The sequence below is a fragment of the Ambystoma mexicanum genome, chromosome 3q (genome assembly GCF_040938575.1).
Source record: "Ambystoma mexicanum isolate Mex_15411 chromosome 3q, UKY_AmexF1_1, whole genome shotgun sequence".
Lineage (NCBI taxonomy): Eukaryota > Metazoa > Chordata > Amphibia > Caudata > Ambystomatidae > Ambystoma > Ambystoma mexicanum.
In genome coordinates, this window is record NC_090926.1 from 885,396,160 (window position 1) to 885,468,248 (window position 72,089).

A 72,089-nucleotide genomic window follows, 5' to 3' on the forward strand; every position below is an offset into this window, starting at 1 on the left:
CGTTACTTTTTATCTCTTTTTTTAATGTCCATATCAGAGGCTGTAAACAGGTGAAAGCGGACCAAATTTCACAGATATTTAACAAGCTTTTATCAGTTCTGCTTATTTTAATTAAAACCCATTTTGCTTTTTTTAAATGTCAAATGTTCCTCACATACTGAATAACAATTAGCTAATCAGTATCAAACATACAATACAGGCAAGTGACCTTATTGTGCAGTTTCTTTTGCTCAGTGTACTTAAATCTTTGAAAATTAGTAGCAAACCAAGGTGACATGTTTTCACATTTAGGGACTGGTACTTTATACTTCCACTTATGATACAGAAAATAAAGCTGCAATCATGGTTCTTTTGCACAACATGGTTTTATAAGGATTGTTGTATGTATTGTCATGTTGGTTTAGTTCTCTTCAAAGTCAAGCATTCACAGATAAAAGCTCCTTGTCATGAAACAACTGAGAAGGAATGTGGTCAAGTGTCATAATTAGACTCAAAATTGGGCTAAAAAAACAGCATTAGAACTTAACCATAGTGTGTGTGATCTTGGGCCAGTACTTTACTCTCATATTATCTAACCTATTAACAGTCTTTAACTATTTCAAAATCCTCATTCCTCAAGAGTGGTTTATTTCCCATGGCATCCTCTTGAAAAAGCCTCCCTCGTGGATTATCTGTCTAGAGTGATGTTTCACCCCAGAATCCTGGAATGTGCACTTAATGCTGCTGCATAAAGCTCTGTACAAGCAACAGAGCATGCCATAGCCTTAAGACAATAGTAAACACATTGTAACATAACAACAGAAGGGTACCAGACTGTCTTTGCATACAGAAAGCCAGACATCTGGCCCTTCTTTCCTAAACTAGTATGTTTGTCTTACATCCACCTCCACCTTTCACACACTCTAATGAAAGCAGCCACTAAAAGGAGCTCAGGCTATATGTTCTCTCTATGGATGACCATTTATTACCACTAAGGCTAAATACTTTTTTTCTTCACTGTGTTCATACAGTGCAACTCTACATCCGTATCCAATATAAAATATTTCTATTTCATTACAGACAAGTGGGCATGCATTAAATGTATCTTCAACATGTCTGACAAATGTGCAGGTAATTTGCATGTGACTGCATTTTATTCAGTGTGCCTGTGTTCTGCATGTATAACATAACCCTCACCTTTAGACAGTTGCCCTTAGGGTTGATGGATTAAGATATAATAGCGTGTACCCTGTTAGAGCTGTGACCCGAACAACACACAGAATGCCACTAAAATGCAGTCCAGCTGTCACACATGAACTGACATAGCAATCATCACTGTGTCTGAAAACTCTATGTTGTGTGGCTAGCATAATGGGGCTCATTCCAAGTTCAGCAGTAATAATGTTGGTATTTCCGCCATACAGAATTACTGTTTCCACCAATGTAGTTGGTGGAATTACCACCATATTATGAAGCCATGGACATGGAAAAATCCACCTTGCAGTAACAGTAAATACACCTGGCCGAATAACCATCAAAATCCAACACTGAGTGGTAATTTTGCCGATTTACAGTCGAAATACCATTTACTGCCATCAATATTGGAGGGATTACTGAATGGCAATTCTGCCTAAAATCTGCGGAATTAAAACAAGTCGGAAATAGCCTCCCCTTGAAAAGAGGAAGCGGATTGGTGGCCATTTTGAAAAACACAATCCACTAGCCTAAAAAACTGCCCAGCTATGTTAGGGAACAAAGCCAAATCCTGTGTACCATAAATGAGACTGCGGAAACCAAAATTCCCAGAGGCAAAACTGACAGTTCTGGCTGATGAAGAGGTGACAAATGCAGACTCGTTGTATAGGGCCAGTACCAGGAAGACCACACTGCAGCGCAAGGCCCTCACCTGGACAGAGGTCTGGGATAAAGTGGTGGCAGTGGGAACCATACCCAAGGATGTCGACGACATCAAACAAAGATGTGATGACCTTAAGGCCAGTGTGCACAGTCACCTTGCACAACATCATAGAGAGACAGCTGCCACATAAGGAGGAAACGTGGCACCCCTGGTTCTATCCCCTTGGGAGAAGGCGCTCAGCACCATCCTCCACATGGTAGGACTGGAGGGCGTAGGGGAAGCCTGGTGCGGAGCTGCCAGCCAACCTGAGCTGGTAAGTGCAATGTGAAACATCAGAACCTCAACATAGAGCCCAAGGCCTCCACTACTCGACAATATGCTTTGAGCAGGTCATCTGGCAGCTCACGCCCAAAAACACTTCACATGCAGTGAGAGGGCACTGTAAAAAGCACCACAAGTGTAACATATAAGTGGCCACATGTACCATGAATGGACCAGTAACTCTCCAGTGCATGGACATGTACCATCACCCATCACCCTCAGACGTAGAGGCATAGGTAATCATGTAATGCAATTGCCCAGAAACATATATGTGGGGCTTATGCCACCTATCCAAACACCAACAAGTCTTATGGAGGGCTGTAGGGCTCCTGCACACATCAGTCAAGGCCTAGTCAAAAGCTGCACCAAGCCTCGCTGCTATGATCACCACATGTGGCCACTACACAATCCTTTTAGGGCCACGCAACGCCACCTACTGAATTCAGTCAGTGAAGACGCATTCACCAGTTGCATGCTACACTCAAATCCCATGCGGGTCCCATGTTAAACATCCACACCCTTTCCCAGAAGAACTGTAATGGGTGTCTGGGCTAAGATCAACTCTGTAATTCAATGCACAAACAACCTGTATTGAACATAGGATATGGCATGTCACTTATCTCATCACAGGCAAGCATGACAGCCAAGAAGAACAGGAAGGCACCAGCACAGCAGGCACCACAACTGCAACCCCAGTGCCCGCCTCCTGCTCCACTTCCAGAGATGCAGGGCAGTGTGCTGGCAGAGGCACAACAGGTAGAAGGTCTGCATCAGCCACCACAGTTATGCTATGTTATTGAATTCTTATAAGGCGCAACACGCCCAAAGGCCACAGTGCGCTGCAAGACAGGGGGCCAAAATCAGGGGTCAGGACCAGGACAGAAAACCGAAAGCAATTCCAATCTAATCATTGGAATTAAAAAAGAATGTCTTAACAGCCTTTTTGAAGCTGGCAAGACCACAAGGTGGATGCAGACCAGTATGGGGTTCCAAAGGAGCAGGGCCTGAACGGAAAAACACCAGCAACCAACATTTCTCATTTTTGCCAGGGGACAGAAAGTTCACTGGACCTCAAAGTGCGAATAGTAGCGCTCTGTCTTAATCTGTTAGCTGCTTGGTTGGTAAGGCAATTGCATGACAAAGTCAAGACTTTATGAGAAATGCAAAATAGCAAATAGGCAGCCAGTGCAATTCTCGTCTTGACTGAGTGACATGGTTGCGTGGACCCAGATTGCAAATTGTTCTGATTGCATTGTTTTATACTACTTGAAGGCTATGAAGCTTTTTCTTAGAAGTGCCTGCCAATAAGCCATTACAATAGTAAAGGCGTGAATTAACAAGTGCTGCAGCTAATAAGGCAAGATGTTCTAGAGACAAATAAGGTTTGATCTGTCTCAGAAGTTTATTAATGTATGAACATGAATCTTTTATTTGTGAAACATGTTGATTCATGGTCAGGTCAGAGTCTAGTGTGACACCAAGCGTTTTTAAGTGGGGGCTGATTACAATAGGGCAGTTAGATATAAGAAAATGGGAATACTGTGCTTCAAGTTTTGAAATTCTTTGAGGCGATCCTACAGTCATAGGTTCAGTCTTATTGTTCTTCAGCGCCAGTGAGTTAAGAGTCATCCAGTGCTGGATCATTTCATAGACACTATTTAGGTGAAGAAGATCAGTATCATAATCTCCATCAAGTTCCAGGATAAACTGGGTGTCGTCTGCATAATTAGTGTAGACGACATAAGCAGTATCAAGCATGTCGAACAGCGGACGGGTATAAATGTTATATAGAATAGGCGAAAGACAGGTGCCCTGTGACAATCCACATAAGAGGGTCTCCGGTGGGGCCTTAAAATTGTCAATAGCCACTGTGCTGTCCTAGGGCCAAGAAATGAGGCAAGCCAAGAGACTGTGGCTTTTGAGCAGTCGACCTCGTGTCACATCCTGTCCAAAAGGAGGGGATGATCCACCAGGTCAAAGGCAGCTGACATATCGAGCAAAACCAGAAGAGCAAGCTTGCCCCTTCCTGCTATTTCCACCAAGTTTGCATGAAGGTCAATCAGGGCTGTCTACGTACCATGCATGGCATGGAATCCAGATTGATGCAAACTTAACAGGCTATGTCATTCAACATGTTCTTGAAGTTGTAAATAAGCGATCTTGTCCAGTATCTTCAATAAAAATGTTACAATGGTAATGAGATGGTAATTACCAACATTCCCGCAATCTAAGGTAGGCTTCTTCAGAATAGGTGTTATCCACACATCATTCAAGCTAGAGGGAACAACAGATACTCTAAAGAATGAGCTAATGATTTTAAAGAAGATGGGGGTAAGCAAGTGAATAGAGTCCTGAATGAGACTTGAACGACAAATATCTGAGACACATTATGTGGGTTTAAGTTCTAAAACAATCTTTTTTATGTCCTCCTCCTATGAAGCAATAAAATCAAGGAGGGGGACAGTACGAGCTGTGTCATTTTGACTAAAAAAGGTATTTATAGGGTTTGGCTGCACAGAAACAAGGGGACAGTACGAGCTGTGTCATTTTGACTAAAAAAGGTATTTATAGGGTTTGGCTGCACAGAAACAAGGTTCTTCTGCCTATTAATGTTAGTTTGGTAGTTTTTTATTTTATTATTTTATTAAAAACCTAGTTGCATTTCTGTGCACCATGAGTCGGTAGCTTGAGTCGAGTTGTGTTCGTCTTTTTATCCCTTCAAGCTCTCTTAGTACTTTAAAGAGTTCTCTTTTGTCAGATTTGGCATTAGCGATTCTATTTTCAAAGTAAAATTCCTTATTAGAGAGCAAGGCTTTTTTTTACACTGGAGGGCTCCGTCATTGTACTTAGCATATGTGTCAGGGCATGGGTCTTTCCTCCAGATTCTTTACAAAGATCTTTTCTGTTTCATGCCATCATGTAATTCTGTGTTAAATGTAACCTGATTAGAGATTCCCATTTTCTTGTTTTTCAGGCGAAGAGGGGCAAGCGTATTAACAGCCAGTGAAGTGGTGTCAATAAATTGTTGTACTAATATATTAGTATCATTGGTCAAGGTGCATGAACTCAACTGGTCTATAATAAAAGCCTGAAATATGGACTGAGACATGTTACTTATGTTCCTCGACATGTGTTCCAAACCAGGTGAGGGGGTAAGTCTTTGTTGAGGCTTTGGTGACACCAGGTCAAAGAAGATACAATAGTGGTCAGACCATGGACTCGGCTCTATTATAGGTGAGGAAACTATAAGATTGAGGGTTAAAACCCAATCAAGAATGTGGCCTTTTTGGTGGCTAGCAGTACTTATGATTTTGAGCAAAGCCAAAGGAGTCAAGCGTTGTCATCAATGAAGAGGCCTTGTTGTCAGAATCATCCTTATCCCATAGGTTAAAATCACCCAGGATGAGGGTATGTGATGTCAGTTTAAAGGAATCATTCATAAGCACAGTGTTTTCTTCTTCAAAAGCCACAGTGCAAGACGGTGGACAGAATATATTTAACATGTTAATAGTAGTATTCTCGTCAGTGCCAATTTTTAACAATAGAAATTCAGTCTTCCAATGAAGGTATCGGTGAGATGTGGGCTTTAAAAATATCTTTGAGAATAATGGCAACACCCCCACCGCTGCCCAGGATTCTGTCGTCTCTATAAATGCTGTAACTATTGGGTAGCTAAATTTGCAGTGTGGTTTGTTGCCGTAGAGAGCCACGTTTCCATTACACATATGACATCCAAATTATGTTTGGTAATAAAATCTGCGACTTCAGAGGCGTGTTTAACTAAGGATCTTGTATTGAGTAGCGCCCTCCAAATATTGGTGTTATGGACGGTTTCCCTTGTCTGAATCACCATGTATACAATCTAAATGTATGTAGCTCACCTCTGACAAAACTTTTGTGTTGGTCCATGCTGCATCTTGCGGCGTCACTGAGTGGCCTAACGCTCACATGCCTAGTTTTTAAAAAAGTATCCCCCGGAACTACAGTGCTAATGGGAACTGTAGTTTCTAGCAGCTAACTATTTAGGCAGGCAGCAATAACCTGAAAAATGGAGGTTAGCCTTGTGAACCAAGACAAATACAGAAATCAAACTGTGCTAGATGTCTAAGAGTTAATTAGCAGGTTATTTATTTCATTTATTTAATTGGTTGAGCACTAAACAAGTGAATGTCAATTGTGGCTAGAACTGATCAGAAGATTGGGAGCATGATCCTAGTTAGATGAACACCTTGATGAAATACACTTGGAGATCTAACATAATTCACTAGGAAGTTAGATTATGGTTTTTCACCACTTACGTGTAATATACACATTCTTTGTAATATATGTTAAAAACTTACATGGGAGCAGATCTCTGCATATTAGGGCTAGTGGATTACCATAACCGTATGTGAAGGTCTGTATAAAACCCCTAGTTGTTTATCCAGCTTGAAGTCAGATTCAGCACAGAGTGGTCGCATCGGATAGATAGATACTATTTGAAAGGTATAATTACACTCATTATGGGTTTTATTCAACATACATATAGACATCTGTACAGGACACGCTACTGCAGACAGATAAGGGGTCTATGATGACGCATAGGGACCCAATAACAATCAAATCTCAACCTATGACTATGTCTAGGATTAGTCATTATTAGTTCTTGAAACTACTATATGGAATTGTAAATAATCAGAACCGATATCCACTGGCAGAGGAGCAGTAGATCATTTGCAACACAAAGATAAACTTGACAAATCCAGAAATATAACAGATCTTGACAAGAATAGACATATACACCATGGGGCATGTCCAGTAACACACCAAATGTATACGGAGATAGAGATTTGACCATGGGTGTTCCTTGTTTACATTATTGAACTCGTATATTTGTATTATAAATATCTAATAACTGGAATCACGGGGCAATGAGATTGAATATTATTCATATCACTGCGGGTCAATTGAACTACAAAATGACATCATCACGCAAAGGCGTGATGACGTTTGTCAACAAAAGACGGCCATCTTAGAAAATTGCGTTCCTTTTGGCTCCTGAGACATAATACTATTACAGATTCGCTCGTGCAAGGTAAGAGTTGGCTGTAGATGAAATAGACCATACCACATTACCATTGAGGTATATTAAGTTAAGGGAGACAGATGAGAAGATGGGATGATTACATAAAGCTCTCGATTTACAGGTAGATTTTGGTTAATATACGACATATGCTGGTGAAGAATCTAAAACTCAACGTGAACCACACAGGTCCCACCAGCAAATATGGGGTAAGACTGCTTAACTATGTGAAGATACTACTTCATCTTGATCTATTCGAAAACATTGATAAAATCAGAGGAGTTGGAGATAAGTTCCATAGTAACTATGTAACATATTTATTTACAGACACATCATGTAAGGGTGGTAGCCTCAACACAGAATCTCAAACAACTGATTAATGTCACTCGGCACGGACTGAGCGAATGATAGTGAGTACAACATACAGGTAATTCTCTCAACAAACTAGGGAACTTAGAATCCCCATTTTTTAATGCCAATTGCTTTAATTGGGAAGGTAGAATGAAGCTATTGTTTTTTTTATTAAGGTTAGTTAGTTTTTTACATATAGTTCTTTGATTTTTGACTTTTTAGGAAGATCCACATCCCAGGGCATGAGAATCAGATAGAAAAAGTAATCTTTTTTAATCAAACAATTTTATTGTTTTTTTCCACAAACAAATATGGTAAGTGACACATTGGGGGTCATTACGACCTTTGCGCAAAGGGATGCCGGGGACCGGTAATGACACCGGTGCCGGTAATCCCTTTGCGCCCTATTCTGAGCTCCCTTTGCGGGTCCCTCCCTTAACGCCTGGTTTTACCAGGTTTTACCAGGCGTTATGGACGGGACCCTGCAAAGGGATACCGGGGTCAATAACAGTACCGCAATTTGCGGTACCGTTATTGACGTCTTCCCCCTTCCCATTGGGCCCTATGGGGTTCAAATGGGAATGGGGAATGGCTTTTCAAATGGGGACTTACCGGTCCCGCTAAGATCGGGATAGACCGGTAAGTCTCCATACCACCAAGTTGGTGGCGGTACTGGTATTGGTGCTAGTCATGGCACTAATAGCGCCATGACTAGCACCAACCTCGGAATGAGGGCCATTGACTGTTACACTCTGCGTGTCCCTTCCCGCCTCCCCTTGCAGCCTGGGTGTCCGTAATTCAGGCGTGTCCACAGTATCATTAGCAGTGAAAGGCAAAGTTCCATTGGCAATTGCATGACTCACACTTTCCTCCTAGGTATATGTTCTGGGCTTGGCAGCAGACCAGTCAGTGAATGTCTTCCCAATTTTGCCATATTTTCCTCGCTTTGTCAGGCAATCCTCTTGCTGTGTATACCCGATGTTCCGTTGCGGCACATATGTCAACATCTGTTACCCACTGCTCGAATCTGGGAGTGGCCTCCGAGCCCCACAGTTGCGCAATGTTCCTTCTGAACACTGCAGTGGCCGTCGATATAAATAACTTTTCATATCTCGACAAATCGCTTTCGTCATCTACCTCTAGCAGCCACTACTTTGGTTCTCTTGATATTGTTTTTCCTATGACCCTAGATAGTTCATCGCAGCATGCCTGCCAATATTGCTTTATGTGGTCGCATTCCCATATAATGTGGAAGAAGGTGCCTTCTTCACATTTACAGCGCAAGCACCGTTGGTCTGGGGCTTTACCCCACCGGAAGAGAGCCACTCTCGGGTAGTAAGTGCGGTGTAGGATCTTAAGCTGTACAAGCCGAAGTCTGGATGAGATAGCGGCTTCCCTGGGGTACATTAACACAGTAATCTAGTCTTCTGGTTGTATTGCTCCTATATCCCTTTCCCATTTGGCCTATAGGCTGACTAATTCCTTTGTTGCAAAGGAGGTGATTGTGTTGTACATGGTTGAGGTGACTTTGTGTGTGATTCGTTCCGGGACCATGTTGCGCTCAATTGGGGTGTAGTCAGGCATATTGTTCATGTCTGGTAGAATGGTTCGTAGTGCATGGTTTATTTGAGTGTAGTGGTAGTGTTCTGTTGGTGGGAGTGAGAAGTCAGACTGCAAAGATTCAAATGTGGCTATCTTGCCCTCTTGTATGACATCCTTTATCCTCGTTATCCTGTGTGTTACCCAGGGCCATATCTATTGTTCCATAGTGGTTGCTCAGGTGTCAGTTTCCTGTCCCAAACCATAAATTTGTGTGTCTCTGCCCATATTCCTGTCAGGTGCGATATCATGGACGGTGTGGCTGCTCTGTTCAGGGCGCGGTATAGTAGTTCGATGGGGGGGTGTTCCCCTGCTAGTGTTTATTGCTCTGATATGTGGCAGTGTTGCGTCCCCATGTAGCATGTCATTCACGACCGCCATCTGGCTGGCCCAGTAGTATGTTTGCAGCCTGGGCAGTCCAATTCCTCCCTCCCAGATGGATCTTTGGAGTGTGGCAAGTCCTATGCACAGGTGACCACCACTCCATAGTAGTTTCCGGAGGACGCAATCTATTTTATGGAACTCGTGCATTGGGCTATGTAGTGGGGCGTTCTGTAGGACGTACAGGAAGCGTGGAAGGGCAATCATTTTGAAAAGGGCTGCTCTATCCAGTAGAGTTAGCAGTAACGAGGCCCAGTGACGCGTATCCTCTACAAATCTCCTAGTGATTGGATGTAGGTTGTCGGGTATGTAGTCTGTGAGCCTATTTGTGATCTGTATGCCTAGGTATTTGAAACGTATTGTTTCAATACGGTATGGGCTATTTGCAGGGGTTATGTCAGGAATAATATAAATTTAGACTAGTTGACTCGTAGTCCGCTGAAGGCACCATACCTCTCTAGCAAGTCTGTGATTGCAGGGCAGGAGTTGGCTGGTTCCCTTAGGTAGATTAGTAGGTCGTCTGCATACAAAGATACCCTGTCTTCTCAGGTGTCTAACCATCGGAAGCCCTCCCACCTCTCTGACTCCTTCAGCAGTGTTGTGAGGGGTTCTATCGCAGGTGCGAATATCATGGCCGATAGGGGACAGCCTTGTCTCGTGACCCTCCCCAATTTGAAGGGTTCCGACTGCCAGCCATTGACCCTTGTTCTCGCCCTTGAGTTTTATCAATGTCATGAATTGGTGACCAAAGCCCATGCGATGTATTATTTCCCATATGGCCTCCGAGTGCACCGAATCATAAGCTTTTTCGAAGTCAATAGCGAGCAGTGCTTTGGGGCCCCGAAGACTGTCTGCTTTTTCTAGGGCGGAGTGTAGTCTGTATATGTTCATCTGGGTTGACCTCTGTGGCATGAAGCTGCACTGGTCCGAGTGGATTAGGGATGAAGTGACCAATTGTAGTCAATCGGCTAGTACCTTTGTGAGGATTTTAGTTTCGCCATTTATGAGGGAGATTGGTTCGGTACGATCTGCTGTATTCGGGGGTTTGTCCACCTTGGGTAGCACTGTTATCGTGGCTTCTCTGAGGTCTGTTGACAGGGAGCCCTGGTCCTGTGCATGTTGGTACATGCGTAGTAAATGTGGGGCGATTTTGTTCGTTCCTATTTTCTGCCATAGTTCTGTTGGGAAGCCGTTCGGCCCCGGGGATTTCCCGGATTGGAGTCCGGGCATGGCAGCTATCACTTCCTCTTCTGTGATCTCTTTCTCTAGAAGGGCCTGCTGCTCTGGGGTGAGGGTGGAGAGGGTAATTTCTTCCATGATTGATTTGTCTATTGGGTGGAGGGGTGCTTTATATAGATCTGCATAGAATGTGGCAAAACTCTCCGCAATGTCTCTGTCCATTGTTAGTGGGTCAGAGTCTCCATTGCTGAGTCATCTAATATGGTTGGATCCTTCCTCCCTGCGTTCCAGCCATGCTAGCATTCTTCTGGCTTTGTCCCCGGTTTCGTAGACTCTGGAGCGAAGGGCTCTGTGGGTCTGCCTGGCATTGTCCAGGAGGCGTTTCTGTGCCAGTATCAGTGCCCTGTCTGTTTCGGGCGTGGCCTGGGCCAGGTGAGATTCTTCTGCGTGATTGACCTGCTGTTCGGCTTCGTTCAGCGTGGCCATGTGCTTTATTTTTTTGCACGGTTGTCCAAGAAATTATATCGCCCCCGAGTACTGTTTTATAGGCTTCCCACAGTGTTCCGGATTGGCTACGGTTTCTGTATTTAGTTCAAAATAGGTTTTGGTGGTATCTTGTAGCTTCTCTACCATTTCCGGGAAACCCAGGTAATAGTTATTTAAGCGCCAGCATGGAAGGGGGCTCATTCTGGAAGAACTGATTTCTAATATCAGAGGGGAGTGGTCAGAGATTCCTCTAGGTAGTAGGTATGTCTCGCAAATTTTATGTGTGTCTATAGATGGAATGAAAAAGTAATCTAGTTTCGAGAGTGAGGAGTGGGCTCCGAAGTGGAATGAGTATTCTCTGTGGTCAGGATGCACAGACCGCAAAACATCTTGTAGCCCTAGGGCGTTTGTGAATGTGGCCAGTTTTGTATTTGTTGCCGGGTTTCTACCTCGCAGATGTGTCCGATCCACTTCCACGTTCATGACTTCGTTGAGGTTGCCTCCTATGACTATGGTGTCTGATGTGTCCCGGGTGATCAGAGGGGAGATGTCAGTGAGTAGCGCGGTTAGTAGGGTCGGTGGCGCATATGCTGCTAGTAGCGAGTTAATTCCCATAGTGTCCCTGTTATGTACGTGTATCTGCCCCCTTTGTCTTGGGTGACTGTGGTTAGGTGAAGGGGGAATTTCTTATTTATTAGTATTAGCACGCTGCGGGAGCCCATAGTGAAGCCAGCGTAGATTGCAATACGGTAATTCGTGTGTTTAAAGAAAGTGCAGTTTGTGCCCGCTAGGTGCGTCTCAGTCAGAAATGCTATGTCCGGCGTGTGCCTGTTCAGGGATTGCACAACGAGTCGCTGTTTTATTCCGTTACCTAGCCCGTTCACATTCCACATCAGGAACTTAAGGTTCCTATTCGCAGTGATACATGTGGCCATGATCAGGCATGGCGGGGGTGTTGGGTGTTGCAGCGTTCATTCTGCGGTGCCCTTGTGACTTGCGCTCTGTAATAGGCCATTGGGTCTGACTGTATTTGGTTTTCCTGTTAGGTGAACAATGTTCAGGTGTTGCCTGTGTGTCTGCAAGACCAAGCATGTGCCATGGTAGGTTGAAATCTAAGGTGCCTTTTCGGGTTACTCTTCGTGCTCGCTGTCTCATGACGCGCACACCCGCCCTTTGTCCCTCCCCATACTTCCCCCCAACTAGAAGCACCTGTAGCCCAAACTGTGCGCCAACTGGGCGCTTAACCTGGTACCATAACATTATAAAATGTAGCAGGGAGCTTACGCCAACTGCTGATAAGTTTCTGTCTTCCCATGCCGACCGCTAGTGCGTGGTCTCCTTAGTCTGTGATGTTCGAAATAGGGGAGTCTTTACAACAGTCTTCACCCTGTCCCTTCTCTGACTGGGCTGTTTTGTGACAGTGCAGGGTGGTCGTAGCCCCTTGGGTTTTGTTGTGGTGGGGGGCCTGCCGTGTCCGGTGTCCGCCTCGGGATTCTCGTGGCGATCTTCGGTGCTCTGGCGTGTTTAGATATCTGGTTTCCAACCAGTCCCAAGCTTCTTTTGGTGAATGGAACAAATGAGTGATGCCTTCGTGGTGCACTTTGAGTAGTGCTGGGAAGAACAGGGTGTGTTTCATCGAGAGGGATTGAAGTTTCTTCTTTACTGAGTTGAAGGATTACCGTGCTTTTTGGACCTCCCTGGTATAGTCCGGTAGAAGCCGACCCGATGGCCGTTGTATGTAATGGGCCCGGTGGCTCGGGCCATCTGTAGGATTGTATCTCTATCCCAGAAGTTCACGAGCTTGGCTTTTATTGTATGTGGCTGGGCGCCAGGCGTGAGCTGTCCGGTTGGAACTCTGTGAGCACGTTCAATGGAGAAGTTAGAGAATTTTTTGGGTGCAAATACGTCTGCCAGAAGAGCTTGACACTGGTGCCCTCTTCCTTTTCGGGGATTCCGAGGATCTCTATCGTGTTCCTCCTTCCACGTCATTCGCTGTCCTCAGCTCTGTTTTCAAGCTGTGTTACTTTCTGGGATATGGTGGCGAGTTGCTTACTCATACTTTCCATGGTGTCTTCCGTGTTTGAGATTCTCTGCTCTGTTTCTCCCACCCTCGAGGACAGGTTATGGAGGTCCTGCCGTAGAAAGGACACCTCCGCAGCTAAGCCCCCTATTTTCCATTTGAGGGATGTCCATGACTCCTTCATTACATTAATGACATCTGTTGGCGAAAGGTTGGGTTCATCCTCTCCCGTCACTTCTTTTTCGGGAGTTGTGATTGGGGTGCCCTGGAGGTGTCCCGACCGTATAAAGATCTATCTTGCTCTGGAGAGTCTGCTTATTAGCTTTATCTTTTCCCATTGCGTTGCTGGGCTCAGTGTGTGATGTTGTGCTGATAGATTGTAGTATTCAAGCGTATGGATCCCTCTGTGGCAAAGGTGGTTCTTTAGGGTTAATCTGTGCGGGCTTTGGTTCCTCGGGTGTTCTGCCCTGCGTGGTTTCACGTGTCCTGCATTTGTTGTGGGCAGGGGAGAGGGCAGGGCGTTTTTGTCCCTGGTTTGCTTCTTGTATGATCTTACTTAGTGCCTGGGAGTACCCTCGCTCTTCTCTGTTTGTGGGTCTCGTGCTGGGTGTCACTGCGCGGCTTTGCGCAAGGGGGGCAGCACTGGGTATTTCTCCCTCGTGGGGACGGTCAGCAGCGTGTGTAGGTAGGCCCAGGCTCCTGGGTGGATAGCGTTTAGGCAGTGGTGCGCTGACTGCCACTCACTGCGGAGAGCTGAGCGTTAAATGCTGCTAGTGATGGTCAAGTTGCCCTGTTCTTAGGTCTGCTCTGTGCCCCCATGCAACGTTGTGCTCTCTTGTGATTGCCGCTCTGGTCGTACCTTGTAATGCCACGCAGTGACAGGCTCATTGATCCGGTTTGCCTTTGTCTTCGTGTGTAGGAGCTTTTTCTTGATGCTTTGCGCGCTGCTTGCCTCCGGTGTATTCACTCCACCTCGTGGTACCTGCTGGTGTCGGAGCTTGTGCTGTATGCCGCCTCGGGCTGGCAGATGTCTGAGTTTGCCTGGCCTCACGGTGTGTCTGTTGTGGGTGCCGGCGCTTCTCATGAATAGAGTGTGTCTGCTGTGGGTGTCGGCGCTTCTCGTGAATAGAGCCCTCTCTGCCGGCATTGTCCAGGATGGTGGTGTGGGGGCTGGTGGAGGTTCTATCAGCCCTGCTTCCGTCACCGCTGCAGTGCGTTGGGAGGAGTTTTGCCCCTTGACATCCGATTCAGATGTGCGGGCCGCCGCTGTAGTTCACGCTGCTGCACGGGCAAGATGGCGCTGGGAGCTCCCTGGGGACCCACCCCTCTGTGTTTGCTTCTTCTCCGCCTCGGCGTGAGGCGGGTATGCACCAGGGTGTGGAGGAGCGTGGCGCTTCTGCTCCAAATGGCCGCGAGGACCACTGTGCCCCAGGTTGGGGAGGGCGGGAGTTCGATAGTTTCCTTTGCTGCTGGCGGGTTATGGCCTCTGGGCTCCTGTGCCTGTTTGGTCTAAGTTCGGCTCTGAGGCTCTGATTTTTTTCGGGGTTGGGGCTATTTGTACCCACGGTGCTCCGCCTCCGAATCGTGCCGCTCCTTCCTGGAAACGGGTACTGGGGACCAGGGGTTGCCAGAATATTTTCTGTGGTCACCGGGAGCGGGTTTTACTAGGTCGTCATGCGCGGCTGGCGCATGCGCAGTCCAAGTAATCTTGAAACAATCCGTCTAAGAAAGAAAATCATTTAAAGGAAGATACATTCAGGTGAATATTGAATAAGGAATCATGACAGAGTATTGATGCAGAAGTTTGTATGCAAAAAATATACAAACTTTTGATTATTAATTATCCAGTGTAGATATGTTAAAGACACAGAGAAGTAGGTAGACAACTCCTGAAGAAGGGGGACAATTAGGACTGGATATATTGCACGGCCCGTGGTAGCCGCCGTGTAGTTATGGTTAAGTTGCTAAACTCATAGGAAGAGCAATTTTTCGGCGGCTTATAACTCCGCTCCCCCTGGACGAATGCTCACCAAACTTTGCAAAAAAAGGTATATGGCCCGCTCTGGATGAGGTTTCGTATAGAGGGGAAAAAGTTATAGGGGGAGGGTCCCACATTTTTTTTTCCATAGACTGAATGGGGAAAAACTTTTCACATGGCTGCAGGCCAAACGGCTGGACAGATTTTCCCCAAATGTGAGGCAGGAGTGGGGGCTTTGGTCAGAAAGCGTGCTTTTGTGTGCTTGGTGGAAATCCGACCAGTACTTTTGTTGGAAAGTACTGAAATGCATGTCCCAAAAAATTAGTGATATCTGGGTCCGTGGACAGAAGTGTAATTGACTTGCGGTACAGCGTGCTGTCGGAGAACTTTGGACGCGGCCAGTGGTTGGATGGAGGGAAATGTGCTGTGCATAAACTTTTTTTGGGAAACGCTGCCATGGTGTATCGGAGGACAGTGCAGCAGTGGAAGGGTCTAGAAAATGTACCGTATGCCATGTGTTGGCAGCAAGAAGGGAGGGAATGGGTGGGTGAGTGAGAAGTGGTTAATGCGACATATGTACATAGGTGGAAGAAGACAGAGGAGTTTCTGCAGTATTCGTGCCTATTGCGTCAATTCGCGGTTACCTTGACAAGCGAGTACTTTGTGTGGTGATTGGAGGCAGCTGTCGTAACGGCCCAATAGCTTCTGGAGCGACCTGTTTGCAGTGACCTCTTTTCGTGGTGAGTGGTGGCAGGTGAATCTTAGAAGGGGAGGGAATTGCACATGATTGCACATGACATTGGTTGGGTGGGAGGGTTTCTGGCTGGGCTCGGCAGATGGAATGCAGTAGTTGGGCACATGGTGGCATATATGGGTGAATGAAGTAGCAGTGGGTCTGTGGAAGGATTGTGTGCAGATTGGAGTATGGCCAGTGTTGCGATCATAACGTGGGTAGGTTGGCAGTGACACACTACTTTGTGAATGGAAGTGGGTATGCCCATAGTATGTGAATGAAAGTGCACAGTGGTGCAGGAGAGAGTGGTTTCTGTCTACATTATGGTAACTGTTGCAATTTGTTGCTGCATAGCTCCATGGCTGTGCACAGGTTGGGTAGGAGTGCTGGTAACTGTGGTGTGTATGTGGATTGTCGTAGTTGGTTACATGGTGAAATGCAGGGTGGCATTACGTTGCTGTGGGCACTAAAGAGCCTAGGACTAGAGGACACCCAAGCCAGTAATGCATTTTTGCCTTTGCATCAGTTAAAGGGTGGTGACCTGTAAGGAATGGTTGTGGAGCACATTTCAGATGCAATAGAGCAGTAGAAGTGAGCTGCCATGAGTGTATGTTTGGTTTCGCAGGTGAGGTCACTGTTAGAACATGGTTAATTTTTTGATGTGTGGTTGGCGATGGTGCAGTGAAAAGTCACACAGTGTGGGCACAGGGTGCACTGTTTACATACTGTCAGTATGGAAGAGGGTATGGTTGTAGTGCAGCTTATATGTGCTTGGTTACTATGCTGTGTGCAAATTTGTTGAAGTAAGACCAATATTCTGAAAATGTTGTGGTTAGGTTGGCTGTGCCACACTACTTTGTGAATGGCTGTGGGTAGGGGTGGTGTAGGCAGTGGTATGTTTGTGGAATCTGCAACCTGTTTTTGTGAATGGGTGTTTTATGGTGTGGGGAAGATGCGGTGCTACCTACGTATGTTACGTTTGTGCATAATGGTAGCTGCCCACATGGACACATGCACGGATCTATAGTGTTGTGCTGGGTGTGGGCAAGGGTGTACTATTGTGTGCATGGCCAAAGGTGTGCTGGGTGCACCTCAGGATCTTTGTGGATGCTGAAATAGTGCATCCTTTAGCAGAAGTTTCTGGTGGAGGTCCTTTGGAAGCAAGGGCGCCGTGCACTGAGGGTGTTGAATGGTAAATATGGAGTAGTGTGACATGGTGGCATGCATGGTGGCATTTTGTAGCCGTGGGTGTGTTCAAGGTCTAGACTATTGGGTGCATGGCCGAAGGCCGTAGGCCGTATGCCATGCACTCAAGACCCTACGACTTGAGGACACCCACGGCAGTAATGCATTTTTGACTTTGCATCAGTTAGAGGGTGGTGACCTGTAAGGAATGGTTGTGGAGCACATTTCACATGCCATAGAGCAGCAGACGTGAGCTGCCATGTGTATATGTTTGGTTTCGCAGGTGAGGTCACTATTACAACATGGTAAAGTTTTTGATGTGTGGTTGGAGATGGTGCAGTGAAAAGTCATGCAGTGTGGGCACAGGGTGCACTGTTTGCATACTGTCAGTATGGAAGAGGGTATGGTTGAAGTGTGGTAAAGGTTTTGATGTGTGGTTGGAGAGGGTGCAGTGAAAAGTCATGCAGTGTGGGAACAGGGTGCAGTGTTTGCATACTGTCAGTATGGAAGAGGGTATGGTTGAAGTGCAGATTATATGTGCTTGGTTACTATGTTGTGTGCAGATTTGTTGAAGTAGGCCAATGTTGTGAATATGTTGTGGTTTGGTTGGCAGTGACACAATACTTTGTGAATGGCTGTGGGTAAGGGTGGTGTAGGCGGTGGTATGTTTGTGGATTCTGCTAAGTGCAACCTGTTTTCGTGAATGGGTGTTTCATGGTGTGGGGGAGTTGGGGTGAAGTGCCGCTACCTACATATGTTAGGTTTGTGCATAATGGTAGCTGCCCACATGGGCACATACATGGATATATAGTGTTGTGCTGGGTCAGTGGGCAAGGGTGGACTGTTGTGTGCATGGTCAAAGGTGTGCTGGTTGCGCGTCAGGATCTTTGTACATGCTGGAATAGTGCATCTTTATCAGAAGTTTCTGGGGCTTTGGAAGCAAAGGCACCGTGCACTGAGAGTGTTTAACGGTAAATATGGAGTCGTGTACATAAATAATAGTGTGCAATGCAGAGGGTCAGTATGTGATTGGTGCATGCGTGTGTGGACATTTCACAGCAGCCAATGAGGGAGTGTTGGAAAAATGCAAAGGGAAGAAGTATTGTGTCTGCTTTACTGGGGTGTGGCCCATGCTATAGGTGGGAAAGCGCACGCTCCACATCCTGCCCTTCTGAGCATGGAGCCTTCACAAATGGAACTGTAGGGATTCTCCAATGAGGTGTGGAGATTGTGGTTCACAGGAAGGGGCGGTGACATATTTACCCAACCTTCGATGCAGTGACGTTGGCAGAGATGGATAGACGCCGAGTTCTGATAGTGGGTGATACCTTTGTGCGCAATCTGCACAGGTATGCCGTGGAAAGAGGCTTTGATACTGACTTTCAGTTGGAAGGAGGGCAGGCCTTTTGGGGCACAGTGTATGAGTGGGGTTTTGGGTGCATGGATTTCCTTTGCAAATGTGTGGCCTCTGTCGGTACTGTTGATGTGGTGGACGTACATTTTGGAGCACTACATTTGGGGTACATGTCGTGCTCACGTTTACTCGCGCACCTAAATAATTTGATGACAGCAGTGATGCAGATGTTTCCCACTGCAAAGATGATTTTCTCATCGATAACACCACAAGGAGCATGGGACCATGCCGGTGTAATTTGTCCACAGCCAGAGGTCGGGAGATGTTGGATAAACAGAAGCATCTGTGACTTTATGTGCCATGCTGGGATGTTCTGCACCGACTATGAAAGCATTAATAACCAGCAAAATTTCCAGTGGTTTGAAGGAATTTTTTTTTTTTTTACCTCCATTGACAATGGTGTTTTGTTTGCCACTCTGCACGAAGCGTTGCAGAGAATCCTGTGGAAATGTAAGAGAAGCGTTCATCTTCACTCGAGAGAAATGTCAGGAGGAGAAGCAAAGAGACAGTCAGCAAAAGAGAAAACCCCCATAAATGTATGCACGTACATAACAAAAACATGACAAAAAATACCCTCGAAATAAAGACACAATCCCCTACCCTGTTTTACATCCCCCACTCCTAGCACGGTAACTCAGTGGATTCCGCTGTACTTGGATTAGACGTGCCACATCCGGCTCTTTTTAGGATGGCAGCTATGGCATTGGCACTATGGAGGCTAAGCCATTGCACAATGTGGTTGCTGGTTGTGGTGTGTACACAAGCACTGTGGCGGAAGGTATGTTTGTACAGAGAAATGTAGGAGGCTATAGTGAAAGTCTGCAAGGTACATGACAGGCATCCTGTTGTTATGAATGCAGTGTGTGCATCATATGATAATATGTGATATGGTATTCTGTGGCATTTGTACGGCGCCTACAAACAAGCGTGTGAAGGCGCGATGAGGAAAAGGAGGCGGAACAGAGGCCACACAGAGACATTGATCCCATTAGGCCAGGTGACACAGAGTGTGCAAGTGAATGGGAAGGGGGAGGGCAAAGTGGAGTACATGGGGACAATAAAAAATAGCAATACGTGCACCTACGGCCAGTGCTGGCAAGTGGAAGGATAAGTGTGGACATGAAGTGGTGGGTGAACTGTTAAGGTTGCAGAAAACAGTCCCCAAATGCAGGGGTTGGCAGAATGCCAGTGCAGGGGTGGAACTGTTGGGAGGGAGGTGGCCTGGGGCACAGATTGTAGGGTGGGAAGGAAACCAGTGCACAATATTTTTTTGTCAGGAAGTGAGCAGGGGAGAGGAGGGGAAAAAGAAGAAGCACATGGAAAGGTTTTGTGGCGCTTTCAGACCCTAAGATGGTTATCCTCAAGTTCTAGGGAGGCAGAGAGCCTGTTCCAGAGGGAGGCCCCAGCAGAAGAAAGACATCTACCACCAACTGGTTGCGTGCAAACGCAACTGACCCTGAGGGAGTTGGAGGCAGATGAGGGAAGAGCTGGAGAAAGCAGATATTTAGGAAGTCAGAGTGCAAGGTATTGAGGTCCCAGGGACCGGAAGGCCTTCTGCATAATGCACAGGGCTTTTATTTTATTCTTCGCTACCACTTGGAGCTATTGCAGACATTTTAGTCCAGCAGAGATATGATTCCTAGCATTCAGGCCAAGGACAAGTTGTTCAGTCCTCTTATTGATGAGTTGCTGAGGGCGGAGAGTGGAAGTTGGCAGATTTAAAAAGAGGCTATGGCAACAGTGCAACTTACAAAGAACCACAGCCGTGCACACAATGACCTTTTGGGAACTGACTTTAGGTTGGTAAGATACATTCAGTGGTGCCAGCTTTTTATGATTTTTGTAGGAGGTTAGTCAGGAACACATTTTGTAGCATTGTTGGAAGGAAAGAAGAAAGTTCCTGTTTCGCTAATACACTGTATGATATGGGTAAATGAAAATGTTGCAAGCAAATACCATTAAATTGCAACTTCATGGTTGGAGATGGGAGGAAAACCAGTATGCTTTTCAAACACGTAATGGACACTTAGAGGCAGATATCGTGTGCAGAGGCACTTATAACAGAGTTGTAAGCATAGTGCCAAAACAATGTTCATACCTTTCTTTTGTGGTGATGGGTGCTCATGTGGATGAATGTGCATGCACAAATTGTGCAATGTTTGAGTTAACTTTCCACTGGGTGTGCTTTCCAATAACAGCACAGTTGCAGGCTGATTTTGTAATGGTACAGAACTGACAGTGTTAGATGCTGACATCTTGGATAGCATTGGTGGATGCGTGTGTGGCTACTTACCAATACCTAATGAGGGTGTGGTGCAAAGAGGATAGTGGAAAGGGGAGAAGGAATGTTCGTGCTTCACAGGGGTATGGCCCTCACCATACTTTGGGAAGGGCACATGCCACAATCTGTGCTTTGAACCATGCTGGCCAAGGGAAATGGCACTGTGGGGATTATCCAATCAGATACTGAGGGTGTGGGTCACAGGAAGTGGCGATAATACTGTATTCATTACTCTGCGCAGTGAGGCTGGCTGACATGGAGAAACGCATTGTGTTGACTTTGGATGATGCCTTTGTGATAGATGTGCACACGTATGCCCAGGAAAGAAACTTTCATGGCAATTTCCGTTTGGAAGCAGTGGACGCATTGTGGTGTGCTGTTGATGACCTCCGTTTAGCCGATATGCATGCACTTTGTAGCCAACTGCCCAGTTCTGTGCATGTTGTCCTCAGGCACTGCAGCGGGTTGCAATTATGTTATGTGTCTTGTTTACGTTTGCTCTGTCGACTGAAGAGGATGGTGAATGCAGTGAAGAGGCTTTTTCCCACTGCCCAGGTGGTTTTGTCCACCATACTACCAACAACAGTATGGATCACTCATATTGGCTGTTGTACCCAGGTAGAAGTTGGAAGGTGTCTGATTAACAGAAGCATGTCTGATTTTTTTGTCCGCTCGTGACACTTTTTTTTTATCAATGACATCAGTAGGTCTGCAAATGCAGAGTTATTCCAATGAAATGGCATTTCGTTGTTGTCCATTGGTGATGCTGTTTCATTCGCTCATTTCCAAGATGCACTCAAAAGGTTCCTGTCAGATTCTGAGGTTGAAAAGAAAACACACAACTGTATGAAACCGAAAACGCGTTCTTTGTGTGGAAGCCGATAATCATAAATAACCCACCATAGCTCCTTTCAGAGACACCCCTACAAACGAAAGCCCTTACCCTGGTTGACATTTCTTCCACCACGCACGCACGCAGCACGAAAGCCTCATCCGGGGATTTTCAGGCGGTGTCCATGGAAATGGGACTGTGTAGGCTGAGGGATTGTGCAACAACGTTGCTGGGTGTGGTGTGTACACAGGGTACTGTTGTACAGACGAGCTAGTTTTACATGGAGAGCGCACATGCCACAATCTGCGTTTCTCACCATGCTGGCCAATGAAAATGCGACTGTGCAAATTGACCAATGAGGTGGTCAGAGTGTGCGTCACAGGAAATGGAGCCAATATTTTGTTTCATTACTCTATAGTGATGCTGTCAGAGAAGGCGAGATGCATTGTTTTCATAGTGGGTGATCCATTTGTGGTAGATCTGCTCCAGTATGCTGTGGAAAGAGGCTTTAATGGCAATTTCAATTTGGAGAAAGTGGAAGTTTTGTGGTGCAGTGTCGCTGTCCGTACTTTGGACCATTTGCTTACAGAATGTGGACGAGTGGCCACTTTCGCTACTGTGCACGTTGTGGTCCTGCACTATGGAACACTGCTTTTGGGTTCCACAGCTTGTTCAAGTGTGTAACGTCAACTTAAAAAGATGATGAAAGCAGGGAAGCACATTTTTCCTACTGCAAAGGTACTTTTCTCATGTATACCCCCAAGTCCAGTATACAACTATTCCAATGAATGTTGTCGACAGCCAGAGGTCGGAAGGCGTCTTATCAACAGAAGCTGTGTAACTTCTTGTGTGCTCCAGGGATGTACTCCTGTGAGAATGACAACATGAAAATGGCATTTCATTGTCGGCCAGTGGCAATGACATTTTGTTTTCCAATCTAAAGGCTGCACTGAAGATGCTATTGTAAGAATGTGAGGCAAAGTACAAGAAACAAAAACACTGTTTCTATGGAAGCACCTTTAAAAGAAAAAACAAAACGGCTCTTTTGAGAGCCACCACTACAAACAACATCTCCTATCCTGGTTGACATTTATTCCCAGACTTCCACAAGCGCACACTTGGAAAAGTCTGCAGACATCGTGACAGTTGCAGGATTACACGTGTGACATACACCCTTTTTGCACATGGCCGCCATACATTGCGGCCTGTGGAGGCCATGGGATTGGTCAATAAGGTTTATGGGTGTGGAGTGCACACACAGACTGTGGTACACAGTATATTTGTGGAGAAGAATGCAGAGGGTGTGCTTATGGCTGTGTGTTGCACCAGCCACAGCGTATGCTTTGTGGGGGAGTTCTTCATACATTACTTCACAGTGAATGGAAAACAGAGTCCAGTGGGAGCTGATTGTGGATTGTATCATGTGCATTTGTACGTGTATGAAGTACCTACAATGAAGTGATTGAATTTAGTTTGTCTGTGTGAGACTTTGGTGACGCGCAATCACTACAATATTATTGTTGTTCAGTGTGGAGGGAAAATTGTACAACATGTAACATGATTTTCAGTGCCGTTTAGGCACTTGGCCAGGGCATGCGTCTGTTTCAGATCTCCTGCATAATTTTTTATCATAGTACGCAGACACCCATGTCAGGGCGTTATTTTTCATTTGGTCCGGAAATGGAGAAAGTGCGCCACATTGTGAAGAAGTGTATTTGTGCCTTTTTACGACTTGTGCCAATGTCGTACTTTACAAATAGGAATCTGACAGTTCACAGCATGAAGATTTTTCCCCACAAATATCGTTCATCTTAACATTCCTGAATTTCCGTTTTCTGCACGGCCTACACAAATTGCCTTGCTGCCCTTTATGGGAGTATAAGAATAATGTTTGTGGTAGGTGTTGCACACTTGTGCTCTTGAAAACGCACTGCACCACGTAAAACCATCTCTTTCAACAGCCACCCATGTCTTCCCGTTTAGACTGCAGTGTTTTCCACAGTACCACGGTTCCTTCTATTTAGCACACAATCTATGGAGGGTATACGATGCGCTGCGCCCTGCCACCCTTCTTTGGCACTTATATTGTTGCACTCTGAAAGGACGTTTCTTTACTTACCTTTTCTCCTTTTCCAGTTCATTAGTATTTCTTTTGGTCTTGTAACACACGCCACCGAAGGCCCGAAAGGCAAGGGCCGGTACGGGAGGGCCACCACCTACAGGGATATCGTAGGGAACATGCACAGATAGGGTAATGTTGGGTGGCCCTCACTTAAATAGCTGCCACTCATTGTCATGCTCCCGGACATACTCTTCCCAAGCACTTTAAAGTAGCTTCCCTCTGTAGAGTACCGGGTTGCAGTACATGTGCACTACAATGCCCTTTTGCAGGCAAGTATCATTAGCGCAGCAATGGTGTACAAGGTTCTTTTAACACTCCGGTACTGTACAGGATTGCCTCTGTTGTTGACCGCAGTCTATGTGGAGAATGTTGTACATGAAATTACCCTACTGCATTTTTGGGGGGGTAGTACCCTGCCAACTGGTCCCTTATGCTTGCATTGCTGTTCTTATCACATGTGGTATGGACAGTTCATGGTACGCCATTAGCCGTAGGACTAGCATGCACAGAGATTAATGAATTGTGAAATACAACAATGCTTACAGCAAGGAGAAATGCAGCTTCAGTACGTGCAGGAGGAAAATATTTATTAAGCACGACCCATGCGGCTATAGTACTCTTCTAACGACTAGTGCTATTATTTACTCTTCGAAGATTCTGTTGTTTGCTTACTTTGCTTAACATGCACTACTATGTTACTGACAAAGCCGCACCAATTTTGGCATTTCACAGACTCACTACGAAATGTCACACCTGCAGTTAAATGTTATCTCCAACTCTACGACCCGCAGGAGAACCCTTCACATTTTCCAGCAAAGTGCTCAGTGCAGAGACGGTGTGTCTGTTTTACGGGTCATGAAAAGGCCAGCACCATATTCATCAAACTATTGTGACATTAAGCATTCCCACTGTTCACTCGAGGCTGCTGTTCCTTGTTTTCCAGTGGGCCTCATACAGGCAAGCGTGGTGCAGCGACAAATTGATAGGTTTGCAGAGCAACCCACGTAGTCGTGACGCGTAGTTGAAATTAGGTAGCCTACCATATCAATCCATAGGTCTGACAACAGACGAGCTCTTAGCAGCACTCAGAAGATGCCCCAAGCATGGACATAGTTCGAAAATGGAGAGACGTGCGCTCCCACAACTACTTAAAAGAGCTTAACAACGTGCAGCCATGTGGCTAGTACTGCAGTCCTACGGATACCTGCATTTATTTATTTATTTATTCGAATTTGATAAGCGCACAGCAGACCGAAGGCATTGTGGCGCTAGTTACATTGTTGCTTATACTTAGTTACATACAGTATAGGTCCATAAGTGTTACACTGGACGCAAATATCCTTACATGCATACCTACATTGGACAGGAAGTGGCTGGGAACGTATGGTTAGTTGAAGAGGGCAGTTTTAAGTTTTTTGCGGAAGGAAGTGAGAGATGTTTCCGCTCTGAGGTCAGCGGGGAGAGAGTTCCACAGTTTAGGTGCGAGGAAGGGGAAGCCTATGCCTCCTGCCTTAGTCCTATTGATGCGAGTTGCATTGTGATTGCACATACGCCAACCATGTGCAGTATGCATAGGAAACCTCTACATTAATTACCTGCAGCTATCTCGGCTAGTAATGTCCGGCACACATTCACCATGCTATGTTAACTCAAAAGAAAAACCACTCTCAGTATCACCAACACTTAACATGCACACCTTTTATTTGTAAGATACACAGACACTATTAGGCAAGGGAAGGGGTAGCTCAAATGGATACATACACAGTGTAATTTGGCCATTGCAAAGGTTTGTGAGGAGGCCAGCCAAGCTATCAGTGACATAACGTTTTTAACGGGACATTATGGTTTAATTGCGGTACCAAATACATATTACAATTACAAAGAACAGTATGCTAAAGGAACGGTTACATTTGCAAATAAGTAACAAAATAAATTGCTAAAGGAACGTTATGGTGAAGGTTGGGTACTACAAACATATCACTTTTACTGCAAACACTATGCTTAAGCAACGTTTCCGTTACAGTGCCCTGCTAAAAACCTATGAAATTCACTAACAAAAAACATTGTTAAAGTTGCGCTACTAAAAATGTATCTCCTTTACTAAAAAAACTATGCTACCGGAAGGTTCTGCTCAGAGTGCCCTACTAAACACCTATCATTAGTACTGGAAAAACCTAGTTAAACGGACAGTATGGTTAAGTTGTACTACTTATGCACCTTGTACTCACCTTATGCCACGCATGAATCAAAAACGACCTTTGTTTAATTTACCTCACATAGGGATTTGCTTACAATGACCTTTACAGAACGGGATGCAATATATACCCACTCCCAAATCGCAATTTGGCACTAATAATTGTGTGATCTATTTGAATATTTATGATTTATTTCTCTTGTCTGTTCTTCCCCGCTTCTGCATACCCCTTCTCATGTGACACAATTTTGGGTATGTAACCTTTTTGCTTTGTGTTAATTGTGCACTTTCTTCTTTTTATCATTATTTTTATTTTTCACTCTGTATGTTGACAACAGTGGTAACATATGTATATACACGTTTTGAATTATTATCAATACTTGATCATGATTTTATGGTTACTTGAGGACGACTTGGCACAGGAACTTGCTTTGGTGGTAGGCACCTGGTTTGGGGTTGTGGGCATAGCAATTTGATTTTGCGAATGTCGCATTAATGCGTCATGCACCTGTGTCACTACTTTAGAAAAAGTTGGATGTGACATGTATGTAGCCTCCCAAGGGTGTGCTGAAATGTGCTCGTAGATAGGAAGTGCAGGACAGCCACCAACTTCAGCAGGGGTGGGAATTCACATGACAGCCACCAACTTCAGCAGGGGTGGGAAGTCGGATCCCACTCTGGAGGTCTTGCTGTATGAGGCTAAGCAGCTCTGCTAGGGTGTCCTTATTCAGCCATTAGAGTGTGGTTATCTAGTCATCTGTCATTGACCAGGGTGAGGGTCTGACCCAGGTATGGGTGTTCTACTCATGGCACGTCTTCTCTGCCTTTGCAGAGGCAGTCTCCTCGGAAGCTGCCGCAAAACATGCCTCCACAACTGAAAATATAACATAAAATTGTGTAGCCCATAATCTATGTCCGCTAGGCGCTGCATGTTGCTTTAAAGTTACTCTGAGGTGGAAGTAACTGAAATGCATTTTTGGACGAATTAGCCTAGTTTTTCTGCAGTATTTTGGCGGTATTTCACCTTGCAATTCAGTGGAATTAATGTTGCTTTTTTCAGTGGTAATTACGCAGGTGGAATTAGCACTAGAAAAATTACTACTGGTTATGGTGGCGATAATTATGCCGACGCTAAGTTCACCAGTGGAATTAGCGCAGGTTTTGTATTCTTGTAATTTGGCGGTGCGGTAAAAGTGATGGTTACTGAATTTTGCTGCCACTTTTGTATTGCATTGCTGAACTTAGAATGAGCTCCAATATCTTTAAACTAGTTATCTGTGCTAGTAATGGAACAGCCCCTGAATTTCAAATATTATTTGTATGCATTGTAATGTTCTTTGATTTGCATGTTTGCTCAGACTACAGTCTACCAAAGGGCTATTCACCCAAAGCCCTTTGAGGCCAAAACAATGGCAACTCCTTTTGTGTCCCCCAGCACTCATTCTGCACACAGCCAATTCCTACTGCTTGCACTTCCGTTTACAGGTGCTGCTTTACCAGAACCCCTTCTGTCCATCAGCAGGCCATCAGCAGGCAGGGATTCAATATGATCATCTGTTAGGGAATGCCACAACTCCCCGGAATTCTTGGCAACACCTTAACACCATCATGCATCCACAACATGACTTTATGTAATAACACCACCACACTTTAATTTTATGTAATAACACCATCTCACTTTAATTTGACTCCATGGAAGCTCTGCCGGCCAATAAGGGAATCTCTTTGTCTCTTCTTTTGATTACATTTTCTTCTGGTCAAAACACTGAAAACTGTACACTCATCCAAAAATCACTATCACTCATCCTTGTATTTTCATGTTGTCAGCTTTTATGTACGTTTCTGCCTCCCTGACATTTCCCACTCATTCCCTATCCCCATTTTCTTTTCAGCCCTCAAACCACGGTCTGGCTGCCACATGAGCTGGGGCGGGGTCATAATTTGACTTTACATGAACATGGCCTGGTGCTATAAGACCACTAAAGCAGAGAAGTGCACAGTATAAAAGACATATAATATAACATACATAAAAATAGTGACCATTGTAATGGCCAATGGGATCAACAAACAATTCCAAACTAAACTGATATTCCCTAGGCACGTTATTCTTATTTTGAAAGGTGTCAAGTTTGGATAAATAAACTGATGGGGTAAGAGCACATTTGGTAAACTCTCTTGTATCCTTTCATGTTTTTAACTCCATTTAACACTGTGGTTCTAAGATTTTCCTTCTATCCCTTGGTTCAGGGCTGCATCTCCTGGCAAGTTAAACAGCCACTCTCAATCGCTTGGATTTCATACTCTCCTGAACACTTACTTCTTGACTAGTGCAGGGGTCATGATGGTCACACTTTGGTCCTCCTGGACTCTGCTACCAGGTACCACCACCATGGTACCTTGGGGAATCCAATGGGTGTCAGCCATTAGACACTGCTTGAACATTTAGACAAAAGGGTACTGCAAGCTTTTGCCTCTTATTTCTTGAAAGCACTCTAGATGAACTTTGTGCTGGACAACGGGTTTCCTCCACAAGACCCTTATTTAGAGTGCATCTCTGGCCCTTAAACCAGCTCCTCTACACAAGCTTTAGAGCACGTTCCTGGTTGAATCCTTGACCCAACTGTAGCCTCTAGAAGCTGGTTTGTATTGGTGGTAGTTGACCACACCACCAAGTATCCAGAAGCAATTCCCATGAAAAAGTTCATTGCTAAAACAGTTTCTAGAGCTCTCCTTTGCCATAGTTGGATTTGCTAAAGAAATTGTGTCTGATAGGGGGCCCAACTTCATGCTCAACTACATTAATGCCATGTGGATTGAATGTTGAGTAACATACACATTTTCCACCTCTTACCATCCAAATACTAATGAATTTGTTGAACGATTGAACCAAACCATGGAGAACATTATAGGTCCCTTAGAGGAACCTTTAAAAGTGGTTCTACTTCTGCCATAGCTCCTGTTTGTCTAACAGGAAGTTCCACAAGAGAGTGTTGGCTTTAGTCCTCTTGAACTCCTTTTTGGCTAGCCTACCAGAGGTCCTTTTGATGTGGTAAAAGAAGGTTCGAAATCCTCATGTCCTATGAGAGACTGCATAAGGATGATCTCTGACACTCACTGGAGTTACTGGAAAGATCATTTTTTAAGTTGAAGTTACCCACACTAGATCAGAATGATGTAGACACCTGGAGGCCTTAGTAACAGCATCAGAGATAGAGCTTGTTAAACAGTTAACACCTGCAAAATCACTGGCTAGAGACAGATTTCCTGTTGACTTTTCTGAGATTTTAGCCCTGGTACTGTGCATGCTAGCTCAGTGCGGTATTGAAACTTGGTGCTGTGAAAAATTCCTTCAGAAACTCTTAATAACCCTGATCCCCAATCTGGAGATGGTTCATACTTAATGGGAAAATGACAGACCCATCTCTCTAAATGTAGATATTAAAATAATCTTATCTAAAATGTATACTCTAAAACAAGTCAAATGGTTTAACAAATTAATCCACCCTTCAAACTGTATTTGTGAAGTGTGCCGATTCACAAAGCATTGTCACTTCTCACCAAGGGGGAGCCTCTTCTAATGTGTCTAGGGAGGTGAGGCCACTACCCAATAGTCCCCACAGGGGTCGTTTAATGCGGGAAGACCCCATGGGGATGGATTCCCCCTCTGGGGACAAGGACGACCCCCTGGGGTGCAGCCCTGGCAATCCCATCACCCACACACAGTCCTACACTCCACCTCTAATCCTTCCTTAGAGAGCAAGCATATGTACGATTGGCATAGTGATGAAACCAGCCAAGTAGGAAGGACTAGGATGAGGAAGAACTTCAGAGGTGTGATGATTACACCTTCAAGCACTACCACAAGGTGGCTCACTGGCATCATGAAGAGCTCCCCACAATCATACACTGCAGGTGTTGACGATAGGGGCAGGTGGGACCAGTCCTACATAAAGAAAACTGAAGCCAGATTCTAGGTTGTCCTTGATAAGCGAGATTCAAACCCCAACAGAAGCAGGCAGAGCAGCAGACGCCAGAGAGACGCTGCGAGAGTCATTTGGAGACCCTGCAGGAGCAGACCCCTCTACCCAACCAAGAAAGAAGAACAGTGGCATAACCTTGGCCAGGTGGACCGACGGGTCAAACAGAGATGCCAACACAGCAAAGGTTGAAGATCCATGTGAATACTGTGGAGCCCCTCCGCCAAAGGAGAAGGTGCCTGGAAGCAGCAGAGCGGAAAGCCCTTCTCTGTAAAAACCGGAGCAGTGCCTGAACCCCTGTGAAAGTAAAGGGGGCACGGGAGGCAAGGTGGGGACATGAAGGAAACCGCTGATGCGGGAAGTATCCGGGGAATGCTTCCTCAGCCCAGAGTCCTGTATAAGAACATTTGACACCAGAGAAGAGTCTGGGGCCCAAACTTAGAGAAAGAAATCAACAGTGGAAATCTTCCTCATTACAGTGGGAAAAGCAAAACCACTGACCACCAGAGAAGGGTTTGGGACCCGAAATTAGAGACAGAAAGCATCAGAGGAAATCTTCCTCATTACAGTGGGAAAAGTAAAACCACTGACCACCAGAGAAGGGTCTGGGATTAAAGTAGAGACAGATCTCATCAGAGGAAATGTTCCTTGTTACAGTGGGGAAGATAGAACCAATGACCATCAGAGAAGGGTCTGGGACACTGACAAGATTTGGAACTTTGTTGAGAACAAGTCAGAGTGGCAAAGTGTGCCTGACGTTGAAAACTTGAGAAAGAAATATATCAAGCCATACTTGGAGAAAGGAGTAATTCTCCTGGTACCACATCAGGAGTTCTGATAAAGATGCCAGGGGAAGTGAGTCATTCCCCTTGGCCTAGTGTTGAACTGTGCCAAAGCATACCAAGAGAAGGGAGGCATTCTCTTTGGTCCTAAACTTAGACTTGAGCCGGAGATGCAAGGGGAAGGAAGTCTTTCCCCCGGGCCTTATGTGGAACTGTGCCATAGCATACCAAGAGAAGGGGGGCATTCTCTTGGTCCTAAACTGAGATTTGAGCCAGAGATAATGATAATGATGTGTTATTTATATAGCGCCTTAATCCAAAGCGCTTTACAGAGCACAAATTTACATACAATTTCACCCAACCAAAATTGGTACTCATTTATCGACCTCGGAAAGATGAAAGGCTGAGTTGGCCTTGCCAGGATTCGGACCTGCAGATCACGCTCAAATTGCAGCAGCGAGCACTCAACGCGCTGAGCTATCTTACCGGTTTACAGGGGAAGGGAGTAATTGCCCCTGACATTGTTGTGAAGTGTACCAAATCATACCAGGCAAAATGAGCCATTCTCTAAGATGTAACAGTGTGTAAAGACTGGGTGAAACACGCAAGCCAGGGTAAGGGAGTCATTCCCACTGATAATTTTGGTTTGAGAGAACATTCTTTTGAACATTACCCAAGAAGGACACGGGAGCCATTCTTAAAGAAGGAACTTTTTGTTAGTTTATCTTTTGGTTATATAGTATAAGGGATAGAAGTAGGTTTTGATATAGGATGGTGGAATATACATTGATGGACATTGTGACAGACCCTTTTAAGTATTGGTTTTGAGGCAGGGAAACCCCTCTTAGAAGTTAGGAATAGTAAGAACCTATTTCACACAGAAAGTCTTTAACCAAAATCATGCAACCTTTGTGTCAGCTTCCTTCTTCAACACCCTTGCAAAAGTCTTAGAGAGACACTGCGATGGGAATGCAGTGTCTCGTCTAATATTAGCATGGTTACACTGTGCACAGCAGAGCAATTGAGGAAGACTGTAATCCATTGAGGGTGCTGCATACAACATGTTTGCCAAGGAATGGGCCCTTCACCAAAGAACGCTAGAATGGACATACAAACACAAGGAAGCGTATGAACACTGGGGGTAATGAATTAACACGCTGGTAAAAAAAGTGGGAATGTTTTCCTACTAAAAGAAATCATCAATATTCAAGAGGAAGTGATGATACATGAAAATAAGAAGGAAAACCACATGAAAAATGCAACATAATGATTGAAGATTTAAATATAGCAAAGGATATGCAGGAATTGTAACAATGCTATGGTGCATATCTTGATTGAATCAATGTGATGTGGTATGTGGTTGAGCAACCTATATGGCATATTGAATATTCCAGAGACCACAAAATAGATTTCCTGAAAAAACAGGAGGGAGATTCATCCTGACGAAGACCCTGAAATTTTTTTTTTTTTTTTTTGATTCAACTGTTTTCACAGTTTTTACAAATGGTGTGAACATGAAAGGGCTTCTCTTTTCCGCTTCACCACCTGGTCGGGTAGAGATTTTAGTTTTCCCGGTAGCTCTCAGGTTGCCTCTTCTTTCTTCAGATTTATATTCTGGAGGAACTGACCGACTGCAGATACTGCTCTTACGTTTGCCCCTGACATCAGGATGGTCCACCAGTATTCTTCCTCTCCGCACCTGCTGTTTTTGGATAAGTGTCCCATGTGTGTCATTCTTTTTGCGGCCAGTTCCGGGCATGACAGCAAAAGGTGCCTCAGGGTTTCTACTGTTTCTGGTTTGTTGCAGAATCTGCAGAGGTTGTTAGGAGCAGAACCCCTGGTGAATAAGATTTCTTTCGTATGTAAGAGATTCAGCCTAGCCCTTAGAAATGTATTTCTAATTTGCTTACTAGGCCCTTGTAGTAGATAGCTCATGGGTTCATTCTGTTTTTGTTGGTTCACTGGAAGATCTGCAGTCAGTTTGTATTTAGCCGCTTCTTCCAGCGTATTAATCCAATCCATTTGTTTGAATTTTTTTATTGTTCTGGCGGGGTTAGTTTCCAATTCTTCCCATGAGCTTCCGATTTCATCGAGGATTTCCGTGTTTCTTTGCTCCCAAGAGGCTAGAATGTTATTCTCTCCTTTGTTGAGTTCTTCCTTTATTACCTTGAAGATCTTCTCGGAGGAAAGCCTAATTTTCCGGCTCAGCATTAGAGTGTTTAGCTTGACTCTTCCTTTTAAAGAGATGACATTGATTTCTCTGCGGATAGGAGCCATCGGGGTAGAATTTGGGAGTGTTAGAATTTTCCTCCAAAATAAGCCTTCCAGCTTCAGCCATATTCGCTCCGGAATCATGAGCATCGCCTCTGCACCATAAGTAATGGCGGGTACAGCTTTCGCTGTGTAGAAGTTCAGCACTGGTTTTAATGAGAATTTTCCATATTTTTTGTCCATCAATCGAGCTTGTGTCATCATGATTTTAGTCTTGGCGATCAAGGATTCCTGCATGGGAGTTTCAAAGCGGTTTGTGTTGATCGTGACTCCCAGATATCGGAATGATTTTACTTTCTCCAATCTCTCTCCCGCCAGAGCCCATTTTGATTTTTCATTTTGTATTGTGGTTTTTTCAAGAATCATTATTTTTGTTTTTGATGAATTTAGGATCAGGTCGTTAACCTCAAGATATTCTGAGAGCAAGGTAAGTTTACGTTGTAGTCCTATGGCGGTTTGATCCAATAATAAGATATCGTCAGCGTAGAGTAGTCTTCCAACCTTTTCATCTCCAATTTTGGGGGGGAATGTTCTGACATTGAGGTCCCAGTTTTGGTAGTTGCCAATAAACGCATTGTACAATGCGGGGGCAAGTGGGCACCCTTGCTTAACGCCCCTGTAAGTGCTGATCTCCTCTGAAAGTTGTCCGTTTCCGTTGAGTCTAACCCTCATAGATGTTCCGGAGTACAGCTCGGTGATTGGGTTCAGGATTGAGGTCGGACAGTTCCGTGTCCTCAGTTTTTTCCAAAGTAGCTCTCTGTTAACCGTATCAAATGCATGAGAGAGGTCTATAAAAGCCAGGTATATCTTTGGTCGTCCCTCTAACACCTTGGCTTTCAGAACACTCAGTAGCATTATGTTTGCCAATATTCCGATATTTTTTACAAATCCTGTCTGAAAGTCGTCGTGTAATTCAGAGGAGGCTACCCATGTCTTGAATTTGTCTAGAAGAAAAGTTCTGAATAGTTTCCCAATGGTATCCAATAAGGCGATTGGCCGATAGTTTGCTGGGTTGGCTTTATCGCCTTTCTTGAAAATTGGGACCACATTTGCTAGCTTCCAGGATTTCGGGATGGATTGGGTGTCAGCGCATTGTTGGAATATTCACAATATTAGTGCGCCCCATACTTCACTGTTATTTTTGAGATCCACATTGGAGATTCCGTCGGGTCCCGGTGCCCAGGAGTTATTCAGTTTCCTTATTTTTTCGCAGATTTCCTTTTCGTCCTTTTCAATATCCCATTGGTTTTTTGAAGCTGTATGGTTTCTTCGGTGTTACCCTCTGGTAAGGCAAACATATCCGAGAAAAAGGATCTCCAATGCATCTCTCCAATTGAATTGGCTAAAGCGTTATTTGAGTTGTCTCCTTTCGGGTCGATCAGTGCCCAGAAGTTTTTAGATTGTTTCCCACTTAGGATCTTTAACATGTTCTCAGAATCTTCTTGATACAGAATTGCACGGTGTGATTTAAGCCAATTTTTGTAAGATTTTTTCGCGAATACTGCTGCCTCCTCTGTTTGTTTTGAGGGGCGAGATTTCGCTTTGCGTAAGATTCTTCTCAATTCTCTTCTTTTCTCCACCAATTGCTTGTTATACGTGTGGTATGGCTTTTTGACTAGGGCTTGAGCGTTCCTTTGTTGGTGGAAGGGGATCAACAGGGGGTAATAATCAGGTGTATTTGCTTCCCCTGGAGCAATGGTAGTTCTTTCGTAAGTTTTTGTGATGTTTCTTATTGCTTCAGCAGTGAGTCTTAATCTAGTCCCTGCGCCGTTAGTAAGAATTGACGAGGTCATTTTCTGTCTGTTTGCCTCCGATTTCCGTTCTGGGGCTGACCATATAGCCATCAGGAGATTATGGTCACTGTTTTTGGTTCTTATGACTTCGAATACAGATGTCTTTGAGAGCAGGTTTCTGGATACGTATATGTGATCCAGGAAGGCCTTACGAGAGCCTTGTTCCCAAGTTGGAATACAGTTTGCTGTGTGAGAGGTCAAGTAATGGAGATTGTGAAGATCAAGTTCGTCCATAAGGAGTTCCCATCCTTTACCTCTCCGATCAGAGTCTCGAGTTGCTGAAGAGTCTTTGGGTGCCAATGCGAAGTATGGATCCCAATTTGGTGTAGTTTGGCCAATGTTGGGTAGTGTCAAGTTTAAGTCTCCGCATATTATGATGTGGTCTGGTGCCACCATATTCAGGCAGGACTCTATTATTTGTCCGATGGTTTCAAGGAGTACTGCTTCCTTCACGACTTTTGGATTCCAGTATGTGTTTATCACTAGATACACTGTTGGTTTGTTCTCGTTCACCCCCTCTCCAGACTTCAGTTCTGATATCATGGAAGCTAGGATTGACGCATTCGATAGTATTGTATGTTTAAGTTGTAGGCCGCTGCAGATTCTGACTGCTGTCAGGAGGCCTGAGGTGGGCCTTCCAAGTGTTCCTTGTGTAGCTGGAGAGAAGTCGATTTAGAAGCCGTCTAATGTTGGCTTTTTTAGGAGCCACGTCTCCTGTAGACAAAGGAGGTCGAATGACCCCAGTTGCACGTCTGATTTGAGTGTCAAGTGGGAGAATCCTCTTGTGTTCCATGACCCCATTTTTAATTTGCTTGCAGTCTGATGAGGGTTGTCAGAATCTTTGTTGACTCCTTTCGTGGTCGATCGTGGCTATCTTCTTATTTCTGTTGAGAGGCTTTCCTGCATCCCGGACCATCTTTTTATTTCCGGGTCTTGCCGATGGGGACGTGAATGGTTGTATAGTTCGCTTGTGCTATTTCTGATGTGAGCTCTGTCCCTTGGTGACTTCCAGTCCTGCCGGGATCCCTTCTGGTCACGATCTGAAACCCTGTTACTCTGTTTTTCGATGTGTTCGTTCATGGACCCACTCAGCGCACTTTTATTCCATTGATGGGTTTTGATTGGTGTGAGCTGCATTTCCCATCTGTCTCTGTAGTTGACAGATTTTCTCAACTCCCAATTAGGGGCCCTTCCGTCTCTGTAGTTGACAGATTTTCTCATCTCCCAATTAGGGGCCCTTCCGTGCTGTTTTCCAAGTGGGCTCCTATCTTCTTGGTTACAGGTTCTGGTTTCCTCGACGTTTTTATAAGGTCTGTAGTGTGAGACCCGGTGTCGTACGTGATCGTCATGGTTGGCCTCAAAAGTCTTCCTTTCGCTCCTGACTTGAGCTTTATTGCCTGGGTGAAAGTTGGGCGAAGCGTGATGTGAAGCTCGGTCTCTTGGGGAAGTGTCTATCTTGTATGGGGGTACAGGCCTCTGATGTATGTGTGATCTCTGTCCTTTATTCCGATCGAAGTGTGGCTAGGGATCACTCTGTCTCCATGTAATTCTTCCAAGTAGTAGCCTAGTTCTTTGAGGGCGTTGGCCTCCGCCTTGAGTTTAAGTCTCGTGCTAGCTGAAGATATGTGGATATAGACACTGTCTATACTGTGAGGACCCGAGAATTCAATTACGTCTAGACAGTCAGATGTTACTGATCTGAGTGCCGGGATTTGATGGAATAGGTCCAGTATTGCGGTTCTATTTAGAACCTGATTATGCTTTGATTTGTGGCTGGGCTGAAGGAAGAAGGAGCGCGTGTCAGTTGTTCTGTTGTTTCTCGTTAAACAGGTGCGTTTCCATTCTCTTTCACGGATATTCGGGGGGGTCCGCCAGGCTCTTTCCCTTGTTTGGCTACGATCTATAGAGTCTCTTTTTTGTTTCATGTGCACTCGAGTTTTCCACCTGTTGGGAGAATGCTTGTTTTTCCTGTTAGTGGCTTCCTCCCCTTTTATGGGGCTCGAATAGTGTCTGTGTTTGGTTCCGGCCGAGGACGTATATTTCACGTCTTCCGCCCTGTATGGTGCCGAGGATTTGGGTTCCAACTGTCTGATTTTCTTTGGAGGTGTGTCGTTGTCGTGGCTTCGCTCAAAAGACACTGTTTTCCTTTTAGCTCCCCGGTTATTTTCTGGTTTTGGTTCTTTGGCCCGCCATTGAGACGCGAGTTCCAGGGCGTCTTCCATTAGGTCGCTTTCGGTGCAGGAGGGCGATCTGTTGATGTTTTGATTGGCAATAGTTTGCTGGGGGGTTTTTGGCGTTGACAACTTGGGGCAAATTTTGATATATTTTCTATCAGGCGACAAAGAAGATTTTTTGGAGCTCTGGGGTTGGGCCAAAGCCGATTTGAATTGCGCCGGTGATCCGCTTTTTACTTTCTTTGTTGGGGCCCGAAGCGTGGGTGGGTCAGCCAAAGAGACTCCGAGATCTTGGTCTTTCTCGTTAATGATGCAACCGTTGGTTTTCTTTTTAGTCTTGCTCGACGAGAGTTTTGCGAATTTAAGAGTTTTGATTTCCACTGGTGTGGGTTCCATGTGCTTTCTTTGTTTGCTCAAGGTTAAGACTTAGGAGAGGTGTTTTTAAGCTCCATTTACCCGTGGTCGTGGGTACTGCTGGGGTGTTGGCATGAGCCTTCAAGCCCGAATTGTTGGTCTTATCATCAGAGCCTGCTTTGAAATGGAATATTTTCTCCGAAGAGAAATCCGTCTGGGACTGTGCTGCTTTCGTTTCTCGGTGTTGTAGGTCCACTGTTTGAGTGCTGATGTGTTTTAGAGTCTTCCTATTTTCAGTTTTTGAAGTGATGAAACCTTCTAGAAACGTAAGTTTTGTTTGAGCCAGTGCCGCCAATGATGCTTGGTCCTTTACCGAATCGTTCAATGATTCGTATAGTTTTGTGAATGGAGCTAAGGCAATGGTGATAGCAGACATTATCATCATTAAGTCTGGTTTTTTGTTTGGTGTTTCTTTTGTTGAATTTCCCACAGTTTCGCTTTGTTTCCTGTTCCTTAGCGGAGGAGTTGACGTGCGCGGGTTAGGAGTTTGGGTTTCCGATTGTCGACTGGCCGTAGGCGTTTTAAGCATTATCAAGTGCTCCGAATGGGCGGTGACTTGTGTTTGCTTGCAAGGCAACGGTTGCGTTGTAGGTCCCATCGAGTTGGAATTTGGTGGATCCAGATTTCTTGTTGGCAAACTAAGACTGTCTGATTTGGTCACTGTGGATGTTGATTCTGGTACCCCCTCGTGTGAGGAGTATTCTTTAGGCTGATTTGCCTTGTTGAGGTTGTATGATGGAGTTGAGGGCTGCGCCGGAATGTCTGAGGCTGTGAGATCCATGGTCTTCGCCGGCGGTTTCCCAAAATGCCATCTTTTGTTGGTGTGAAACTGGGGACTCGAGGTTGTAGTGATACACGAAATTGCAACCTTGCCAATCAGGGCTTTAGATGACAGCATTAGCCGCTGAAAGCCAATAGTGTATTCAAAGTATGTGCTAAAAATGCTGACAGTAGTCTGTTGTAGCACTTCCATTATGCAGTAGTGAGCTACAAGGAATATGCAGGCCTAGTATGAGATAGGTCAAATTAAGCATTGTTGATAGACAGGCAGGGAGGGCCCCTAGCTATGTAGCTAATAGGTTTTTGGAGTGTTTGGAACATCATGGCACCTATATAGCGCTTAGATAGCCAGTCTTAAGCGCTATAAACACTAAGCTATGAGTGCATGCCTTTTAGAGCTTGCAGATGGGGTTAATACATCCCTGCTTCCCTTAGAATATTCAGCCTCACTAACGTTAGCCCTGGCTCCAAGCTAATCTTCCTTTTCTCTGGGAAGGTACTGATAAGACATTCCTCAGCCAGCGCAGATGGGAACAAGGGAGGGGGTAGGAGCGAGCAGGGAGCATCTCAGAGAGAGCTGGGTTTTTTCCATGAACCAGCCTCACAGAGAAAGTTCTGGAACTATGCGTCATGGTGACTGACAGCAAGAGATTATAAAGTATCCATGCACACATGGGATCAGGGGGAGATCGCCTGTGGACTTGATTCGTGCAGAAACAGGTGCCCGGCATTGGCTCATACGGTGTCCTTCAGCATTGTCCTCTGAGCGGGGCTTGTTTACAGCTAGCTTATGAGGGCCCAAGGTCTCCCCAGTGCTGCTTAAAGGGACGTAAGACTGTGTTTCTCTATGTTTCTCTATATTTCTCTATGTTTCTCTATGTTTATCTAAGTTCCATGTTTCACTATATTTTGCATTGCTCTTTGTTTTATGCTTTGTAATATTCTCTAACTTGAATCCCAAATGTATATGAAATTCACTGCTTAGAATAAATATGCTAAAGCTTTGAGGGTGTCATTTGTCACTAGCATGAGATCACTGCTCAGCACAATAGAACCTGTATTTTGGGCTGAATTGGGTATTTTTGCTCTCAAAGGGCTGGCCCCGAGGAAGATTTTGCCCAATATCAAGACATTTGGTGGCAGCTTTGTGGGATTTGTGAAGAGCAGTGCCATGCTGACATGACAAATGGTGTGAGAGAACACAGTGTAGAGTGGGGAGCAGGCTGTCGCATTTCCTTGATGGTCTCACTGCAGCTCTGAGACTTCAAAAGGCAGCAATGTTGTGTCGGCTTGCCGTGGCCGATAGCTTGTGTGGTTAAGACTCCCTTCAGTAAATCAGTCGTGACTGACTTATTGCATGGGATTGGTGCCAGGGAGTACAAGGCAATAAACGAGCGGGAAATGGCTTTGTTTAAAGCACTCCGATGAATGGTTAAGAAAGATGTATGCTCAATTAGAAAAAGAATTTTATCATGTGGTTTCCCAAGTTTAAAGTTGTAATTTGGAATGCATAGTGAGACGGAGTTCTCATCTCTATTCTGTCATGAGGGCAGGAAAAAAAAAAAAATAATTGCAGGGATTTGACATGCAAATTGTGAATAGTGATTTAACCATTGACTCAGCCCCAGTGTGCTAGCGAGTGGGGGCTGTAATGTTCGGAGGCGAAGGTTCGTCTTTTTTGATATATGCTTTTGAAGGGTTGGCATTCCTGAATAATGAGGAAGGGGAATGAGCCATGCTTAGGAGAATGAGTAACATCTGTGCTGAGAGCCTAAAGAGTTTTTTTTCTTTCTTTTGGCAACTGTAAAATTCCATGTGCTAATGGTGGCAAATTCTGTTTAAAGGAAACACACTAAAATGGTTATATTGCATTTTAGGCTGTGCCATGCTTATATTGGGTGAGAGACTCACTTAAAAGGAAAGTGAGTGAATGTTATTTGGATTTTCGATTTTTGTGTACTGATTTGAAATTGCAGAATCAGTTTGCAATGGTTGGGGGGAAAAACAATTTATATTTTTCTAAATTGCCCCTGGAGTATTTTTGACTGTCCCCATGCTATGCCATGGATTTGTGCTGTTGCCTTATAAGTGATGTATACTTTGGAAATAGTGACCTGTTGACTGTGATACATGGGGAAAAATGTTGTTGACACATTAAACAGCCCACAAGCAATAGAGTGTGGGTTGTTCTTGCAGAAAAAAAAAAACGTGCAGGGAGCTGCACTAAATATGGCATTTTTATTTTTTAAATGCACTGAACTGAGTGGTTATAGTTTGGCAATGGTACAACAGAATGAAACATCTGTGTGTGATAAGATAGCACAAAGATTTAATGGGTTGTGAGTTCTCTTGAAAGATCGCACATTACAAGAAAAAAAAGACGCTTTGACATTTTGCAAAATTACATGGAGTAGAAAAATGACAAGAAAAGTGCCGCTTTTGAAAAACAAGAGTCTTGCTGTGTGTGCAGAGCTTGTGCCTTGAAGCTGTCTTGGGCGAGGTGTGTGAAGGCAAACAAAAGCAGAAACAGTACAAGAAAGAGTTAATTTGGATGAACTGTCTGAAACGAGTGAAGCCGCCACAGTATAAGAGTTATAGGCAAAAGAGATAAGCTGCGTGGCGCTGCCAGGTGCACACGAAAGATAAACATGCCTGCATTCCTGAGGAAGGGGGAGCAAAAACAGAGAGCTGTTCAAAAAGTAAAGAATTTGCCCAGTAAACTGTGGTACGGAGCAAAGGCTTCATGCAGGATGGCAGACGGGCACATCACATCTGAACATTTACCTATGCATCTGTGAATGGGCCAAGAAAAGACAGCTGCCCATTCCAACAGACATTACTGTGCAAACCGCATTCCCATGTGATGTGATGTGAAGTGAAGTAAAAGCGCTATTGCTGTGCAAGCTGCATTCCAATGCTCCATGTGATGTGAACTGAAGTAAAGCGCTGTGCACTGGAGAAGAAACCTCTAGGCGCTTTGAGAAGAGAAAATACACATCTGGCAAACTGCAAGCTACATTGCCAGGGGATGGAGTAACTGACAAAGACATTATGGCATTCCAGATGGAAGCAAAACTGACACAAGTGCTTAGCCGGTTTGCAAGAGACAACATGCAGAGCGGGGCTTTGAAGTACAACATGAACACTGCACATTAGCCATGATCCAGAAGCCACACGGCTTAGTGCAAGAATGAATGATTTGTTGAAGCAACAAAAGAAACTGGCTTAGACTATCGCACTCAGAGGGGTGGTTCAAAAACAGCAAACGCCCTTTGAAAAAAATGACAAGTGAAAAAACCAGAGGCTTGAAAAGACACTGCTAAGAAAAGAAAGATAAATAAACAAAGCTGCTTGTACGACTGTAAGCGGTATTGGACTGAAAGACTTTACCTTTGAAAAATGGAGTGATGCCAGCAGGGCAAACTGAACCAAGATCATGAGACACTGGAAGCAAGTTGGCGCCTGGCATTGGTGATCGCTTTGGTGAAAAAGAAAAGCATTGTGCGACCTGGGTACTTACTATATGGCTTTGTAAAAGCACAGATCAGTCTGAGGTACCATTGACCAGCTATGATTGCATTGCACAAATGAGTTTGTGATTAGGCAGTTACACCCCGTATGGTTGAGTGTAAATAAGCCCCCAGAAACATGCAGAAAGGTGATAAATAATTGCAGTAGCAATGACAAAGTGTGTAGTTACCTGATGAGACTTTTTGAAGATGGGGGTGGTATTATGGGAAGGGGTGGATAACGCTGATATTGAAGTTTTGATAACATCCTAACATTTCTGTTTGTATTTTGCCTAGGCAAAGCACGACAAGACATTTCATAATATCAGAGAGTGAATATGCAGTTTGTGGGTGACACTGATCAAAGAAGGGTCAGACGCATTCTCAGAGAAAGCGAGCCACTGCGACATGCTATTTCAACTTTAACGTGCCCTGCACCGCACTCAATGCTGTAACCTGCGAATAGTGTCCAACAGAGTAATAACTTTTGCTGAACTGGCACGATGCAGACTTGGCTAATTATCAAGTATTTGATGCTACACATTTAAATGACATGTTTTGCCCTTTCTTGTTTAAAGGACTATGGACAATGAATTGTGGACTGTAACATCAGGCACCACATACAGCTGTGTGACACAGCAATTGAATGCTAACACATTGAAAAATGGTTTTTAAATGCACTGTTGAGATGAATCTGAAAAAACCAAATGGTTTTACTCTTCCAACTGAATGGCTTTAACCAGAGATGTTTTGTTTTTTGAAAAAAAAAAATATTCTACATTGCACGTAGGCAGGAGAATGATTTATGAACTGTTGGGGCAGCAGAATTATGCAAGCAGGAGCGTAATTTATTTTGAGATAAGATGGGTGCGCACATCAAAGTCACCTGTGCGTAGGTTAAGATTCTTAATTGAAGTAATGCTGCCAAGTGTGTGAGCTATAATTTGAAATGGTAATCTTTGAAACACTGGATACTTTTACAGCCAGCTTAAGGCAGGTAAATGAAACCATGACTGACTTGATGTTTGATTTTATGACACAGAGTGTGACACGGTTTTTTGTTAAACCAACCAGTTTCATGTTTTTGTGGGGACAGCTGTCTCCAGCACACTAATGCAAAGAGTCACCTTTTGATTGTAAACATTTGGAATAATTCTTTGGAAAAGCGCTGCAAATGAGTATCCACATGGAATTGCTAGTGTACTGGCCTGGCACATTGTCAGGCATCTTTTGTCACTGAATGGATACCATTTGTTTAATTTGTCTAATGTGATGTTTTTCTGACCAAGAACTGCAGCGAGTGTTCTCGCCAAGATTTAATGAACTATAACTTGACTAAATGAATTTTTTCCATGGTGTGATGAAACAGCCACTGCCGGATAGTAGTATGGTGTTTGTGGCTAAAGTTAATATTGTATATGGTAGATATCCCACTTGAAGAAGGGTATTCTCCAAGTCACAGAAGGTAGACACTGTGAACCTGTTAGATTTTCCAGTAGTAAGACAACATGTAAATTGTAGGCTGGTAATGCACACCTTCATTATTACAGTGCTACACTTAGACATAGATTTACCATGAGGCAATGTTTCCTTAGTACTACCAAGCTGCTACAAATGGAGTCCATTTCTATGGCCCATCACTAGAGTGCGCGTAGCTAGGGAGCTAGATTCATTAATTGCAGGAGCTTTATATGCTTGTGACATAGAAACTGTGCACAATAAGCTAGCCACTATGGGTTCTGATGCCAGCTCTGCTATAGAACTTCTGGCCTAGTGGGGCCCATTGATATGCCCAGCACTGCTACAAGTATTGACAGCCAATTGAAGATAACAGAATTTTAGACATGAAGACATTTTTGTCTGCCATAGGGCAGGTCAACAAGACTGCTAAATACACACAATGCATTGTATGGCAAACATTGTTAAATCAGCAGGTGTTGGCTTTTTACTGGGTGGGGGCAACCATCCTCCACACACTGGCACGCAGAGCTACAGTTACCAGCATACATATGGATTGAATTGCTTGCTTTTGATTGCATGAATAACACATGCCATGCTTTGATGTAAATTAGTAGAATTGTTTTTATTTAGACAACCTGGTGCCCATGGGTTCACCTTGTTCACGAAATTAGATGGTCTCTGGTTGGGTTCCACCTACCTGGGGGAAGTGTCTAGTCACACAGCCCATAGTCACGCTTGAATGCCCTGGGATCAGGGGGAGGGTAGGCCCTTAGGGTGAAAGGCTGCCAGGTTTTAGAATTGGTAACCATACATAAATGCAATAGTGCATTATAGATTAGACTACACTGGATTGCCTTGACATTTTAACTGCATGCTGCTTTTTAACTGACAATCAGTTATACAAAATTGATTTAGGTATTTTTGTGTAGGCCAGGTTTTGGCTAGAGTAAATGTCCATGTTCACTTGGCGTAGGTATTTTTGTGTAGGCCAGGTTTTGGCAAGGGTATATGTCACTGTTCACTTTGTGTACATTTTTGTTTAGGTAGTGCTTTACCTTGCATGCCACGCTAACTAACCGCTATAAGATAGTTTGCTTAAACCTCTTGCAAAGCCCCAAGGTCTTTATCACTGCACTAAATACTATATTGATAGGTATTAGTCAGCATTTGTCGCACAAACGTTGAATAGGGGTGGAATGTAGTGATACACGAAATTGCAACCTTGCCAATCAGGGCTTTAGATGACAGCATTAGCCGCTGAAAGCCAATAGTGTATTCAAAGTATGTGCTAAAAATGCTGACAGTAGTCTGTTGTAGCACTTCCATTATGCAGTAGTGAGCTACAAGGAATATGCAGGCCTAGTATGAGATAGGTCAAATTAAGCATTGTTGATAGACAGGCAGGGAGGGCCCCTAGCTATGTAGCTAATAGGTTTTTGGAGTGTTTGGAACATCATGGCACCTATATAGCGCTTAGATAGCCAGTCTTAAGCGCTATAAACACTAAGCTATGAGGGCATGCCTTTTAGAGCTTGCAGATGGGGTTAATACATCCCTGCTTCCCTTAGAATATTCAGCCTCACTAACGTTAGCCCTGGCTCCAAGCTAATCTTCCTTTTCTCTGGGAAGGTACTGATAAGACATTCCTCAGCCAGCGCAGATGGGAACAAGGGAGGGGGTAGGAGCGAGCAGGGAGCATCTGAGAGAGAGCTGGGTTTTTTCCATGAACCAGCCTCACAGAGAAAGTTCTGGAACTATGCGTCATGGTGACTGACAGCAAGAGATTATAAAGTATCCATGCACACATGGGATCAGGGGGAGATCGCCTGTGGACTTGATTCGTGCAGAAACAGGTGCCCGGCATTGGCTCATACGGTGTCCTTCAGCATTGTCCTCTGAGCGGGGCTTGTTTACAGCTAGCTTATGAGGGCCCAAGGTCTCCCCAGTGCTGCTTAAAGGGACGTAAGACTGTGTTTCTCTATGTTTCTCTATATTTCTCTATGTTTCTCTATGTTTATCTAAGTTCCATGTTTCACTATATTTTGCATTGCTCTTTGTTTTATGCTTTGTAATATTCTCTAACTTGAATCCCAAATGTATATGAAATTCACTGCTTAGAATAAATATGCTAAAGCTTTGAGGGTGTCATTTGTCACTAGCATGAGATCACTGCTCAGCACAATAGAACCTGTATTTTGGGCTGAATTGGGTATTTTTGCTCTCAAAGGGCTGGCCCCGAGGAAGATTTTGCCCAATATCAAGACAGAGGTGTTGGGGTTTTGGGGGTATACGTTGAAAGTAAATTTCGTTGGACTAGCAGGAGAGTTGAGTTGAGCTAATTCTACTTGGGAACCCTCCAGAAGGTCTGCGTCTGAAATCTCGCCTTTCGCGTTCTGGTTTCTTTTTCCTTGTTTGCTAAAGAATTTGTCCAGAGTGCCCACTAGGGGCTTCAGAGCCTCTTTGCTCCGCTTTGTGGGCGCTGGCAGCTGGTGATTCTTTAGTGTCTTGTGCGTGAGGGGGTTTATTATGGTCGTTTTGCCTGAGGAGGTTTCTTCATCCTTCTCTTGCGCTTGTTTGTGCTCTCTAGAGATTAGGACTTTCTGCGACCTTCTGTCGATAGTGAATGAGGGGTCCTTGTCAAAGAGCTCCGGTGGAACTGACTTTAAGTTGATTGGCAGGAGTGCTGGGTCTTGGTTTAGCGTAGGATCATTTTCTGGATCCTCTATTGATGAGCACGAGCAATCGTCCGACCAGACTGTTTCCAAGTTTCCCAAACTGGAGGGAGGGTTAGCTAAGTCCTCTCTTGCTACTATTGGATGAATCTCCAGTTCAATTTTAATTTTGTTGTCCCCGTTGTTGGGGGCGTCTTTGTTAATCGCGGTTTTGGAGTCGTAGCCCTTGTTGAACTCGGGTGTAGTGGTGCACTCCAAGTTCTTGGATGGGTCTTTTGGCGCCGCTGGATCTGGCACAGCCCCCCTTCCCACCCATCCCGGGCTCTGGCGTCCCTTGCCAGCCTCTGTTGCGCCGGCCCCTGGCGGGGATATCACGCCCGCTGTCCGCTCGCTGTATGTTCCTTGGTCAGAGGGGCCGCTCGTAGGGCGACTCACCACACCGGGAGAAGCTTTTTCCTCGGCGACTGCCTCCTTGAAGTGGACTCCGCCCCCGTGGCCTGCCAGTGGCGGTGGGGTCTGCCCGCATCCCACGGGTGGGCCCAGCGAGACCACCTCTGCGACGGTCGTGGGAGGTCGCGCTGGCACCTCCAGACTAGTAGGTAGGAGCGGGTAGGGCTTTTGGAGTAGGCAATCCTCTCTGTCTTCCCTTTTGCCAGCCGCTGCGTTTGGTGGTAGCGCCGGCGCACACAATCCATCTGTTGTGGTTGTGGCGTCCAGCTGCTGCTGGGTTGCCTCCTTGGACTCCTTGCCCAGCTCGTTATCTCCAGACAGTCGAGCTGAGGCGACCAGACCGTCCGAGGGAAGGCTGTGAGCTGGAGCTGTAGAGTTCATACCCTCCTCGGCTCGATTTAGATCCTCCGTCCTTAACGCACGAACCGCCACCCCCTGTCCCATCGAGGCTTGCGGGTGGACCGTGCGGGACTTTATGGCGTCGTCCAGAGACCCCACCTGAACATCAGGTCCTGGCGGTCGAGCAGACGCCCCCAGACCAACCAGGAGTGTAGGGGAGGTCCCGGTCTGCCTGTCTTTCTCCGTCAAGGCAGCTCCCCGCATCGCCGGCACTGTGTAGATGGCGGGCTTTTCCCGCCCTTCCCGACCTTCCAGGTGAGGCTGAGTGGCTTGCGGGAGCGTTAGTGGGATCGCAGGCAAGCAGTAGGGCTCTGACTTGGGGTCCCCATTAGGTCGCACCGTTTGCTCCCCTTCCCCTTGACTTTGAAGGTTTGTCAAGTGTTTGTTCATCTGTTGGGAGGGAAAGGGCTGCCTCACATCCTGTATTTTCTTGTTTCTTGGCAAATGTTTGTGGGGGCTACGGTGCTCAAGCCCGCTATCTTCACTGCGGGTTCTCTGACTTCTTAGCCAGTGTACTTCTACTTCTGGTACGCGAACCGCATGATTCATCTTGTCTGGACGTGTCTGAACGTGGGGACCACCCCGGACTGCCACAGACTGCCTAGACTCTGCAGCCTCGACTCCGCGGCCCGCTCCGCGGTAAGGTTGAGTTTTGTAGACACGCCTTGCTGAAACAGCAACTGTAGAGAGACTGCCACAGACTGCCTAGACTCTGCAGCCTCGACTCCGCGGCCCGCTCCGCGGTAAGGTTGAGTTTTGTAGACACGCCTTGCTGAAACAGCAACTGTAGAGAGACTGCCACAGACTGCCTAGACTCTGCAGCCTTGACTCCGCGGCCCGCTCCGCGGTAAGGTTGAGTTTTGTAGACACGCCTTGCTGAAACAGCAACTGTAGAGAGACTGCCACAGACTGCCTAGACTCTGCAGCCTCGACTCCGCGGCCCGCTCCGCGGTAAGGTTGAGTTTTGTAGACACGCCTTGCTGAAACAGCAACTGTAGAGAGACTGCCACAGACTGCCTAGACTCTGCAGCCTTGACTCCGCGGCCCGCTCCGCGGTAAGGTTGAGTTTTGTAGACACGCCTTGCTGAAACAGCAACTGTAGAGAGACTGCCACAGACTGCCTAGACTCTGCAGCCTCGACTCCGCGGCCCGCTCCGCGGTAAGGTTGAGTTTTGTAGACACGCCTTGCTGAAACAGCAACTGTAGAGAGACTGCCACAGACTGCCTAGACTCTGCAGCCTCGACTCCGCCAAGAAAGATATTTGCAGAGGAACATCTCCACAAGTTGCGCTCTGGATGGACCTCAGCGATCGGAAAAGGGGCTCGTTCAGGAGTCCTCTGCTATCCGGATAGAGAGTAACGCTCTCCAGTGCTTGAAACATGCATGTAGACGTTAGATGCAGTGGTTTATGGGTCGAGTAAGCCAAAGGACTTTATAATAAATATTTTTAATGGAGCAAGCTATATGATATTTCCAGGCACTTAGGTTAATGTTGTTTAAGCACATCGCTCACTCTTTACCTGCACATCTATTCTATCCCCTTGTTTTGTATAAATAAGATGTTTTATAGCTTGTATTGCTCACAACGAACATTTTAAATACTAACTGTTATGAAATTGAATTAAAAAATATACTGTTTTATATTGGAATACACTGCATTTTTTGGTTTGCTAAATTTGAAGCAAAGGATTTGAAAACACTTGTAAATATAATTAGCACTTCTTTGAAAAGTCTTGAACCCTCTGTGATCATATGTTTAAATGCAGAGGTAGGCTTTGAGCGGACTGGACCGACCATCCCTTGATGTTGAAGAAGTTTGGCTTCAGGAACAGATTTGTAAGAATGGTTAAAACTCTCTATTCTGCAGGTAAGGCAACAAATGTAAGAATTATTCATATATCTGATATGCTGTGTTAAAGTGGGATAGGGATAAGAAATCAAGGGGAGCCCCTAACGTGTCATGAAACAATATTCAGGGTCATGGTCTCTGAATCCCAAGTAGCTCAGGAAACTTGAAAAGACATGAGGCCCATGTAATGAAGGAGTGGCCTAACATAGAAGGGAGTAAAATATATTTTAAAATGTGTGTTAAATATTATTGATGTGCATTCAAACAATTAACTCGAATGAAGGTAGTAAAGTGTATAATTGAAATGAAAGAATAGTTAAAATCACATTTCAATCCATCATTTCTATTGAAGAAAATCTTAGATCAGCATGATCCAGAGCAGAACCCCACGGTACCCCTTTTCCTACCTTAATGATGTAAAAACGGTGCTATCCATAAGTAGGTGAAAGTCAAGCAGGAAGCCTTTGAAACCCCCTGAATACGACAGAAAAGCCTCATCCAGATGACTGGCGAGACAAAGAACACTGGGGTAAATGCCACGAGGAATAGAGTCACAGTACAGCAACTCCAGAAGAACAATCCAAGAGACAAGCCAGGAAGATCCCAAAATCCAAAAAGGAAAGAAACAGTCACCAAAGCACCAATGTAAACAGGAGTATTCCAAGAGCCAAGCCATGAAGAGTTCCAAAATCCAAAAAGAGAAAACATTTCACCAAAGAATAAATACAAACAGGGGTAATCCAAGAGACGAGCCATGAAAAGTTCCAAAATCCAAATAGGGAAAAACAGTCACCAAAGTGTCAATCCAAACAGGGGTAATATAAGTGAGAAGCGAGAAAGAGATCCAAAATCTAATAACGGAGAAAACAGTCACCAAAGTCCAAATCCAAACAGGGGTAATAAAAGAGAGAAGGTAGAAACAGATCCAAAACCCAATAACTGAGAAAACAGTCACCAAAGTCACAATCCAAACATGGGTAATCGAAGAGAGAAGCCAGGAAGAGGTTCAAAATCCAAAAAGGGAAAAACAGTCACCAAAGCATCAATCCAAACAGGGGTAATCGAAGAGAGAAGCCAAGAAGAGGTCCAAAATCCAGAAAGGGTAAAACAGTCACCAAAGCATCAATCCAAACAGGGGTAATTCAATAGAGAACCCAGGAAGGGGTCTGAAATCCAAAAAGGGAAAAACAGTCGCCAAAGCGTCAATCCAGACAGGTAATCCAAGAGAGAAGCCAGGAAAAGGTCCAAAATCCCAAAAGAGAAAAACAGTCACTAAAGCGTCAATCCAAACAGGGGTTATTCAAGAGAGAAGCCAGGAAGAGGTTCAAAATCCAAAAAAAGGGAAAAATAGTCACTAAAGCGTCAATCCAAACAGGGGTAATCCAAGAGAGAAACCAGGAAGAGATCCGAAATCCAAAAAGAGAAAAACAGTCACCAAACATCAATCCAAAAAGGGGTAATCCAAGGGAGAAGCCAGGAAAAGGTTTAAAATCCCAAAAGGGAAAAACAGTCACCAAAGCGTCAATCCAAACAGGGGTAATCCAAGAGAGAAGCCAGGAAGAGGTCCAAAATCCAAAAAGGGTAAAACAGTCACCAAAGCGTCAATCCAAACAGGGGTCATCCAGGAGAGGAGCTAGGAAGAGGTTCAAAATCCAAAAAGGGAAATGCAGTCACCAAAGCATCAATTTAAAAAGGGGTAATTCAAGAGAGAAGCCAGGAAGACGTCCGAAATCCAAAAAGGGTAAAACAGTCACCAAAGCATCAATACAAACAGGGGTAATCTAAGTGAGAATCCAGAAAGAGATCCAAAATCCAATAACGGAGAAAACGGTCACCAAAGTCCCAATCCAAACAGGGGTAATCAAAGAGAGAAGCCAGGAAGAGGTTCAAAATCCAAAAATGGAAAAAAAGTCACCAAAGCATCAATCCAAACAGGGGTAATTCAAGAGAGAAGCCAGGAAGAGGTTTGAAATCCAAAAAGGGAAAAACAGTCGCCAAAGCATCAATCCAAACAGGAAAAAACAGTTACCAAAACACAAATCCAAAAATGGGTAATCCAAGAAGCATGTCCAACCCAAGGACCAGGTCGGGCTGGATACCAAACGAGTAGTGAAGGCTGCAACAAGTAGACTTCCTAGGAAGCAGCATACAGAGTGGAATGTCAGCTGAGAGTCGCAGCATTCTTTGGTTTTACTTCAGTGGTTTGGACCAGGCGTCCTGGGGTTGGCTGCCCAGATGCTGTGCGCGCTGCTGTGGCCGCCACATAGGAAACTGGGTACTTTAGTTAATATGCCAGCGCCCAATCTCCAAAGGAGCTGCCATTCCCATATCCGTGCCCTGCACAGCAGCGGCACCCCAAAGCCTCTGAATCCTGACACCTATTCATGATTTAATGACCACCTCAAATGTCAAAAACCACAATAGACTAATCTTGTCAGGATATTTAATGTATGGCCTCTATCTTCTTCTATGCTGATCTATATATATATGATCTATATATATATATATATATATATATATCGTTGAGACATGGAGGAGAAAAACCGCACTCCAAGCGTGAGGTCTGAAAGTCCCAGTAAAAAAGTGACAAACTCGAATCAAATGTGCGAAAACGAGTTTAATAAATGGTTAAGAAAGTAGGCAAAACACACAACAAAACAAAACAGGACGCCAGGGCAGTGTCCTTAACGATGCGTTTCGCCCTTCCCCAAGCGCTTGTTCACGTTAGGGAGACGTGAAAACAATCACAGTAGATATTACAAATTAGTCCTTTTCCCATGTTGCCTAACTCCACAAGCTAACAGCTTTGTCACGAAACCATGGCGGCCATTTTGGAATGTAGCAGAATCCTGCATTAGCTATTGAAGAGACAGTTTAAAATTAACAGTATTATGCATAGCACATTGGAATCTGTAAAGAAACATGTAAAGAAATAATACTTAAGCAATAGAACCCGAGCGTCGGGAGCATTAGTGTCCCAGGTAATGCCCCGGGGCACAAGTGTTCCCAGCGCGTCCGCTCCCGAAAAAGGATAAAAAGAAGGTAAGTGGGGTTGGGAGGGCGGAAGTGGGATGGGAAAAAAAAAAAGTACCTACGTCCCCGGCGGGGGACGAGGGAAGCCTCCAGCCGTGTGGAGGCGCAGAGCGGGAATGGCCCCGCTCCGAGTCTCCACACGGCTGGAGGCTTCTCTCGTAGGACCAAGAAGGTAAGTTGGGGGGGCGGGTGGGAGGGACGGGAAGGGATTTAAAAAAATTTAAAAAAGACTTACCCGAGTCCCCGGCGGGGGGCGAAGGCAGCCTCTCAGCCGCGGGGAGGTTCGGAGCGGGGATGGCCCCGCTTCGAGCCTCCTCATTGGCTGAGGGGCTGCCACGCCCCCCGCTGGGGACAAAGGCCATGGAATCCCGACGGAGGGATTCCCGGCCGGGTAGAGACCTGGCGAGAACCAATCAGAATGCTTGTTGCATTTTGCTTCGCTCTTGCCGGGTTACTAATAATGAATAAAAGGGACGCATAATGAGATAGGTGTCAACAAATCTCACTTGGAGAAAAAATCAGCAATCCACAGCTGTATGATGTGACTTGAACCTAAGGGAATTATTGTAAGAACTTAATTGAAGGATAAGTCTACAAATATAGTATATTTTCAATTTTTAGTTTTTTACTGTTACTGAACAGAACCATGTGGCCTAGATATGCCAGTAAAGGACAAAAGGGGGAGCCAGACATGTGATGTCATCAGTGATGTCATCAATGACATTTGTGATGTCATCTTTGAGGTCCTGGGTGTTAATGTTAGCAGTACACGGTGGCGCGAGTTATGGTTGCTTAGCTTACCATATCTGCCGAATTTCAGGGGTTTTTCGGTTTTACTTTGAACCATAATGTCCCTTTAACAAAGTTTTTTTTACTGAATTTGATAGGTTTTTAGTAGCGCAACTTAACTAGAACGTCCCTTTAACAAAGTTCTTTTAATGAATTTCACTGGTATTTAGTAGGACAAGTTAACCATAATATCCCTAACTCTATATACATGTAACATAGGACATGCTGAACTCCCACCTAGTGATATTGATGTCTGCGGACTGCGCGCATGTTCGCGGACGGACGCGGACACCACCAATACTACCCAAAAACTCAGGGGTATCTTAAATTGTTATATCATGCCACATGAACACTACAAGTTGAAAAACCAACACACAAACACATTATATATAGTAATAAATAAGAAGTACAATGTATATATCTAACACATCAAACATCCATTTAAATACCATGTATTGTAAAATGGAATATACCAAAACAAGAAAGGTATGCTTCTAACATAATTATATCACAGAAACTGCACAACTAGGAGCAGCAGCACATCTACAGAACAGTCAGAAGACAACTTACCACAATCTAGTAAGTAAACTTTTTTGTTGTTATATATTTCTAAAATGTCTATATTAGATACAATAAAAGTAATGTATATTTTTTTACCTCACAGAAATGTCAAATACTTTAGAATGACTTGAGGAGAATTTCCCACATGGTGAAGATAGTGAAACTAATGGTAGACATTCCTCTTTATAAACAAATTAATAAGCATTACTATATGTGCACTTAACATATATATATATAAATATTTTGTTTTTAATAGACCATACAAACAATGAAAACAATACTCAACAAGATACTTTAGAACAAACTCTCCAGCGCATGGAAGAAAAAATGAACAAGCTAATGACAAATTTCCACCTTTTGAAATATTTTGTGGAGGACCATATAAAAGAAAAAATTAAATATCATTGTGCAACATGTACCTGTCCCCCCTCTCCATATCCCAGTCAATTATCCCCAAATCCTCTCCACGAACAAAAATATTTTGATGAGACTTCCATCCCTTCATCTTCTCCTGTCCATCCTATTGAAAACCCCAATTCCCCTGTGTTTGTGTCAGTTTCTGCTACCCCTTCTCTATCATAAATTGTACATATGTATAATATAATGAAAAGTAAATGTTATGTATGTGTTAATTTAGTCCTTTGTGTTTTTTTTTTAAAAGTCAGTTTTGGTGTCCGCGGGCAACACAGGTGTTCTGAAATGTTCGTAAATAAATGAAATGGGGGGGTATCCTGAGGACACTATACCTGTCCGTACTGTTCGTAGGCAGGTTGAAACTGTTCTAAGAACACAGGTGGTGTCCTGAAATGTTCGTAAATAAACAAAATGGGGGTGTCCTGAGGACACTATACCTGTCCGTTGAAACTGTTCTAAGAACACATCAAGTGTCCTGGGATGTTCGTGTATTAACAAAATGGGGGTGTCCTGAGGATGCTATGCCTGTCCATACTGTTCGTAGGCAAGTTGAAACTGTTCTAAGAACGCAGGCGGTGTCCTGGAATGTTCGTAAATGAACAAAATGGAGGTGTCCTGAGGACGCTATGCCTGTCCGTATTGTTCATAGGCAAGTTGAAATTGTTCTAAGAACACATCAAGTGTCCTGGGATGTTCAACAATAAACAAAATTGGGTTGTTCTGAGGACGGTAGGCCTGTCCATATTGTTCGTAGGCAGGTTGAAACTGTTCTAAGAACAAACGCCTGTCCGTAACTGTTAGTTTCACGTGTGTCGCACTTTTAATTAGTTTCAGGACCCGAACACTTTCTGTAGAACACCAACGCGCATGCGCAAAACAGTTTCGCGCATTTGGTGTCCTGCGGACACCCGTTCCCTTCGCGGACATGTTTGTGACGCTATCATGTGACCACGCCCACGCTGAGCGTGTGTTCGGAGTACAGACACTGTTCTTGTCCGCAAACAATTTAAAACTACTTTTTCAGGCAATCCACATTTTTTTATAATAATAAATCACCATAGCACAAGTCCCAGACAATAATCAAGATTTTGTACATACTTTTTGGGACTTTTTGAGCCTTTTTTTTGGTGTTCGATCCGTCCGTGGATGGAGCGGGTGTCCGCGGACCGGCACCAGCACCCCTATAAAGGGCCACACCCCAGAACTCATTCTCATTGTGTTTCTGACTACCTTACAGAACAGTGCATTTTGCTGCCAACTTTCCAAATTTTCATCTGAAACCTGATGGCATCCATGGCTCCTCCACTGCCACCTGGTGCTACATCTGCTTCAGCACCACCCCCTCCACCACGACCACATCCCCAAGGGCATGAAGAGGGGAACACGAGTGAGGATGTAGAGGAGGATTAAGAGGATGAAGAGGATGAGGTAGTGGAAGTCCCTACTACCAGCACACGCCGTGACTCTTGGGTGTGGCGGTTATTTACCATTCATGGTAACGTACCCAAGGCGCGTGCAAACAATGTCACCTGCAACGAGTTCAAAATGGTGCTTGGTCACGGGAGACCTGGTTCATACAACTTTGGTACGACAACTATGAAGCAACACCTCAAGTCTTTCCACGGTGTGGCCATTCGCAAGGTTGCACCTTGCTAGGTGTGTAGTAGGTTGAGTTCCTCTACCACATCCTCTGTTTCCGCTCCTCTCACCACAAGGGACACTCCTGTGGGAGAGCGCATTCCCTCCAGCTGCCTCACAGGCCATTCATAATGCTGATGACCCTTACCTTTCGAGGGTCACAGTTGTGTGTATGTACTGTGACAAAGTACTCTGCAGGGGGGAAGAGTCTTCGTAGTGCTTTCAAGACTATGGACTCACAGCACGAGAAGACCTGCTCACTACCTAAGTAAGGCCCACCCTACATCTTCCTCTCTCCAACCGCCCTTTCTTATCCCCGTGGTTGGTGTCCCCCCCTTACCCTCCTCTCCTAGTGCGTTGTGTGTAAAAAAACAAAGAAAATAAAACAACAAAAATAAAAAAGGCTCTTTTCAGAGCCGCCTTTCACAGTTTAAAAATAGAAGTGGAAAATTAATGGAGCAGGGCCTTGTGTATTTTTTAGAAGTCCGCGGACAGTTCGCGGACATCTCAAATTTTGGGGTGCTGCCCTATCATAACCATTGCACTTTTCTCTGGGAGGAAGTGGTGGCTCTGAAAAGAGCCTTTTGGTGGTGTTTGTTTGTATTTGAAAAACTTGAAATGCTCAACACCTACTGCAAAATGGATGGCTGCAATTCCAAAAAAGGTTGCAATGCATTTTGTACATTTCTCAGAAAAATCTGATTGCCAGCATAAGTAAGATGGACTTCATCTCTGCGAAAAATGTATGTGCTACGAAACATAATATTTTCATTGTGAAAAGAGGACATGCCAACATCTCTTAGAAAGGCACAAACAGCCTTATTGACATTGTGGCTCGCTTTCTCCATTTGTGGACCAAATGAAGAAGAACGCAGCCACATTTCTCTCTGCGCAATCCGAGAAAAAATTACTTGAGAATTTGGAAACATGTCTATGACCTTCCCAAGTCCTTCTTTCATTGCAAATTACAAAGAAATTCCAGACACATGTCCTAAACTATTCCCACCACAATGAATTATCACTATGTCTGGATGATGCTCTGTCTCCAAAGTAGCACAGAGAGGTAGCAAGTCCAACCACTTCATTCCACGTACTCCATGCCAGTGCACTTCCACATGTGGGAATCCAAGATCTACAGCTACTCCACAGCTTTCTGCATGCACCTTCAACCAATGTATCCACGAGTCTCCCAAAATCCAAACAATCTGTTTTCTGAAACACACAGCCATAGCTATCTGTTCTTCTCTCAGGAAAAAGACTATCTGACAAACTCTCTCCTGGCACAACACACCCACTAAACTTTACTGACCAATCCCTTGCTCTGCTCATTCTCATTTGCATGCCTCCCCACCCCAAAATCCCCATATGTAACAGGCTATCTCCGCGGACTACCGCCATGTCCGCGGACATATCGTAACATGGACAGCCCTTCTACCATTTCCACTTCACTCTCTGTGCCATTCCCTCATTGGATATAGCCAAGCAGTCACACGACCATCCACCAATCACATCCAAGACCTCTCCATCTAACTCCATCATCATAGATCAGCACTTCAAATGTACTGTTAATCACTCTGAGTACAAGTGTTATATCATTGGAAAGCACCTACTACAAGAAATACTGTACAAGTCTCCAAGATTTCTACTTGCGTATCCATATGCATGAACACAAACTACAGGTATGCATATTTTCTCTATAGTACATGTACAATTCTTATAAATTCATATAAACAGATTAACTAACTTTTAACTTGTATAACCTATAAAATGAATTTACTGTCATTTTTCCCATCTGCTATAATCAACTGTCACTTCCAAACCTATCTGCTATTTAATTTCTTTTTACACACACATTTGCAAAGCATGTTGAACTAACATATTTAAAGTAAAATATAAAGACTGCACATAGTCAAACAAAATTGCATGCTCACACTATGTTCAGATATCAAACAAGAATATGTGTACAGAAACATAAAAATCAATGTCTAAATTAACATCAGTACTATAAAGACACAAAATTACTAATTTGTTTCCTTTACAATTGCAGTGAAGAGCACTCTCCTGAAAAGCAGCAGCAGAATTTGAAGTACAAACAACAACTCAGAAGAAACCTGCTCATTCCACACAAAAAGTAAGTTAAATACCACCATAATATGTTTACTATTACTCAAACACACTGTGGGGTTCATTCATGCTATTTCTGCACCTATAAACAGAGATTGTGCGCATTCTGTTCACAAATCCCCATTTGTTAAACAGGGATTTACAGGCAGAATGGCGCACAAATCCCCATTTTTCGGCGCACAAATGACATAACTCAGCCCCTAGAATTTTAATATTATAGAACAAACAACTGTTTTAATTCTATACCATTAGATTTACTATTTGTGCTTCTCCTCACCACTAGCTTACTTTCTACTGTCATCTGAACCACAGTTTAGTAGCACATGAATTCAAGAATACCCATCCCAACTAGGTGTAGTTGCCCAATGCACAATCACACACCATCACATACATCTTTATCATCATACTCAGACACTCATGCACACAGCACACATACATTGCAGAACACCCCAACCCATACCTTTTTTATTTTTTTCAACAGTCCCTAAAGAATGCCTTCCAAAAATCAAGTCCGTAGAAAGCAACGCAGAAGTAGAGCAAATGAAAATAGAAGTGTCCAAAATAAGCGTCCATCTCTAGCAGAATTTGTACAAAAAGTTCAAACAAAACAGGTAATACATACAGTCATTAAGCGAAACAAGACAAGCTTCAAGTACAGAAACTTTTCCTCCTCTATCAAAATGTAAAACAAAACAGAAAACAATTAACAAGAATTCAGCTAATACTACTTTTTTTTTAAAAAACATATTTTTATTAAGAGAGCAGGTTTACAGTGCAACAGATCAAATAAACATCATACCGCAGTTGAATCACTTACAGCATGTGCAGGGATATGCATCGGGTGCGGTAGTAGCATATGCAAACAAAGAGCAAGTCACTGAACATCATGGTGAGGATGAGGGTGTAGTATCAGCATCGAAGTTCAAATCACACAGGTAAAGGCGTAATAATGTCCAAATGTCTTTAGGGGGGCATGGGGACGGGACCGATAGTACAAATAATTCCTCATCATCATTCACTGTACATAAATCTTTTAGAAAATCAGCCCTGGTCGGGGCGGTTGCAGACTTCCAGCATTTAAGGATACACCGCTTGGCGACAACACATGAAACATTGAACAACCGTCTTGTAGACTCCTTCACCTTGCCAATGTCACCAAATAAGTATTTCAGGGGAGCGAGCATCGCCGGGATAGCAGTTATGTCTTCGAGCAGTTCCGCAACCTCCCCCCAGAATTTCACAACCAGTGGGCATGACCAATACATATGGTAAGGGCCCGCACCCAGAGCATCACATTTGGGGCAGGCACCCGTGCAATTGTCTACGAACTTAGCCACTCTGGCAGGGGAGTAATGGAGTTGGTTCAAGATTTTAAATTGGATCAGACGGAGCCCAGAGTTCATAGAGACAGATCGGGTAAGTTGACAGTAACGGGCCCAGCGGATATCATCTATCTGGGTGCCCACATCCCGCTCCCAAATTTCTTTAATCGTGTTCCGTGAAGGGGAGTGGGCCTGCGCCAGGGAATACAGAATCGAGACCCCTTTGCCATGGCCACTCGTGGACACTATCGCTCTAATGCATTCATCTGTTTTGGGTCCTAATGGGAATGTTGGCCATCTTGCCGAAAACGCAGCTCTCATTCGATGGTATTGGAAGCGTTTAAGCTGGCCCCCCCCACCACCTCAATGAAATTCGCAAGGTCGCAAAATGTGCCCTGTGGGAACATATCCCCTAATCTAAACAGTCCCCTGGGGTCCCAGGAACGCTGGAGGGCCTGATCAAATGTGGGGGAAATACCGGAGAATTTCCATAGAGGGACTTCTGGATAGTATGGGGAGTCTATACCCATTTTCTTATACAATCTAACCCAAGCATGAGTGGTCGTGTAGACTGGGTCAAATGGACAGGTGTCACCGTATCTAGGAGTAAGGAGGACTGAACGAATGTCATTGGGACGGACAGAGTGCTTCTCAATCAATACGTGTGGGGCTGTGTCGTCAGCTTTAAACCAATGTTTCGCAAATTGTGCTTGTGCACACAAATATTATAGTTCAAAATCTGGTGCCGAGATACCACCCTGTGCAAAGGGTTCAACCATCTTGTCCCACCCCATCCTGGCTGTCTTCCCGTTCCAAATAAACGAAGAAGCGAGTGATTTAAGCTTTGAGAAAAAGGGTCTACCAGGCCAGATCGGGATGTTATTGAAATAATACAATAGTTTAGGGAGAACGATCATCTTGAGTAGTGCCACTCTGCCATACAGGGACAATGGCAGGTTGGCCCATAATTGGAGCTTAGTCGTAAGGTTCTGCAACAGTTCCCCGTGATTATGTGTGTACAATTGTTGTTTGTCTCTAGCAACCATAATCCCTAAGTAACGAACCGTATTGGGAGCGAGCCTGAACCCTTCAATCCCAGCCAGGTCGCCCGTATCATCGGTCAGGGGAAATATTTCAGACTTTGGGATGTTGATCTTGTATCCTGAATATTTTGAGAATTCCTGTAAATCGGACATGATGGGTTGTATGTTCTCCCCAGGGTTGCGGACGTAAAGTAGAGTGTCATCAGCGTATAACGAAATAATCTGGGGGGGCCCAGTCATTCTGAGACCTCTGTGTGAATGGTTGTGACGTATGAATTCTGCCATAGGTTCTATGGTAAGTGCAAAGAGTATTGGTGAAAAGGGACAGCCCTGCCTGGTCCCCCTGTGGAGATGGAATGTAGGAGATAGTGTGGCGTTGGTCAATACCTTGGCAGTCGGTTGTGTGTATAGTAGTCGTACACCTTTGATGAAGTACTGACCGAAACCAAATCTCTCTAGTACTAGGAAGAGGTACGTCCAGGATACGGAGTCGAAAGCCTTTTCGGCATCCAACGCTACCACGGCAGCCTTAGCCTCTGGGTCTATTTGCGCCATTACATTAAATAGCCGCCGCAAGTTAAGAGCCGTTGAACGGGCAGGTATGAAGCCCGCCTGGTCGGGGTGGACTAGGATCGGCATATATGGAAGGAGTCTGGTGGCCAGCACTTTAGCGAAAATTTTCGCATCGGTATTTATCAAGGAGAGAGGTCTATAGGAAGCCATATCATGTGGGGGTCTACGGGGTTTCAAAAGGACCGTAATGATCGCCTCACGCATCGATTCTGGCAGAATCCCTTGGTTCATCGCCTCATCCCACACCTTTCACAGTAGCGGGGCCAATTCATCACAAAATTCCTTATATAGTTCCGCACCTAGGCCATCAGAGCCAGGTGAACGACCACTCGATAGGGATTTGATGGCTTCCGCGATCTCTTCGACAGAAACAGGTCTGTCCAGTACATCACGGGTTCCAGCGGTTAGTGTAGGGAGATCTAGATTATCTAAATACCGGAACGTGTCTTGATTAGAGTATAGGGTAGAGTAGAATTCAGTGAACGCGGAGTTAATGTCCTGGTCAGTATTGACCGTTATTCCCGCTGGTGTCTGTATGCTTGGGATCGGGTTGTGGTATCTATCAGCTCTGAGCATATCGGCTAGATATTTCCCTGCCTTGTTGCTCTCCCCATACCGTCGGACTTTGGCTGGGGCGGACATGTACAAGATTTCTCTATTCGCCAGTTCATGAAATTCTTTTAGGGTAGTGTGAATCTGTAACAGGGTTCTACTATCCCGCGTGATGCCATATTCGGTTTGCAATACGTTTATTTTGGCTTCGACAACGTCCAGTTCACTCCTCACCGATCTCAACATACCAGTGGACTTGCCAAGGATAGCTCCCCGGACCCAGGCCTTGAATGCATCCCACAGGGTGGCATATGTGGTGACCGAACCCTCATTCACCTCCAAAAACTCTAAAATCTCCGTGTGTAGGGATTCACAGATGTTAGGGTCCCGCAGGATCGTCGGGGGCATTCTCCACCTTCGTGCTGGTGGGGAGACATTACTCAGGTTAATATCAAGTGTTACTGGTGCGTGATCTGAAAGGGTGCGGGGATGTATTTCGCAACTGGAGACCGCCCCGGCCAGGGAGTGACTAACGAGCCAATAGTGAATACGCGAGTGGGAATCGTGTACAGTCGAATAAAATGTAAATTTCTTTTCACATGGGTGTAGAGCACGCCAAATGTCTATCATGCCCATCTGTTCCATTAGCTGTTTCACGGCTAGTGCAGCCCTGGAGGGGGCTCTAGGGGCGATCGAGGAGCGATCCATGGATTGATCTAATATCATGTTAAAGTCGCCACCCCAGATTATTTGTGCCTCCCCTGACATGGACAACAAATCAAGCATTGTACAATAGAACTGTGGGTCGTCAATGGGTCCGTATGTATTAACCAGTATTATTGGGGATCCCGCCATTTTCCCCCACACCAGGGCATATCTACAGTGTTGGTCTATTTTGCTAGAGTGATATTTGAAGCAAAGCTTATGATGTATGAGCGTCAACACTCCCCTGGATTGTGTAGAATATTCTGAGTAATATCTATGAGGTCCCCATTTTGGCAGGAATTTAGTGTTGACCTGCCCAAGCGCATGTGTCTCTTGTATAAATAAGATGTGGGGTTTTTGGCGTGTAATGTACGCTGCAATCTTCCTTGCCTAAACCGGGTTATTTAGTCCCCTGATATTCCATGAAAGTAGCCTTATATTTAGGCCCTTGTTAGCCTGTGTCGTACTCAAACCGTGTGGCATGCCTCTGTCCGTACCATTGCCTCCATCGCAAGAGGCACGAACTACCTGCTGAAAAAACGCTCTCTGGTTTTAACTTAACAACAACTTGGAGTAATAGCTCCCCCAAAAGGTCCGGTATGACGCCAGGCACAACCATAACCCGCTCTTCCCCCCAACCCCCACCCGCATCATCAACCCCAACCCGATGATGTAACCCTTGAGTCATAACCTGGAAAAACTCCTTGGGGTGCGAGTTGCACCCACATGGCCGCCAATCCTGGAAACCAACACAGCTCTACTTCAGCAGTTAACGACAATCAGGGCCGCTTCACCCCCTATGGTTTAAACGATGCATCAGTGCAGCCAGAACAAAAAGTGGTCAACCAGCAGGGTCATCAGGCTCTTTTGCGGCCTCAGGCGGTAGATTCCGATTTATGGCCCAATCACGGGCCGGCAAAGGGATAGAGGTTTCAACATACGACATAGCTTCATCAGGAGTCTCAAAGAAATGGGCCCGACCTCCATGTAGTATCCTCATCTTTGCCGGGAAGACAAGCGAGTAGGGAACTTGACGGAGCCTCAATTGTTTCTTAACAGGTTCGTAGGATCTTCTCAGTGTCTGTACATTATTAGAAAAATCCGGATATATGTGTATCCTGTTATTTTCATGTAATAAAGTCCCCTTTTCCCTAGACAGACGTTGGATTCTGGGTATCTGGGTTCTTGCGTGGCTCTGGCTCACACGATAGCGTCTCTATCTCTATAATTGAGGAGGCGGGCTATTATCGTGCGAGGTGGCGCTCCAGGTTTAGGCGGAGGTGCCGACGTGCAGTGAGCACGTTCCACAAGGAAATGGTCCGAAAAGGAGTCTGGACCAAGGAGGTCTCTTAGGAGGACTTCCACTTGACGTTCCATGGACCCTTTACCAAATGATTCAGCCACCCCAACCAGACGGATGTTGTTCCTTCTGGAACGAGATTCAAGGTCCTCATATTTATCAAGGGTCTTCCGGAGGTCACCTTTAGTTGAGCGATGTCGCGGCCATGCTGTATTATTGAATCTTCATTAGTGCCAATCCTATTTTCGGCCTCAGTAATGCGTGCACTTTCTTTGTCCACCCTCGCCTTCAGGGAGCTAATTGTTGCCCCAATATCGTCTAATTTAGTGTTAACCTCCAGGAAGCCATTTTGAACCATTGACATCAATCTGTCTTCTCTCTCATCCATCGGTAGCCCAGATTGGCTATCCGTCAGCTTCGGCGGAGGTATTGCAGATCCGCTAGACTGGGTACTGTAGGAGTCCATTGGGCCCGTTGTTTTGGAGCGCACTCCCCTCTGCTCGCGGCGGCCCATGCGGCGAGACGAGTGGCCTGTGTCCTCCCACGTATCCCCACACACTTGTAGCAGACTTCAGGGTTCCTTTATGCGGGGCTAGTAACGTGAAAGGGTCCCACTCGCAAATGTTTCCATGGCCCAGCAGGGGAGTGTAAAGCAGACTCCAGGAGCGCCTGAGAGCGTGACGTGGTGTGAGCACAGGGGTTGTGTAGATGCACACTTTCAGCGGTATTTTCGGAGGTCACGCAGTATCGGACGTTGGATTCTGGGTATCTGGGTTCTTGCGTGGCTCTGGCTCACACGGCCCCCATTGGTGTGCCAGGAGAGGGGTCACAGCTCACACTGCCGGGTGTCCACACGGGTTCGTGCAGTAGCCCGGGGTCCCACCATCTGTCCAGGGGGAACCCTCCACTTCGTGTTCCAGGAACACGTTGCCGCATGTAGTCACCGGCAGATTGCGCCACTAAAACACACTAAAAATAGTTAAGGGCCGTGGCACTAGCCGGCAAGTCTCCTGTGTTGGGAATATGCCTGTGCCGCAGCTGTGTCCTGGGGGTATTAGTGTGGGATTACCACCCTTGCACGGTGCCCTCAGTCGCCTCACCCAGTTACCGTGATTGAATTGGCCAACAGATATGGCGCCAACCGAGGTCCTCCCTAGTGCGGGCAACTCCTGTTCATGTCTCCCCCACCGCACGCATCACCATCCGTGTGCTCACCTGTGCTCCGCGTAGCTGCCAGTGGCCAAAACGCACGGCAAGGCCAGGGGTCGCAGCGTGCGTCGGCTGCCGCTCGCGGGCTGGGGGCCCGCCTCTACTCCAACCAACCGCAGACGGGACCGCCGCAGGCACGCCGCACCTGAAAGTGCCTCCACACACGGGGCGAACTGTCTTGTGTTTCCACCGCTCACCGAGGTCTCACGGGGCTCAAGCACGCCAGCAGGTCGAGGGCGGGAGCGCCCAGCCCCCTCCGCAGGAATCGGGCGAGCCGCGGCTCACAGCGTGTCGCAGCCCCTCCCCCAGCAACTCAGAGGGGAATCCTCTGGAGCTCGCAGGCGGCTCGCCACAAAGCCGCAGCCCACAGGATCTTCTGGGCAGCTTTGCTCGGGTATGTTCTGTCGCAGCAGCCTCAGATTTGCACAGCCTGTGCCTGTTATCCGGCGCCACTTAGCGCTGCCTTTTCCTCACTCCATAAGCGGCCCTGAAGGAGGATATTGGTAACAAGGATTCATACGAGCCGGAGCTCCTGGATTAGGCGGCCATTTTAGTCGTGCGCAACAGCGCCCCCAGCTAATACTACTTTTAAAACTGTTCATATAAATCTTCATATAGTGCTAAGTAAGCATACCCAAAAAAGTATTTTTAGCAAAAATGTTCTGCCACAGAGTCCTTCAAAATCTTATAAAAACAGGAGAGAAATCATGCACAACCCCTAAAACCTACCGTAGGAAATTAATCTTAGAAGCTTTGATAGACAGTGCAATCCTTCTCAAAATAACGTTATTTATTTTAGTGTTAAACAAAATGAAACCACTAACAAAACTAATGACAAAATTACAAAAAAGACTTCTCAATAAACGAAATGTCAACAAAAATAGCTTCTTAAATATCTGTGGAGGTGAGTGGAGTCACACCACAAGCACAGAACCATATGTTAATGAAGAAGCATACAAACAAAAGCAAACAAATACAATTGCCATACATAGCAGTGGACGAGGTTATGAAAATGTTAATAATACCATAATGGAACAAGAAATACTGCTTACAAAAAAACCCAGAAAACTTAGAATTACCTCTCAATTCAACTGAACCAGAACGTCTAGTATACAAATGGCCATGCACGTCAATGTGTAACATTCCCAAAAAATCTTTCAAGTCTTTACGCCAATTCCTCAATCAGTATGTGAAAGGCAAAGACAAAATCAAAATTAAACTACTGCAAAATATGGTTACCTGTCCAGTGCGCAAGTACACAGGACTACAAGGACATTCATTGGCCTGCATTTCAGGACCTACTTGCAAAACCACCTTCCATCATATCAAAATGATATCAACACATTATTCAACTATAAGAAATCTAGTCTATAAACTGTACTATGCTAAAAGTCCTGCTTTAGCACCAGCCAATTTAAATAACATTCTTCTACATGGTACAGCAAAAGACCTACTTGAAGAAATCGAATATATCCCGAAAAAATATTTTGTAAGTGAAAGCCACTTACAGAATGCAATAGCTTTACAACAAATTAGCAACAATTCTACGCATGGCAACCTTCTACTACACACATACAAAAAAGAAATACTGAAATTTAAAAGTACATCTGCTGAAGTACCAAACCATGTGTGTGTATGTTGCCGCAGAACAATTTATAAAAGTACCACAAAAACTGTAGACCTATCATACAAAATAGAAGGCAATGAAGATTCTAAATGGTTTGAATTAGCTCTCTACCTTATAGCAGAAAACAAATACGAAATAACTGACCCCTTAATACTTTGCAGTTACTGCATTATAAAACTTGACAACAACCAAACTCCTTCACGTGCTATCACAAATAATTTGGAATTATTCCCACTACCAAAACCCCTACAACAACTCAATTTATATGAGAGCATCATAATTCAAACAGTGCACCCCTTTCAATCAATAATACGCCTTCAACCAAAAACAGCAAAATTACCTGCCTCTGAATTGGTAAAAGGCATTTGTGGCAAAGTAGTGTATTTACCATTAGATCTAAACCAATATGTGCACACTCTGGGAGTGCAACGTCCAATGGAGCAATCTTTAATTATCTTAGTAAATGGTGTACCTACAAAAGACAAAATAATTTGACAACAACTGGTAGACTTACATAAAGTTAGACAAGCCTTGCAATATCTAAAATACAATAATGAATACTACAAAGAAATTAATATTGAAGAAAACTTGAAGGAAACCACTGAAATAATTCAAGAGTCACCAGAAACTGGTCAATTTGAGCTTCTAGATCCTGCTACAGTATCCAATACTTTAGACCATCATACAATTCATCCATTGCACTCTATTGACACCGTAGAAGATGCACTAGAAACAAACCAAATGCGACAAGCAAAAGGATCACCAATCAGCATATGGGAAAAAAGTATAGAAGCACGTGCTTTTCCTCTACTCTTTCCTACTGGCAAAGTAGGAAGGTACGATGATAGACCTATTCAAATAACAGCATCAGAATACCGCTCGTTATGGATGTATTCTGAAGATCCCAGATTTAGACAAAATGTGGAATACATATTCCACCTACTCTTTGAAAGTGAACTAGCAACTCTATGTTACTGAGTTACACACACATTAAAATCAGGAACCCACTTTCAAAATATGTCAGCTACACAATTATTACAAAAAGTGCAAGAAAAAGAGGAGGTTTTAAATCAAGTATTACAAATCTATTAGCAAACATGCGTGGTACTAAAGAGTACTGGTTCCGACGTCATGGAGATGTACATTGTATGATAAGAAACCTTGGGCCATCCACTTGGTTTGTTACATTAAGTTGTGCAGAATATGCATGGGAAGATTTACATGATTTCCTACGCATATCAAATATCAAACAAAAAAAAACCAAACATAGATATACTAACACCTGGAGAACTTTGTTCTCTAGATCCTGTTAATGTTTCAAGATATTTTCATCATTGCTTCATTGCTATGCTACACTTTATTTGTAATAAAACTGTTCCTCCACTCAGAGAAGTGCAACACTTCTTTTGGAGAAAAGAATACCAAGCCAGAGGAGCACCACATATCCACATGCCTTTATGGATTAAAGATGCTCCTAAATTTGGACAAGACAATGATGCCACTGTGTCACAATTTATCGAAAGATATGTCACTTGTGAAATTCCATCGGAAGCAACAAATAGTGATCTTCATGCACAAATTTTACAATTTCAAAGACACAAATGTGGCAAATATTGTCGTCGCAAATACAAAAACAAAGGGAAATACTACACCAAATGCCGCTTTGGTTTCCCTAGACCAATTACAAAAACAGGTCAAGTGAACAACTTCATGTCTTCAGTTAAACATAGTGTTAACGGTAAATCACCTAAAAATATATATTACATAAAAAGAACAGAAGAAAAATATATCAATGATTACATTGCAATCATTGCCATCTTATGGAATGCAAACATAGATGTGCAGTACATTGCAGACAATTCCACTGCAGTAGCACAATATGTTACAGCATACTTAACCAGAGCAGAAAAAACAGAGCTTCAAGACCTCTGGAATGACCTGTCATCAGACAAAACACTGTCTCAGAAATTATACATCTTGGGCATAAAAATGCTCTCCCATAGAGAATCGGGCTCCTATGAAGCAGCAGATTGTTAAACCGGTACTGCTTTGTATGGAAAATCTGAAAATATAGTATGGCTAAGTCTTGGTCCTGCTAAATCTAGAAAAAGGTTTCTGAAATCATACGACGACATAGAAACAGTAGCCAAAAATGATCCCAACAGCCAAGACATTTTGAAAAATAATTTGCTGGACACATACTACCCAAACAGAAGTACCGCTTTGGAAACCATGTGTCTATACCACATAGCCCAAAACTTCATATACAAAAATAATATAAAACCCGATGAAAAAAAAGGTAGATACAGAGTAACAAATTGTGAAGGCAGCTTAATAAAACTCACCAAACCAAATTTTATTAATCATATCAAATTGTCATTAAAGACTCCTCAACATAAAGAACTATATTACATGTCCCTGCTACAACTCTTTAAACCATGGAGAAAAGAAGAACAAATACTAGATAACTATGACTCCTACGAAGATGCTTTCAAAGCAAATGAAAGCACTATAACTGATGTAAAGTTTACACACTACAAAACAATGTTGCACAATGAACAGCAACACGAAGAAAAACTCCAGGCCCAACTAGATAAGGACACTCCTGACAGTAGTCAACCTTCTGTAACAGGAAGCCAAGAACCACTGGGACAGCCACTAATAGCAAATGAGGCAGAATTAGCTATGACGGAAGTAGAAAACACCATGTGTCAGCATGAAGATAAAGAAGACTTAACTATACTACAATCAAAACTAAACAATGAGCAGCGTAGCATTTTTCAAGAAGTAACAAAAGAAATACCACATGGTGTACAACATGAAAATAAAGAATGCACCTGCCAAAATTACAAACCTATACTACTGTACGTCAGTGGTGAAACTGGTTCTGGCAAAACATTCTTAATCAAAATCATCAGCAAATTCCTTCAACAATTGACAAACAACAAACTGTCAGCTGTTGTCACTGCCCCCACAGGTTTAGCTGCCTACAACATAGGCAGTGTCACTTTACACCGATTACTACTCCTACCAGTAGAACACCAAAACAAATTAGACTATTACAAACTTTCTACAGAAGCTGCAATGGAACTACACAGAGTATTAAAACAAATGAAAATGCTACTAATAGATAAAGTGAGCATGGTCTCCAACCTAATGTTGGCTTTGATTCACCTCAGATTACAAGAAGTACTCAAAACAAACTACAAAGAGCTCTTTGGAGGAAACACATTATTGTTTTCAGAGATTTTCTTCAATTGACACCAGTGAAAGGTGAGCCTATTTTTAAAACCTTAGGACACAAACTCTGCCGTAAAACTATTGGCAGCATAGGAAATGTCAACCTTTGTCAACATTTCCAATACAGAGAATGAACAGAAAACATGCGGCAATCTGCAGACCTCACTTATGCCAACATCTTGAAAAGTATTAGAGTTGGTACACTATCTCAAGAAGCACAAGCAATATTGAAAACCCGGCACATACATGCACTTTATGGCGATAATGCATGTGCTACAAATGTTATGGAACAATTAGCGCACAAAAATGTCAATTGTATGGCCTTAATGCCAACTCTTGCAAGCTGTTTCAAATTCAATGAAACAATGTTAAAAAAAGAAATGCAACCAATAATTGAAATTAGCGCCACAGACAAACTAGACGTACATGGTATGACACTACCCATGTGTGAGCAAGCCACAACAAAACTAAATAGTTTAGAAAATTCAATCTCCAACACAGCTGGATTGGAAAAAATATGAAAATTATCCTTAAATTGTAGAGTAATGCTTAAACGTAACCTTGACGTGGATCAAGGACTAGTTAATGGAGCACTGGGTACAGTTGTTGGCTTTCAAACATACCCACGTGACAACAACATTCAGTTTGTCAATATTCTCTTTGACAAACTTTCAGAAGTGAAAAGGATAGGATGTTCAACAGCTCGATTCCTTCTCTTCAAAGACATGTATGTACGCAGAGAACAATTTTCTCTAACTCTTGCATACACAATCACCATTCATAAATCACAAGGTCTTACCCTAGACAAAGCATTGATAGACATTGGTAACACAGTCTTTAAAGAAGGCATGAGCTACGTAGCACTATCACGCTTACGTACACTTAACAGTCTATTTCTAATCAACTTTGATGCAAGTAAAGTAAACGCTGATATTCCTTGCATTTTAGAATACAATAGACTTAGTTCACTATACACCCCCATCTAAAAACATATCATGTTCCACAAAAAGTAAAATGTTGTAAAAGAAAACTAAATCAAATAGAAATGCAACAGGATGTCACTGCAAATCCTCCAAAGAGAGTAAAAGAAACTAATACTTCAACAAGTACCACAAGCAAAAAAGAACCTATTAGGGAAAGTAAACCAGGTACTTCTTCAAAGAAGGAAGACAAACTCCAAAAAAACACTCAGATACAGAACTACCTGGTCCATTTAAACTTTCAAATATAACTGGTGTAAGTTGCTACGCAAATGTAGCAATGAATATTCTATTCCAATTATCACCAATTGTTGACAACATTTACTTACTCAGTACAGACCAATTGTGTTTGCAAATGTTAGTACTTCATAGAAACGCAACAAACATTCCATGATCACTATACATGTTGTCAGGATTAAGACAAGAATTGGACTACTGTGCTGGAATGGTGAAATTCACTATAAACTCACAGGAAGATCCACAAGAATTTCTAATGTACTTACTACAAGTACTGGAAAACAAAAACATACCTATAAATGAAATCTTCCAGATTTCATACATGCGGAAACATACATGCACTCTCTGCAACAATGTGACACAAGAACAAATCCCTAATGAACGCTTCGTGTATCTATCAATACCTAATTGTGAATCCGTTCCATTTCAGCAACTTGTACAAAATGCAAACCATGGTAGATTATGTACTACCTGCAATTCGGATAATCGCTCCACCTTACTAATACAAACACATAGTAAATACGTAATACTAATGCTTCTAGGTTACAATGCAGATGGTACCAAAAACAACTGCAAGCTGACTGGATTCACACATGGGCCCTCATTACGACCCTGGTGTTAACCAATGGCGCTATTAGCGCCATGGTTAACGCTGGTAATTTACCGGATCCGCCATGGTGACAAGGGGAATTACCGCCCCATCCAAAGGTTGGCGGGGCGGTAATTCCCCATTTACCATTGGCCATTCCCCATTTTTGCCCCATAGGGCTCAATGGGGATGGGGAAGGCGGTAATTACAGTACCGCAAAATGCGGTACTGTAATCACCTTCAAGGTCCCTTTGCGGGTCCTTACCTTAACGGCTGGTACACACCAGCCGTTAAGGTCGGGACCCGCAAAGGGACCTCGTAATTAGGTGTTAAGGGATTACTGGTACCAGTACCCTTACCAGTACCGGTAATCCCTTAACGCCAGGGTCGTAATGAGAGCCATGGTCAAGTATCACTTGGTAAGAAAACCTTCACAACAATAGGTATAATCAACCGCGCAGGAGCCATAACCAATGCAGGTCACTATACTGCATATATAAAAAAAAATGTGGATGGTTCGAATGTAATGATAGTACCATTACTCTAAAGCAGAGATTACCAGCAAATCTTACAAACGCTTATTTAATCTTCTTAAAACCAAAATTTATTAACTAATCTGTACTTAAACATTAACAAAACTTCTATTAAAAAAACTATAAACTGTTAGACTATGCCAACAGGTATCTAACTGCCCCAAGATTCTACAACAACTAAACCGATAAATGAATACCACTAAATTATATAAAAAAGTAAACAGTTAGCATACACCAACTGCTATCTAACTGCCCCAAGATTTTCAATAACCAAACAGATAAATCAATACCACTACATCATAACAAAAAATAGACAGTTAGAATACGCCAACTGGCATCTAACTGCCCCAAGATTTTACAATACCCAAACAGATAAATCAATACCACTTAATTATAACAAAAATAGATAGTTAGAATATGCCAACAGGTATCTAACTGCTCCAAAAATCTGCAACAAGCCAACATATAGAACATTAGCCAGAAACAACAAGTGAACACCGAAAACAAACAAACAGACTGTAGCATAACAAAAAAAGGTTTTTTTTTATCCAACATGGATTTTTTTCTTCCCACAGACCCAATGATTTTAGCAACAAACACAGAACCTGAGCAAATTGCACAGTACACTGGTTTGTAATCTACTAAATATGAGGGTAAAAAGAAATGTTGATTATTCAATGTTATAAGTCGTTACAAAATACCAATACTAACATGATCTTTTCATTTATCACAGAAATTAACAAAGAATATATGTACTCCAGTCACTAAACCAAACAGTAAGTATATTATAATAAGTACAACCATTGCAGCAAATCACACCCATAGTGACTTATAACTTCCGTGCTTATAAATTTGGTCTTGGCCATTCACCCAAGACTCTAGGCCCTGGCCACAACCACCGCAGCATAACACACCCATAGTAGCTTATAACTTCGGTGCTTATAAATTTGGTCTTGTCCATGCACCCAAGACTCTAGGCCCTGCCCACAACCACCACAGCATATCACACTCATACTGGCTTATAACTTTGTTGCTCATAAATTTGTTCTTGGGTCCCAAAGTTATAAGCCACTATGGGTGTGATATGCCCTGGCCACAACCACCGCAGCATAT